This window comes from Dendropsophus ebraccatus, chromosome 12 (genome assembly GCF_027789765.1).
Source record: "Dendropsophus ebraccatus isolate aDenEbr1 chromosome 12, aDenEbr1.pat, whole genome shotgun sequence".
NCBI classification, from domain to species: Eukaryota; Metazoa; Chordata; class Amphibia; order Anura; family Hylidae; genus Dendropsophus; species Dendropsophus ebraccatus.
Genome location: NC_091465.1, coordinates 83,769,032 through 83,839,645, shown reverse-complemented (window position 1 = coordinate 83,839,645; position 70,614 = coordinate 83,769,032). Strand labels below are relative to the sequence as shown.

At 45.9% G+C, this 70,614-nt stretch overlaps 4 protein-coding genes and 1 long non-coding RNA gene across 11 annotated transcripts in view; all 5 read left to right on the top strand.

Moving 5' to 3' along the window:
- Positions 1–5,351, top strand: part of LOC138769381 (phospholipase A2 inhibitor and Ly6/PLAUR domain-containing protein-like) — a 9,592-nt gene extending 4,241 nt beyond the window's left edge. Inside the window, exons 3-5 of the mRNA XM_069947805.1 lie at positions 1,333–1,479; positions 1,983–2,123; positions 5,095–5,351. Coding sequence (XP_069803906.1) covers positions 1,333–1,479; positions 1,983–2,123; positions 5,095–5,276 — 470 coding nt within the window. The 3' untranslated portion in view covers positions 5,277–5,351. The remainder of the gene's footprint in view (positions 1–1,332; positions 1,480–1,982; positions 2,124–5,094) is intronic.
- Positions 5,352–12,731: 7,380 nt separating this feature from the next.
- Positions 12,732–31,260, top strand: LOC138769379 (glutamine-rich protein 2-like). 4 transcript variants are annotated; one of them, XM_069947799.1, is made up of 18 exons: positions 12,735–13,469; positions 13,539–13,727; positions 14,712–14,900; positions 16,619–16,681; positions 17,147–17,693; positions 18,374–18,456; positions 20,310–20,410; positions 20,510–20,624; positions 22,069–22,398; positions 22,579–22,701; positions 23,671–23,835; positions 25,016–25,137; positions 25,365–25,430; positions 25,524–25,625; positions 26,047–26,256; positions 26,431–26,590; positions 30,399–30,576; positions 31,055–31,260. In XM_069947799.1, exons 1-18 carry the CDS (start codon positions 13,062–13,064, stop codon positions 31,216–31,218), a joined length of 3,315 nt encoding a protein of 1,104 aa, XP_069803900.1. In that variant the 5' UTR covers positions 12,735–13,061; the 3' UTR covers positions 31,219–31,260. The 4 variants fall into 4 exon arrangements, with proteins under 4 accessions (XP_069803903.1, XP_069803900.1, XP_069803899.1 ...); XM_069947798.1 differs by having other exon boundaries at positions 12,735–13,727; XM_069947801.1 differs by lacking the exon at positions 14,712–14,900 and having other exon boundaries at positions 12,735–13,727.
- An 83-nt stretch (positions 31,261–31,343) lies between these two features.
- Positions 31,344–48,329, top strand: LOC138769380 (zonadhesin-like). Of its 2 annotated transcripts, XM_069947803.1 has the most exons (13): positions 31,344–31,458; positions 37,936–38,055; positions 39,138–39,284; positions 39,599–39,739; positions 39,898–40,005; positions 41,073–41,192; positions 42,101–42,247; positions 42,772–42,912; positions 43,517–43,627; positions 43,868–43,957; positions 44,840–44,983; positions 45,519–45,656; positions 47,986–48,329. In XM_069947803.1, the coding sequence occupies exons 2-13, from the start codon at positions 37,947–37,949 to the stop codon at positions 48,186–48,188; spliced, it is 1,599 nt and encodes a 532-aa protein (XP_069803904.1). In that variant the 5' UTR covers positions 31,344–31,458; positions 37,936–37,946; the 3' UTR covers positions 48,189–48,329. The 2 variants fall into 2 exon arrangements, with proteins under 2 accessions (XP_069803904.1, XP_069803905.1); XM_069947804.1 differs by lacking the exons at positions 31,344–31,458; positions 37,936–38,055 and adding an exon at positions 38,493–38,535.
- Positions 48,330–54,886: 6,557 nt separating this feature from the next.
- The window catches only part of LOC138769994 (uncharacterized), a 17,463-nt gene continuing 1,735 nt past the window's right edge, over positions 54,887–70,614 (top strand). Inside the window, exons 1-2 of the long non-coding RNA XR_011359369.1 lie at positions 54,887–54,960; positions 69,958–70,116. This is a non-coding gene — a long non-coding RNA (uncharacterized lncRNA). The remainder of the gene's footprint in view (positions 54,961–69,957; positions 70,117–70,614) is intronic.
- On the top strand, positions 58,629–64,729 carry LOC138769400 (uncharacterized). Of its 3 annotated transcripts, none has more exons than XM_069947840.1 (5): positions 58,629–58,875; positions 59,887–60,107; positions 62,415–62,546; positions 63,387–63,605; positions 64,538–64,729. In XM_069947840.1, exons 2-5 carry the CDS (start codon positions 60,059–60,061, stop codon positions 64,570–64,572), a joined length of 435 nt encoding a protein of 144 aa, XP_069803941.1. In that variant the 5' UTR covers positions 58,629–58,875; positions 59,887–60,058; the 3' UTR covers positions 64,573–64,729. The 3 variants fall into 3 exon arrangements, with proteins under 3 accessions (XP_069803941.1, XP_069803939.1, XP_069803938.1); XM_069947838.1 differs by having other exon boundaries at positions 59,746–60,107; XM_069947837.1 differs by lacking the exon at positions 58,629–58,875 and having other exon boundaries at positions 59,170–60,107.

Sequence of the window (70,614 nt, the reverse complement as noted above, 5' to 3'; positions counted from 1 at the left end):
CCCCAGCACGTCCCCCACCGACCCCGGGCACTCACCACAGCCTGGAGCTCCGTGACAGCTGTAGGGTGACATCGCAGGACCTGACGGGATGTGGAGAGCGCGGGCGACGGGACAGGTGAGCGGCCGCTGTCATTTTTGATACTTAACAAAAATGACAGCAGGGGGGACATAATGCCGCCCCCTGCCGGACCTCAAAATCTGCCGCCTGAGGCGGAAGGCTCATTCCGCCTCATGGCAGAAGCGGGCCTGGAGTGCAGGCACAATATAGCAGCAGTGTGTATAGCTGAGTGTGAGTGCATGTACATTATAGCAGCAGTTTGTATAGCTGAGTGAGTGCAGGCATGTTATAGCAGCAGTCTGTATAGCTGAGTGTGAGTGCAGGCACATTATAGCAGCAGCAGTGTGTACAGCTGAGTGTAAGTGCAGGCACATTATAGCAGCAGTGTGTATAGCTGAGGCACATTATAGCAGCAGTGTGCATAGCTGAGTGTAAGTGCAGGCACATTATAGCAGCAATGGAGAGAATGGGAAACACAAGGGCTGACAGACTGCAGGGAGCATGAAGGAATGAGCAGGACAGATGTGGGCACATAAATGCCGTGCTCTCTGTCCGGGGAGAGAGGGGTTACAGCTATTAAGTGATTACCTCCACAGTCCTGTCCCCTGATGTAAGCCCCAGTCTGAAGTGGATCTGCTATGATTTGGAAGGGACACTTCCTGGGTCAGAGTACAGGGCTGTAGACCCCGCTATGCAGACCATGCCCCTCCCCCACTCCCCCTCCCACCCAGTACAGGGAGCTCTTAAACCAAAGCAATGCTCTTACACCAAATCACAATTTTGAATAACTGTGAGCTCTTAAACCAAAGTTACTTAATCCAAGTTACTCTTAAACCAAGGTACCACTGTGTAGATATATTGTATATGTGTGTGTATGTGTTTGTTTGATAAAGTTTGTTAAAGCAGCGATCAAATGGTTCATGGCTTAGGATCACTCCGGCCGTAGCCTGAAAGCTGCGTGTAACACATTGTAAGGCTTGGTTCACATCACAATTTTGCAATCCGTGTAACTGTATCCGTTTGGTCCATTTCTTTTATAATGTAAGTCAATAGAAAGCGGATCAAACCATATGGCGTACACCAGCATCCGTTTTTTCATAGAACGGATACATTAACGGATAGCAAAATCGTGATGTGAACCTGGGGGTGATCAGCTGATCACTGCACCTGCTTCTATATAACAAGCGGTTGTCTAGGTGAATGCGTAGTGTATCCGGTACATCTTCCTTAGGGTCAGACCTTCAGAAGATAATCTCCTTTGTGTCCATTCACAGGTGGTCAGACTTTTAAGAATGTCTTGAGGTCGTGCGCACCTACAAATGAGTGTTCCTTAAAGGGGAACATTGACTTGAGTCCATCGAAAATCCGGATGGTCACGACTTGTTGTGAGACGGATAACTGTACTCCTGAGGGTCCTGAATGTAAGTCGCTCACTCTGAAGATGTCACATTGACTATATACAGGCACAAACATGGTGGTCACTGGTAAGGAGGAAATGACCCTCCCATCTATCCCATCCTCCCCTGTGCCCTCCGTAGTTATCCTCCCCACCCCAATGTACTCACCCCTCCCCCACCCTTCTGTAATTAAAAAATTACCCATCAGTGCTGTACACCGACGTCTCTTCTTCCTGTCTGCGAGGACACAATAGACGTCACTTGTGCTTCGGGGTGCAGAGGGAGAGAGCGACCTCTTGTGGCTGGAGGCATAATGCTGCCTGTGGCCATAAGAGTAATTGGCAGGGCGAGGAGCAAATGGCTCCTCGCTCGCTCAATCTACAGTGCTGCATTTATCTGTAAGTGTTGATCCGGAGCACATACAGTTAAAAGGCTGGACCCAAGACGTGGTGGCCGAGTGGGCTATATTCTGCTATGTTACACCCTATATAATACACAGTTCTCTTTCCCTCTCCTCTCCATCATAGATGTCCCCATCAGCTCTCAGCCCAACGGTGTGGAGTGTCCGTTCTGCGTGAATATATTAAGCTCCACCTGTCAGTCGTCAGCAACCATAAAGTGCACAGGACAGGAGAACCGATGTCTCCATGCCACAGCAGAAACAACAGGTGACTCGTCTACAGCTTCTCTAGTTCTATTATTTCACCTTAAAGGGGTTATCCAGCACTACAAAACATGGCCACTCGTCCCCTTCTCTTGTCTCCAGATTGGGTGGGGTTCGGAACTCACTTCCATTGAAGTAAATGAAGCTTAATTGCAAACCCCACCTGACCTGGAGAGGGGGAAACGTGGCCATGTTTTTGTAGCACTGGAAAACTCCTTTAACCTTTAAAGGGATTATCCAGTGCTACAAAAGCATGGCCGCCTTCTTCCAGAGACAGCAGCACTCTTGTCTCCAGGTCAGGTGCGGTTTGCAATTGAGCTCCATTCACTTCAATGGAACAGAGTTACAAAACCTGCCCCCCAACCTGGAGACAAGAGCGGTGCTGTCTCTGGAAGAAGGCGGACATATTTTTGTAGTGCCAGATAACCCCTTTAAGGCCACAGACAATTTTTGGTTTAGCATTTTAGTTTTTTCCTCCTTGTCTTTGAAAGGCCGTATCGCCTTCGTTTTTTTCCCCTACAGACCCATACGAGCCCTTATCTTCTGCAACACCAATTGTACTTTGTGGGAGTCGGTACGATTACAGCGATAAACATTCTATTTTATTTTACTACTTTTATGGTGAGTTCACACCTACAGAATCTGCAGCTGATTTTCTGCTGCAGATTTCAGTTAAATAACTGAACACAGCATCAGATTTGATGCTGTGTTCAGTTATTTAACTGAAATCTGCTGCAGAAAATCAGCTGCAGATCCTGTAGGTGTGAACGCACCCTTAAAAAATAAAAATGTAAAATAAATAGATAAATAAGGCCGGGTTCACACTGCAGTTTTTCAGTCCGTTTAATGTAAACATTTTATGCTTTTTTTTTCTTTCTATTTTTTTAGCGTACACAAAAGCGTTGTTGACCACGTTTCTGTGTACGTTAAAAGTCATTTTAAAACGGGTATGCTAAGCGGACAGCAAAAACGCAGTGTGAACCCGGCCTAAGTGCGCTTAAAATTGCTCTATTCTGACTCTTATAACGCTTTTTATCCTTCAGTCTGTAGGGCGTATATGCCACTTTTTGATCACTTTTTATTAAAGTTTTTTTCTGGGATGTAACGTCAGCAGCAGTTTTGCATTTCAGGATTTTTTTGCACTTACGCCGTTTACCGTGTGAGATCTGGATGGGGATAATTTAATAGTTTGGGTGAGTCCGCATGCGGTGATACCAAATAGGTTTATTATTTATTTTGTTTATATTTTTTATTTAAACAAATAGGAAAGGGGGTGTTGATTTATATGTTTATTTTATATATATATATATATATATATATATATATATTTTTTTTTTTTTTTTTATTTTATTTTTTTTTTTGCAGCCTCCCCCTGTGGGACTTCTATGAGCAATACTATGATTGCTCATAGGGATCTGTGCAGTATACATGTACTGCATTGATCCATGATTCTGCACTCGCTTGCTTCAGCCTGAAGCAATCGCTGATGCCGGGCAGACTGGGAGGCCTCGGGCTGCACTGACAATGGATTAGATCCCCAAAATCTTGCTGCGGGAAGCCTATCTGGACCAATGTGCCACCAATGACCCAGGCCATTTAAATGCAGCTGTCAGTTTTGACAAAGGCATCTAAATGGTTAAATGGCCAGTACTGGTGATCACTCCATGTCAGCTATCAGTGGCAGCACCCATCTACTGACTGACTGGAGCTGCCTGGTATATAGACGGGAGCCATCTCCTCTTTACCCACACAGAGGCACACATTTACCTCCTGTGTCCTTACAGGGTTAAAATAAGTTTCCAATTTACCAGGGCAGATTCTTCATGAATAAATGTCGGTTAGTTTCATAAAACTACATCCAATCAGAGCTGACAATGCTGGACTATAGAAGGACACACCCCCTATTGGTAACACCCAGTTGGTTATTCAGTCATACATTTCTAGTAAGAATTACAGCGGATCGGCACATCACACAGCTACAGGAATAGGTGATCCACAATGGCTCTATCACAGGGAATACAACAATGTACAGAAAGAAACCCCTTAGGAGTGGTGACGGGTCCCCTTTAATAACCCTCATATTTTTGTACTATTATTATTCCTGAACATTTATTAAACATTGAACATTTAGTATATTAACTTATTCAGCTTGTTTTTAACAACAACAATAATAATAATAATAATAATAATAATAATAATAATAATAAACAGCAGCTCACCAGGTAAATCCATATTAAAGGGGTACTCCAATGAATATATTTTTTCTTTAAAATAAACTGGTGTCAGAAAGTTATATAGAGTTGTGATTTACTTCTATTTAAAAATCTCCAGTCTTCCAGTACTTATCAGCTGCTGTATGTCCTGCAGGAGGTGTCATATTCTTTCCAGTCTGACACAGTGCTCTCTGCTGCCACCTCTGTACATGTCAGGAACTGTCCAGAGCAGGGGAAGTTTTCTCCAGGGATTCTGCATAGCTGCCTTTGCTTTGCCTCCCTTCTCTTCTATAGCTCTATGTAGCTATTGTTGATCCATACTTGATGCCAGAGATACAGCACTGGTATAGCATCCAGGAGAGTGCAGGGAGGAAGTGTACAGGCCCTATCAGATCGATATATATAGCGAGGAGTAAGGACTTTTACACATGTTCCGTGTTTCACAGATTTCCACGGGAACTCCACGTCAGACCTTCCACAAACAGCCCGTCCGTGAAACACAGAACGTCTGTACGGCCTTCGTGCTGTATGCAAATTCCTTTTGTATTGCTGCCATCTTGTGGCCAGAGCTGGTAGCACACATTTCTTCCCATACAAGTAATAATAAACCAATCACACCCACCGCTGTCTCCGTTACCCATAAAGGATAGTGAAATCCTGTGGACACTAGAATGGTGGGATTTTAACTCCCCTGAACATTTTGTGGAATTTGATGAATTTTTGTAGAATTTTTGATTTACTATAACCATAAAATCTCCGCAGGAGTGGGAGGAATCCTTCAAGGGTGCACAACAGAGAGTTTCTGTGGTCTGGGCAGCGGATCTGTGAATATTGGAGAAACAGCAGTGAAAGTGAAGTTTGAATGCAGCGGTGGAAGAAGCGTCCAGATGGGCGTCCTGACTGCGGCCGTTGTGTGTCTCCTACTCCTGACATGGCCGCTCTAACAGGTGTACAGAGCCGGAGCTGATGTCACTGTCAGATCTGCAGCTTATTTTCCAATAAACCTTATAGTGAATAAACCAGCGACTGTGGTGGATTGTAAGGACATTGCTCCCAATAGTGTGCAGCATAACTAACAATTTGTGAAACAGACTTAGGCTGCGTTCACACTACGTATATTTCAGTCAGTATAATTCAGTCAGTATTGCAACCAAAACCAGGAGTGGATTAAAAACACAGAAAGGCTCTGTTCACACAATGTTGAAATTGAGTGGATGGCCGCCATATAACAGTAAATAACGGCCATTATTATTTTAATATAACAGCCGTTGTTCTAAAATAACAGCAAATATTTGCCACTAAATGGCGGCCGTCCACTCAATTTCAGCATTGTGTGAACAGATCCTTTCTGCGTTTTTAATCCACTCCTGGTTTTGGTTGCAATACTGACTGAAATATACGTAGTGTGAACCCAGCCTTAAAGGGGAACTCCAGCGAAAAAAAAATCTCTTTCAAATCAGCTGGTGTCAGAAACTTATACAGATTTGGAATTTACTTCTATTAAAAAATCTCCAGTCTTCCAGTACTTATCAGCTGCTGTATGTCCTGCAGGAAGTGGTGTATTTTCTCCAGTCTGACACAGTGCTCTCTGCTGCCACCTCTGTCCATGTCAGGAACTGTCCAGAGCAGCAGCAAAGCCCCATAGAAAATCTCTTCTGCTCTGGACAGTTCCTGACATGGACAGAGGTGGCAGCAGAGAGCACTACACCACTTCCTACAGAACATACAGCAGCTGACAAGTACAGGAAGACTGGAGATTTTCAAACAGAAGTAAATTAGTGTAGTATATAGTGCAGAGCTGTGTGTGTAGTATATAGGGCAGAGCTGTGTTTAGTATATAGAGCAGAGCTGTGTGTATAGTATATAGCAGTGATTTTCAACCAGTGTGCCGCGGGGAAAGTTCCCCAAACTATGGTGCCCCTGTGAAACAGGAGAAAACAATGGGGGAGAGAAACCTGGGGATGGGGGAAAAACAGGGGAGAGAAGCAGGGGGGAGAGAAGTATGGTGGAGAGAAGCACAGGAGAGAAGCAGGGGGGAGAAGTATGGTGGAGAGAAGCACAGGAGAGAAGCATGGGGGAGAAGTATGGTGGAGAGAAGCACAGGAGAGAAGCATGGGGGAGAAGTATGGTGGAGAGAAGCACAGGAGAAAAGTAGGGGGGAGAAGTATGGTGGAGAGAAGCACAGGAGAGAAGCATGGGGGAGAAGTATGGTGGAGAGAAGCACAGGAGAGAAGCATGGGGGAGAAGTATGGTGGAGAGAAGCACAGGAGAGAAGCATGGGGGAGAAGTATGGTGGAGAGAAGCACAGGAGAAAAGTAGGGGGGAGAAGTATGGTGGAGAGAAGCACAGGAGAGAAGCATGGGGGAGAAGTATGGTGGAGAGAAGCACAGGAGAGAAGCATGGGGGAGAAGTATGGTGGAGAGAAGCACAGGAGAAAAGTAGGGGGGAGAAGTATGGTGGAGAGAAGCATGGGGGAGAAGCAGGGGGAAGAAGTATGGTGGAGAGAAGCACAGGAGAGAAGTAGGGGGGAGAAGTATGGTGGAGAGAAGCACAGGAGAGAAGTAGGGGGGAGAAGTATGGTGGACAGAAGTTTAGAATCATTTACATTTAGAATCTATATTATTAACTATATGTATAATATGTACAGTTTTAGTGTCATTTTGTGCCATTTTGGTTGGTGGTGTGCCCCGGGATTTTTTAAGTATAAAAAGTGTGCCGTGGCTCAAAAAAGGTTGAAAATCACTGATATATAGTGCAGAGCTGTGTGTGTAGTATACAGAGCAGAGCTGTGTGTGTAGTATATAGAGCAGAGCTGTGTGTAGTATATAGTGCAGAGCTGTGTGTGTAGTATATAGAGCAGAGCTGTGTGTGTAGTATATAGAGCAGAGCTGTGTGTGTAGTATATAGAGCAGAGCTGTGTGTGTAGTATATAGAGCAGAGCTGTGTGTGTAGTATATAGAGCAGAGCTGTGTGTGTAGTATGTAGAGCAGAGCTGTGTGTGTAGTATATAGAGCAGAGCTGTGTATGTAGTATACAGAGCAGAGCTGTGTGTGTAGTATATAGAGCAGAGCTGTGTGTGTAGTATATAGAGCAGAGCTGTGTGTGTAGTATATAGAGCAGAGCTGTGTGTGTAGTATATAGAGCAGAGCTGTGTGTAGTATATAGTGCAGAGCTGTGTGTGTAGTATATAGAGCAGAGCTGTGTGTGTAGTATATAGAGCAGAGCTGTGTGTGTAGTATATAGAGCAGAGCTGTGTGTGTAGTATATAGAGCAGAGCTGTGTGTGTAGTATATAGAGCAGAGCTGTGTGTGTAGTATGTAGTGCAGAGCTGTGTGTGTAGTATGTAGTGCAGAGCTGTGTGTGTAGTATATAGAGCAGAGCTGTGTGTGTAGTATATAGAGCAGAGCTGTGTGTGTAGTATGTAGTGCAGAGCTGTGTGTGTAGTATGCAGTGCAGAGCTGTGTGTGTAGTATATAGAGCCAGGGCCGGCCTTTGGGGTGTGCGACCTGTGCGCTTGCACAGGGCGCATCACTCCCGGCCAGCTGGGGGGCGTTCAGGCAGAGCGCTCCCCTAGCTGTCCGCCCGGCGCCCTCCTCCAGTGCCTGTTCCTCCCGGGCTCCCCTCTGCCTTCTCATGGGCGCCGTGTACTGTCCTATCAATCTTGTGACCGCAAGCAGAGCAGTGCTTGCGGTCACAAGACTGATCAAACAGTACGCCTACAGCTGACGCGCTCCCTGGGGATTCCCCAGCAGAGCACGCATCAGTGACCTCAGCGTCAGCCAGCGTCCTTGTACTTCCGGCACAGGCGCACGCTGAGGTCACTGGTGTGTGCGGTGCCGGGGACATGCCCAGAGAGCGCGCATCGGCCGGGGGCGATGCAGAAGACGAGAGCCGCGGCGTGGGAGCGAGATGTTAGGTGAGTTATGTGTTTTTGTTTTTTCAATCTGCACAAAGGAGGCAGACAACATAAAGGGGCAATGTATATGGGGCAGACAACATAAAGGGGCAATCTATATGGGGCAGACAACATAAAGGGGCAATCTATATGGGGCAGACAACATAAAGGGGCAATCTATATGGGGCAGACAACATAAAGGGGCAATGTATATGGGGCACACAACATAAAGGGGCAATGTATATGGGGCAGACAACATAAAGGGGCAATCTATAAGGGGGCAGACAACATAAGGGGGCAATCTATAAAGGGGAAGACAACATAAGGGGGCAATCTATAAAGGGGCAGACAACATAAAGGGGCAATCTATAAGGGGGAGACAACATAAGGGGGCAATCTATAAGGGGGGAGACAACATAAGGGGGCAATCTATAAGGGGGGAGACAACATAAGGGGGCAATCTATAAGGGGGGAGACAACATAAAGGGGCAATCTATAAGGGGGGAGACAACATAAGGGGGCAATCTATAAAGGGGCAGACAACATAAAGGGGCAATCTATAAGGGGGCAGACAACAAAGGGGCAATCTATAAGGGGGGGACAACATAAGGGGGAGACAACATAATGGGGCAATCTATAAGGGAGACAACATAAGGGGGATGGACAACACAGGGGGGGCCATCTACAAGGGAATGGACAACACGGGTGCCATTTATAAGGGGGTCAACACGGGGGCTATCTGTAAGGGGGACTACAAAGAGGGGGCCATCTATAAGGGAGGGCTACAAAGAGGGGGCCATCTATAAGGGAGGGCTACAAAGAGGGGTACCATATACTATAGGGGGGACTACACAGAGGGGGGTTCTCAAGGAGATGCACATGGGGTCATATATAGGGAAGACTGAACAAGGGGCCATCTATAAGGAGGCTGAATAGAGGGGGGGCCATATACTAGAGGGGGATCACATAGTGTCAGCCTACTCACTAAATGAGGGTGTAAAGGGGCCGATACAGATGTGCAGTGTGTAGAGAGATGAGGATGGTGCCAGAGTGAGGAGCCTAATATATTTGTCTAGCAGATTCTGTGGATTCGTGGTTGGAGAATGGCCCAGGGCAGAAGAAGAAGAAAATTAAAGGGGAACAACTCTGATCAGAGAAGACGTCCCCTGTGAGTCACTTGATATAACTGCACTCTAATGTATATGGTGTACAGAACCTGTGTAGAGCTGTGTCCACCTCTATATGACTGGATGAGGTGATAGTGATCTATGTACAGTGGATTATTCAGTAGTGGCAGCAGTGTTAGTCAGTATGCGGTGGTATTAGTCAGTATGTGGTGGTGTTAATCAGTATGTGGTGGTAATATGGATTTAGTATACCGGATTGGGTCAGCAACAATATAGTGGTGATGGTGATGGTAGTGGTTGTGGTGTGGTGGTAATATTTCCCCCTTGTATACTAGTATTATTGGTAATATTGGTCTCAGTATACAGGATTTGGGCAGTAACAGTATAGCAGTAATATGTATGGTGATAATATTTCCTTCTTTATACTGGTATTATTGTTAATACTGGATATATATACCCCCCCCCCCTAATAGCATCGCTTGTTCGAGGAGGGGGCCCAGTCATCAGCTGTTGCATTATCCACAACCAGCTGTCAGCTAGATGTATGTAAGTGCAAGTATATGTATATAGATAATGCATTTTCAATGTATAGGTGTGCATGTGTGTGTACTGGAGGTTTATATATGCATAATGTGTGTTTAAATATGTGTGACATTGCATATGTTTGTACTATATAATGTGTATGGGGGGTGTACTGTTATATAATGTGTTTGTAGTGTGTGTTCTGTTATATAATGTATTTTCAATGTGTAGGTGTGCTTGTGTGTGTACTGGATACTACTTCCCCCTCCAGCCATACACACAACTACTACATGGCTGGGAGAAGTAGTAGTTGTGTGTATGGCTGGAGGGGGAAGTACTAGTTGTGTGTATGGCTGGAGGGGGAAGTTGTGTGTGACTGGGTGAGTAGTAGTTGTGTGTATGGCTGGGGGAGATAGTAGTATTTGTGTGTATGGCTGGGGGAGATAGTAGTAGTTGTGTGTATGGCTGGTGGGGGTAGTATTTGTGTGTATGGTTGGTGGGGGTAGTAGTTGTGTGTATGGATAGATAAGTAGTAGTTGTGTGTATGGCTGGAGGGGGTAGTAGTTGTGTGTATGGCTCGGGTGATAGGTGTTGGATGTCGTCTGGAGGAGTGGGAAGCTGTAGGAGCTTTATGTCACCTTGAGGAGGTCTCAGCAGATCCCCTGGGGGGGGCGCGAAAAAAGTTTCGCACAGGGCGCCATCGGCCCTGTATAGAGCAGAGCTGTGTGTAGTATATAGAGCAGAGCTGTGTGTGTAGTATGTAGTGCAGAGCTGTGTGTGTAGTATGTAGTGCAGAGCTGTGTGTGTAGTATATAGAGCAGAGCTGTGTGTAGTATATAGTGCAGAGCTGTGTGTGTAGTATATAGAGCAGAGCTGTGTGTGTAGTATATAGAGCAGAGCTGTGTGTGTAGTATATAGAGCAGAGCTGTGTGTGTAGTATATAGAGCAGAGCTGTGTGTGTAGTATATAGAGCAGAGCTGTGTGTGTAGTATGTAGTGCAGAGCTGTGTGTGTAGTATGTAGTGCAGAGCTGTGTGTGTAGTATATAGAGCAGAGCTGTGTGTGTAGTATGTAGTGCAGAGCTGTGTGTGTAGTATGTAGTGCAGAGCTGTGTGTGTAGTATATAGAGCAGAGCTGTGTGTGTAGTATATAGAGCAGAGCTGTGTGTGTAGTATATAGAGCAGAGCTGTGTGTGTAGTATGTAGTGCAGAGCTGTGTGTGTAGTATATAGAGCAGAGCTGTGTGTGTAGTATGTAGTGCAGAGCTGTGTGTGTAGTATGTAGTGCAGAGCTGTGTGTGTAGTATGTAGTGCAGAGCTGTGTGTGTAGTATGTAGTGCAGAGCTGTGTGTGTAGTATATAGAGCAGAGCTGTGTGTGTAGTATGTAGTGCAGAGCTGTGTGTGTAGTATATAGAGCAGAGCTGTGTGTGTAGTATGTAGTGCAGAGCTGTGTGTGTAGTATGTAGTGCAGAGCTGTGTGTGTAGTATATAGAGCAGAGCTGTGTGTGTAGTATGTAGTGCAGAGCTGTGTGTGTAGTATGTAGTGCAGAGCTGTGTGTGTAGTATATAGAGCAGAGCTGTGTGTGTAGTATATAGAGCAGAGCTGTGTGTGTAGTATATAGAGCAGAGCTGTGTGTGTAGTATGTAGTGCAGAGCTGTGTGTGTAGTATATAGAGCAGAGCTGTGTGTGTAGTATGTAGTGCAGAGCTGTGTGTGTAGTATGTAGTGCAGAGCTGTGTGTGTAGTATGTAGTGCAGAGCTGTGTGTGTAGTATGTAGTGCAGAGCTGTGTGTGTAGTATATAGAGCAGAGCTGTGTGTGTAGTATGTAGTGCAGAGCTGTGTGTGTAGTATGTAGTTCAGAGCTGTGTGTGTAGTATATAGAGCAGAGCTGTGTGTGTAGTATGTAGTGCAGAGCTGTGTGTGTAGTATGTAGTGCAGAGCTGTGTGTGTAGTATATAGAGCAGAGCTGTGTGTGTAGTATATAGAGCAGAGCTGTGTGTGTAGTATATAGAGCAGAGCTGTGTGTGTAGTATATAGAGCAGAGCTGTGTGTGTAGTATATAGAGCAGAGCTGTGTGTGTAGTATATAGAGCAGAGCTGTGTGTAGTATATAGAGCAGAGCTGTGTGTGTAGTATATAGAGCAGAGCTGTGTGTGTAGTATGTAGAGCAGAGCTGTGTGTGTAGTATATAGAGCAGAGCTGTGTGTGTAGTATATAGAGCAGAGCTGTGTGTGTAGTATACAGAGCAGAGCTGTGTGTGTAGTATATAGAGCAGAGCTGTGTGTGTAGTATATAGAGCAGAGCTGTGTGTAGTATATAGTGCAGAGCTGTGTGTGTAGTATATAGAGCAGGGCTGTGTGTGTAGTATATAGAGCAGAGCTGTGTGTGTAGTATGTAGTGCAGAGCTGTGTGTGTAGTATGTAGAGCAGGGCTGTGTGTGTAGTATATAGAGCAGAGCTGTGTGTGTAGTATATAGAGCAGAGCTGTGTGTGTAGTATATAGAGCAGAGCTGTGTGTGTAGTATATAGAGCAGGGCTGTGTGTGTAGTATATAGAGCAGAGCTGTGTGTGTAGTATGTAGTGCAGAGCTGTGTGTGTAGTATGTAGTGCAGAGCTGTGTGTGTAGTATATAGAGCAGAACTGTGTGTGTAGTATATAGAGCAGAGCTGTGTGTGTAGTATATAGAGCAGAGCTGTGTGTGTAGTATGTAGTGCAGAGCTGTGTGTGAGGTCAAGTTTTCTTATGTCCAAAAGGGAACCCCTCTCTGTTACACACAGCAACCAATCACAGCGCAGCTTACACTTGATATGTGCTCCTGGAAATCCCATGCTGTGATTGGTTGCTATGGACAACAGAGAGCTCCATATCTGTATATAGCGCTGTATATGAGGGGGAGATGGGTAGGGAGTGTGATATCCTATATAGTGGGGGCTGCTTGGAGAACCACAATAACCAGCAGTTTTTAAAAACGAGATAGATAGATAGATAGATAGATAGATAGATAGATAGATAGATAGATAGATAGATATGGGGTGTATACAGTATATAGGCAGTAGCTGATTGTCAGGCAGCACTGTGACATCACAGTAGTTGTTTTGACTCCAGGCTATGACATCATCAGTGGTTGTCGTGACTCCAGGCTGTAGATCAGTCACGGCTCGGATGGATTGGTAGATGGACGGAGGAGTATGAAGGAGATTCGTCTATCTGACTTGGCCAATTTGGCCATTGGGACCCCAGAGGTGGGATCGGTGAACTTCCCGGCCCTCCGCGATCTCCTCCACGCTATCCTGAATCACCTGCACATCCAGGATGTCGGTGCAGAACCCCCAGAAGAAGGTACCAGGGGGTATCCACCATCTAGAGGAGTCCTGGTAAACACCAAGGAGGCAGAGCCCCCAGGAGAAGGTATTGGGGGGTATCCACCATCTAGAGGAGTCCTGGTAAACACCAAGGAGGCAGAGCCCCCAGGAGAAGGTATTGGGGGGTATCCACCATCTAGAGGAGTCCTGGAGAAGATAGAGGAGGCAGAGCCCCCAGGAGAAGGTACCAGGGGGCATCAACCATCTGGAGGAGTCCTGGAGAAGATAGAGGAGGCAGAGCCCCCAGGAGAAGGTACAGGGGGTCATTCACCATCTAGAGGAGTCCTGGTGAAGACAGAGGAGGACATCATGGAGCGCAGGGTCCTGCACATGGCGGGGCAGCTGAAGACGTTCAACAATCTGCCCTCTGGATCAGAACTGATCAAAAGAAGTAAATCTGAGCAGCAAGGTGGGGGCAGAGCTGTGGAGGACATGTGGCAGATGATGAAGCTGAGGAGGAGAATGGAGGTGAATGAGGAAGGAGTGAGTAAGGTAATGATCCATCATCCCTCCTCCCTGACCGGGTCCTGGGGTCTGTGTGAAGGTGACAGGACTAGAGATGAGCGAACCTCGAGCATGCTAGAGTCCATCCGAACCCAAATGTTCGGCATTTGAGTAGCGGTGGCTGCTGAACTTGGATAAAGCCCTAAGGCTATGTGGAAATCATGGATATAGTCATTGGCTGTATCCATGTTTTCCAGACAACCTTAGAGCTTTATCCAAGTTCAGCAGCCCCAGCTAATCAAATGCCGAACGTTCGGGTTCGGATCGACCCGGTTCGCTCATCTCTAGACAAGAGCCTCCATTGTGTAATCTCATGCTCCACGTGCCTGACAGTATCCATCACACTTCATGGTTACTGAAGACTAGGTGGCACCAAAAGGTTACTCACTACCGGCCTACAACACAACACATGTATGTTCTAAAGGATTTTGTTAAGCACTTGTGTAGTAATTCAGCAGAATATTCACTGTACTCCAAGTACTTCCAAGAACACACGAGAGCACATCCTATATAAAGTAAAGGCACAGTTATAGCAGAGTCTATGGAGTATACTAACCAAATGTTTTCCAGTAAAAGCCTAATGTATGCACACCAATGTCCTGCAGGAAGTGGTGAATTCTTTCCAGTCTGACACAGTGCTCTCTGCTGCCACCTCTGTCCATGTCAGGAACTGTGCAGAGCAGCAGCAAATCCCCATAGAAAACCTCTCCTGCTCTGGACAGTTCCTGACATGGACAGAGGTGGCAGCAGAGAGCACTGGGTCAGACTGGAAAGAATAAATCACTTCCTGTAGGACATACAGCAGCTGATAAGTACTGGAAGATTGGAGATTCTTTAATAGAAGTAAATTACAAATCTACATACTGTAACTTTCTGAAACTTTCGCCGGAGTACCCCTATAACTGCATCCTATACAAGCACATCAATGTGATGACCTTCCCCCCTCTCTGATGTGCCCTCCTCCTCTTCCAGGCCATGGCCGTGCTGCAGGACCTTATGCTGGAGATCAGCACCCTGAAAGTTTCACAGCGAGACGTCCAGGATCAGGTCCAGAGAGTGGCTGAGAACCTGCAGCAGCCGAGCCATGCGGAACTGAAGACGGATACAGAGAAGGATGTAGAAATGTTACAGAAAGAGCTGGAACTGCTGAAGAGCCGTCAGGTGGGTAGATGGGGGCCCATATCTATAACCTGCACATTATAGGAGATCTATACTGCTTATTTCCTATGTTATAATTCTTGTTATGGTGGAAAATCCTTCCAGAGACGTTGTCCTTCCCGGAGAGCCTTGTACCCCACACTCTGATATCACTACAATTAAGACGTTGTCCTTCCCGGAGAGCCTTGTACCCCTCACTCTGATGTCACTACATATAAGACGTTGTCCTTCCCGGAGAGCCTTGTACCCCACACTCTGATATCACTACATATAAGACGTTGTCCTTCCCGGAGAGCCTTGTACCCCACACTCTGCTGTCACTACATATAAGACGTTGTCCTTCCTGTAGAGCCTTGTACCCCACACTCTGATGTCACTACATATACGACGTTGTCCTTCCCGTAGAGCCTTGTACCCCACACTCTGCTGTCACTACATATAAGACGTTGTCCTTCCTGTAGAGCCTTGTACCCGACACTCTGATGTCACTACATATAAGACGTTGTCCTTCCCGGAGAGCCTTGTACCCCTCACTCTGATGTCACTACATATAAGACGTTGTCCTTCTCGGAGAGCCTTGTACCCCACACTCTGATGTCACTACATATTAGACGTTGTCCTTCCTGTAGAGCCTTGTACCCCACACTCTGATGTCACTACATATAAGACGTTGTCCTTACCGGAGAGCCTTGTACCCCACACTCTGATATCACTACATATAAGACGTTGTCCTTCCCGTAGAGCCTTGTACCCCTCACTCTGATGTCACTACATATAAGACGTTGTCCTTCCCGGAGAGCCTTGTACCCCACACTACATATAAGACGTTGTCCTTCTCGTAGAGCCTTGTACTCTACACTCTGTGTATGAGTACATATGAGTAGATATCTGACCCTGCATAGAATCACTTTAGCCAAAAAAAATTGCACTTTACCATTGATGCCCCAGTCATAGGTCAGGATGCCCCATCATACAACATGCTGTAGCCCTCATGCTCTTGGCTTCTCCATCAGCAACCTACTCTCCGTGCCACATGGAGGAACCATTGTCTCTCCTCACTCTACCGTTACCTTCTTACTACAGCACATACAGACTTAAAGGGGTCTTCTAGTTGCAAGCCCCATTTTTATATACTTTATTAGGAGAATATAAATTGTGTACAGGATCATCATCTCTTGGCCAGATTTGATAACGGCCACAAAGAGTGTCTCCCTCTCTGGAGGACCTCTAACCCATTGATATGAGTGGACTCTGCGTAATGCTTCGTATGCCCTGTGGTGGCGCTGCAGGGAGACTAAACAATGAAGGGTTTTTCGTAATGAAGTATAGCAGATCAGTGATGGTTCCAGCTGGAAGAGGGTTTGTGGTCGGTTATTGTCAAGGGAACTTTCTAATAAGTAGTGATTGTCTAAGCAGAGGACTCCTTTAGATTCCATTTTACCCGATCTTCTATCAAATATAATGTTATATCATATATTATGTATTGTAATATAATGTATGCAGCTGCAGATGCCAAATGGTTAAAAATCTCTAACAACCAGGTACGTAAAGGTGTATCCTATCACATAATAGCTGCAATGTAATAACCCAGATACAAAGAGGGCCACAGCTTTTAATGGAGCGCACCTTCATTCTATTATATGGAAGATGTCATAGTAATGTGGTTGGATATATTAAGTCACATCCTAAAACATTTCTTATGTCTTTATATGTTACTTTAGAAGGATCTAGAAGACAAGATGGAAATGCTGTGTGGGAGTTTGGAAAGACGCCCTGAAACTAAGGTAACCGATCTGGAAGAATTGCCCACTGATCCACGTTACGGGGTATAGGGCACGTACCTTTACCCCAAGGAGTCGCATATTGTAAAATGTAAAGGGGGACACATACATTGGGTCTGACTGAGTTCAGATTATTATTAGGATGATGAATAAATAAGTAATTACCATTACAGAGGTTTTCCGGACATTCAGCATTGATGGCCTATCCACAGCATGTCTGATAGGTGGGGTACCAATGCCCGACACCCCCACTGGTCAGCAGTACTAGATTTATCTGACAGATATTTGAAGCCAAAGCCAGGAACAGACTATAATCAGGGAACAGGTCAGAAAAGATAAGACTGAGATTTCTCCCTTTTTCAAATCCATTCCTGGCTTTGCCTTCAAAAATCTGTCAGATAAATCTGTCTGTGTAACAGGTGAGGTGAGAGGTCAGCTCATTGTTATGTTCCTTTCCCATGTCACCAGGACGCTAAGCCTCCATCTTCTTTACCACCTTGGGACATTGACCTCAGCCCTATGTATGTACGTGAGCAACGCTATGCGCCATTCCCATGTCACCAGGACACCCAGCCTTCATCTTCTTTACCACCTTGGGACGTTGACCTCAGCCCTATGTATGGACGTGCACAGCTTACCAAGATCTCAGTACCTGATGGACCCATACTGAGCACTTCTCAGGCTACACTATCTCCGGCTCAAGGGTCGGGTCAGCCAAAAGACTCTGCCCTCCCTGTGGACACCCAACATGTTACTCAGGATGGTGCATCAGGGGACACTAAGCTTGAGGTGTCGGAGCAACAGCATGCAACTGACCAAACCCTCCCAGAGGCCTCCATGACTGCAGATTCTATGGGCGGCATAGATGCTGCTGCGGCTCCTGGGTCACCTGGCGAGACCTTCGCTCTTCCACCTGGAGCCACATCTACAGAGGATGCAATGTCTACAAGAACAGATGCACTGGGGGAAGACAAGGCGGACAGCACAGAACCTGGACTTCTGCAGACAAATACAGGTAATGCTTCTCTGGTACATTTAGTGTTATTCAGACATAAACAGGATTTATATTATATCAAAATCTTCAAAATCTATATGGGATAAAAGATTTTAGGATCTATCAATAGGCAAGAATCCTTTGACTCTTCACTGAGCACCACATGGTATGAATAATAGCTACCTCTAGGTGGCGCTAGAGAGATGGCTTCCTGTTTTCTGGAGGAAAGCTAATTTGAATGCAATTTCCCAGGGAGCATTGCCTGGTCTGTACGACTCCCAAGATGAGCTGTGATCTTCAAATAGATATTATGTACATCAAAGGCCTCCTACCCAGTGTACTGTATATTAACTGGGGCAAATCCCCCCAAATAGCTGTCTACAGGTGGCTGTCTCTTCCCTTTGGATTGGCTAGTTTCCCTAGTTGTGATGCAAGGCTCGCCTCTTAACCTGTAGAGTTACTCTCTCCAGTAGGTGGCACTATAGAGCGAGCTTTCTTTCTTCTGGAGGAGAGATCATTTGCATACCTGTTTCCCAGGGAGCATTGCCTGGTCTACAAAGGTGCCCATACACCTTCACATTAGCAGCAAAGGGCGCCCTTGGTCCATCTAGTCCCCCGCCCCTATATTATTTTGTTTCTTACTATATTAGAATAGATATATGTATATACCAGGCAGGTTTACATTCACTTCCTCCATCTAGACGACCTTGCTCAGACTGTACCAGACCTGCAGGACAAGCGAACCCCCCCGAGTCCTGAGATGGAAGAGCATAGAGGAGATAAGGTGAGAGATGGCGGCATTACTGTATACTGACACCTGCTGTATTTTGGCCGTTCTTCTATATCCAGACTCCCTGATCACAGTGTACACAGTGTACATGGAGTCTCAAGAAAAATGCACAGTGTTCTATGGGCTCCTACCTCCTATGAACACATAGTACAGGGCTCTGGGAAGAACATTAGGGCCCTCGGGTCATATTAGGGTGTAGGGTGACACATTCAACAATCCCCTATGACCTGGTGCCAGAAGACTACTATACATACACAAGATGTAGCTGCGTTTCTCATTGACCATGACCTTGTCCTATTTCTTAAAGTGTACCTGTCCTTTAAATTTTTTCTTGCAGAAATCAATAGTACAGGCGATATTAAGAAACTTTGCAATTGGGTTTATTAGCCGAAAAATGTATTTTTATCATGAGAAAGCAGTTTAAAGCTCTCCCCCCTGTCTTCATGGTTTTCTATGGAGAGGGGACGGGTGGAGGGGGATGAGGCACCAAAACAGGACAACAAAGAGTAAATTTACAGCTACATCACCGGCTATCTCCTCTGATAGTCAGCACTGACCTCTAAATACCGTCTTTCACACAGGTCCCGCTGTGTAATCCTTTGTTCTCTGCTTGCGACTAATCTCCCCCCTCCCCTCTCCATAGAACAGACAGGATCCGACTGATGTAAAAGAGTCGAGATTTCCTGATAATGAGCAGTGAATGAGAGAGGGGGGGGGACCTGGGGAAAAGGCTTTTTGAATGCAGATAATGGCATATTTGCCTAATAAACCCAATTACAAAGTTTCTTAAAATTGCATGTACTATTGATTTCTGAAAAAAATTAAAAACAACAGTGACACTTTAAGCTTTGTGCCTGTCCCGTCCCTTGGACTGCTCTCCTGCTACCTGTAGTACCTGATATCTTCTCTTGCCTTCTTGGCTATCCTTCTGCCTTGTCCTCTGGCTTGTTGCATCCTGACTACTCTCTTGGCTGTTACACTATCTGTACTACTATGGTCTATCTATGACTATCCTAGGGACCTGTATCCAGGTTATTCACACCCATGTCTAGCGGATACCAAAAATATTTAGGTTAAGGGAATTCACTGGTAAATGACTATACCACTCCTTCACTAAAAGTCGTGACAATACTTAGTAAGCTTTACATGCAGCCGCTTGACATTGTATGTTGGGATTTAGTTTATAATCACCTATTATTTCCCCACCAGCAATCCGCTCTACATACTATACATTATCATCAGTGTAGGAGCCTGATGCAGTGTTAGGGCCCTATTCCACCCGACAATTATCGTTCAGATTATCGTTAAATCGTTCGAATCTAAACGATAATCGTTCAGTTGAAATGCAGTTAACGATTAACGACCGAACGAGAAATCGTTGATCGCTTTATAAGACCTGGACCTATTTTTATCATTGCTCGTTCGCAAAACGTTCGCAAATCGTTCGCATTGAATAAGACGTCGTTCGGTTGTTGCAATAGATACAAACGCAATAGTGAATAAATAGCGAAGAAAAAACGATCGCAATTACGGACATAAGTGACGAATATCGTTCCATGGAAATGACTGAACGTTTTCAGGTCTTTCGCAATAGCGGTCGTTTAAGATCGTTATTCGTTAACGATTATGCAAACGATAATCGTCCGGTGGAATAGGGCCCTTAGTCAATCCAGCAGATGGTGCGGGCCAATACTGTCACTGGGCAAAACCATCTGCCCTGTCTCCCCCATTGCAATGATTAGTATTAGATTGGCTTTACACGTATTGGTTTGTGCTTCACAACCAAGGACTATACAGCAAAACGGCACATATACAATCCATATAGATTCATCTCCTGTACATTTCAGCTGGAACAAATGGAAACAGCAATGGACCCAATAGTCACCCAACAGAACGGCCAGCAGATGGAGGAAAGCAGCCTGATCAGTCAGCAGCTAGGTTACCTGAGGTAGGTAAGGAGACTGGGGGGAAGACAGGGGGGAAAGGGTGATGGACTTTCATATGAGGACATAGATTATTCTCTCTGGATGTCTCTATTCTCCATAAGTGCGTCTATCCAGACCATTGAAAAAGAACTGAAGGAACTACGTGATAGACAAGAGCAGGAGAAGGCCACCATGGAGCAGTCAATGGCTGACAAGTCGCTACAACTGCAAGAACAGGTGAGTGAGTGTCAGGAAACCCACTCCAAGATGCAGCAGAGTACAGTGATCCCTCAACTTACCTCAATGGCCTCAACATTTTCAACATACAATGGTCCTTTCTGGACCATCGTAACTGGAGACCAGACTCAACATACAATATACAATGCTACAGACAGTCAGGATCTGCGACACATGTAAATAATATCAACCAATAAAACTGACCATTATACTGGTAAAACCCCAGTATTACTGAAATGCGTATAGTGTGATACTACAGGTCCTGTGCTGCTCTTTACCTGGGCCAGTGTTCCATAGAGTTTTGGTCTCAACATACAATATTTTCAACATACAATATTTTCAACATACAATGGTTGTCTTGGAACCAATTAATATTGCATGTTGAGGGACCACTGTATATAATAGAGTATATAATGTGCATTAGGGTACCGTAACATGGAGCGGAAATGTTATTGTTCTACAGTCCAGAGCAGCAAATACACTTTGTGTGGATTTACCCTTAACGAGTACCTATCACTAAAGTCTGATGTGTGGAAGGTTTTTATCAGTGGGGGCTGAGTGGGTGTTTAAACCCCAACTGATCAGTAGAACGAGTGGGGGCAGTGCCCTGGCCCACCATGTGTCTAGGACAGGGCCGATTCTGGGGTTTCTGCCGCCTGAGGCAAACCTCAGGCGGCCGCCCCCCTGACAACCCCCCCCCCCCCCCCGCCGCCGTAACCGGATCACCTGCGCCGGCACCCCCCACACCGCCCCCCCCGCCGTAACCGAATCACCCGCGCCTGCACCCCCCCCCCCCCCGCCGTAACCGAATCACCCGCGCCTGGACGCCCCGCACTCACCTGTCCTGCAGCAGCCGTCCCGTCCCGCTCACCGCTGTCTCCCGACCCTGCAGCCGCTCACCTGTCCTGCCGCAGCCGTCCCGTCCCACCGCTGTTCCTTTCCGCGCTCCAGTGCCGTCAGTCAGCAGCTGTCATCGCCCTCCAGAGAGTCGTGAGTGCCTGGGGTCAGCGGGGGCATCGCGGCCCCCGCTGACCACGGGCACTCACGACTCGCTGGAGGGCGATAACAGCTGCTGACTGACGGCGCGGGACAGCGGTAAGCGTTGGCGGCGGGACCGGACGGCTGCGGCAGGACAGGTGAGCGGCTGCAGGCGCAGGGCTGCTGTCTGCCGCCCCTGCAGGGGCGCAGAATCTGCCGCCTGAGGCGGAATACTCATTCCGCCTCATGGCAGAAACGGCCCTGGTCTAGGAGACCTGGAGGGCCCAATAGACTTACATTATTAGTCCATCTAGGTCATGTGACACAAAGTCTGGAGAGAATGTGCTAGGCATGGACTTCCCCTAGCACATTCTCCTGATCGATTGAGGTCTGGATACTCAGATCCCAAATAATTGTTGAAACACTTTTTTTTACTCCAGATTTTGTCCATTTCTTCTTCTTGCAGTTGGACACACTTCGTGGGATATTAACAGCTATGGCGTCTTCCTCATCCACCCTCCTAGCCATGACTATTCCTAGAGAGTCTGACAGCCCCGCACCAGGATCTACTGTCAATGCAGAGACCACGCAGGCCGCGCAGGGTACGACTACTATGACCACCACAACATCTAAGGAACACGTTGCATGTCCAGCCTGCACCATCGATATAGGGAAGAAAGTCAGCAAACTAGTCAACCAGTATGAAGATCTACAGAAACTGGTGACAGATTATACGACTGGAGAGGCAAGCGGGAAGGATGTACAGGAGGGGAAGGCATCTGACCATAAGATTCAGGTAACCATCCCATCAGGACATATAGACCTTATAGGGGGTTTCTAGGCTATATACACAGCATAGCCTGTACTCCTATACAGTCTCCATACTTATGCTGCTGCTCTGGTGATATTGGCACCCAGGACCACTTTCACACTCAGTTTTTCACAATCCCTGTGACATCACTTCTTCCTCTTACAGGACACCGATGTTATCGGTTACATCAAGAGCGTGATGGGCAAACTCCAGGAGGAATGTGAGCAGCTCAACAAGACCACCAAGACTCTGATCCAGGACCATGAACAGAAACAAGAACAGATTGATGTGAGAACAACCCGGCGGCCATATTGTTCCTCTTCATCTGTTTCTTTCTATTCTTTCCCTCCATCCTCTTCATCCTTTCCAGTTCTGTTTTTCTTACCTTTGCGTCTCCCTGCAGATCCTTTACCAAGAAGGGTATGTTCACACTGAGTAAAATAGGCGGAATTCCATGGCGGAACTGTCTGACGCAGAATTCCGCCTGCCTCAGTGTGTCATAGCATCTCTATGGGAGTAAAATAGATGATCTGTAGGCTGGTCCTCTCCTAAGAGGCATAGCACTGCATAGTGCTGTGTGTACTTGCTAAGTGAGAAGTTTGAAGCGGAGCACTGTCCTGTGTTCTACCCAAGCGGGGCACTGACTAAGACTAGACTATTCTTTACGGGGGTACCTGGCAGAGGGCCAGGGCCCAAGTAGAACCACTGTGGGGAGCTATCTGGTCTGTGTCCTTTCTCCACAGAATCCTGACTAAGACTTCTCCTTTACCCAAGGGGCTAACTTCCAGTCCAGCGTTTTAAGTGCGCTGTAGTTGGGTGGAAAGAGTGTAACAGAAAAGTAGAAAGAAAAGAGGTGATAGGACTGAAGAAAACAAGGATCCTAATGGCTAGCAGATTCTGGTGCAAAAACACAATAACCCTTTGAGACACTTCAGCTGTGCAGCTTTCACACTTAAACACATAATATAGCGACATCTAGTGGTCATCTTTAAATACTACTTTGACCTTAATAAGACCACAAAAAGTACAGATTTTTACGAAGGGTGTGAACAGTAGCAAAAGCCCTAGTGGGACACCACACAATGGGTGCTAGGAAACATCACTGGGAGGTTGGGATATGTGGCCTTTTGGGTAGGATTCCTAAGTCCTACATAACACGAATGCAGTAAATCTGGAATACTAAGGTCACGGCACATTTAGAGGGTGCTCCTTCTCCTACTTCTCGACTTTTATAACCTTTTACCTTTATCTGGATAGAGAGCAGACAAGCGAGCGCTGGACAGTAAAGTGAGCTACGAGCGTTTTGATGCCACCACAGAACACCTGGGTAAAATGATGGAGGATCTGCTGGACAAGATGAACGCCCATGAGCAAGACTGGCAGAGACTATTGGAGAATATCAATGTGGAGATGCAGAACAAAGTGAGTAGGATTATGGGAATGTTAGATCCAGGCAATGCTGTCCTCACTTCCTTCACGTACATTAATGTTTATCACAAGAGATGGGGCGGTCTATGGGGTATTCCTAGTATTTGTATGAAGCGTATTGACCCATTGGATATATCCCAGCTGTGTATTACAGCAGCCAGGGTCACAGGTAACTCTGATACTGTTTAACCCCTTGGATTCTGTAGTACTTTGCCCCTCAACCTTCCCTTTTCATGGGGCCTGAGGGGTAAGGATAGCAGCCAAGGCCCTAATAACATCTCTATGCAATACTGACGTATAGCAATGAATTGTACAGGCAGTCAAATGGTCACATTTCAAGTCTAATAAAGATATAAAAAAGGCAAATACTGAAAATGACATTACATGAAAAGTAATAGAAATAAACATAATTACTTCACATTTCCACATTCTAGCTGAACTAGCTGGGGTGGAAGGGGATGACCACTGGTGTCCCTCACCACTCGCACCACTGCTTTATTCATTGTCTATAGCAGGCACTTAATGCGTTAAGCTGTTTCCAGTAGCTTCCATAGAGAATGAATGGGTAAAACATAAACTTTATAAATTGGGTATCTCTATAATTGTAATGGCCGACAGAATGAAGTTAATGTGTCATTTATAACACGCAGTAAATGAAGATTCCTAAAAAATAAAATAAAAACACCCACCAGAATCTTTTTTTTTCTTACCTCCTCCCCTTTAAAAGTTTTACATTAGATAAGAGATCAAATAGAAACATTAAAAATGATAACTTGTCCAGCAAAAAACAAGCCTGTTACCCTATGCCAACAAAAGAGACCTGGCTCTTGAAAGATGAGGATTAAAAAGTATCAGCACTGCTTAAAACTGATGCAGTACAAACAGTCTAATGTACGGATAGAGGTGTGGATAGAGACCCAAATAGAGGTGTGGATAGAGACCCAAATAGAGGTGTGGATAGAGGCCCGGACAGAGGTGTGGATAGAGGCCCTGGATAGAGGCCCTGATAAAGGCCTGAATAGAGGCCCGGATAGAGGCCCGGATAGAGGCCCGGATAGAGGCCTGGATAGAGGCCCAGATAGAGGCCCAGATAGAGGCCTGAACAAAGGTGTGGATAGAGGCCGGAGAGAGGCATGAAGACTGCACTTTTTGACTTGATTTCATGATTTCACAGCTGGACCGCATAGAAATCGATCCACTAAAGAACATCTTGGAAGAACGTTGGAAAGACCTTTGTCACCAGCTGCAGAAACAACCGCAACAGTATGAGGCCGATGAGGCTGCGGGTATCCGCAAGTAAGTGATCGCCATAGGTGGTGGAGAGAAAAGGAAGAAAGAAAACATTACAAGTAACATAATTACAATGGAATAAGACCAAATCCTAGTATAAAATTCATTAGACAAACCCCATTAATATTTATGAACTAGAATAAAATGGGTTCTCCAATCTAGTCCTGTGTACCCTAGAGGCTTGTATTACCTGGGAGCAGGACACTGATGACTCCTCCATGTTTTATATGCAGGCAGCTGATGACCAGATTTCACTGCCTCTCCTGTGACCGCCCTGTGGATATGATGGTGCCCGGCCCGTAAGTCTTTAAGTCTTTTTTGTAATTTTCATGCATAGATCACACAGGAAAGATGATTTATCTTCCCCAATGTCATTCTGTTTTTATCCCCAGGGCGATAACAACCCTCCCAAAGATCCCAGGACTTCCAGCACATCAGTCCAACAGGCCATACACTGTGTTTGAGCTCGACCGGGCCCGTCAGCAAAGTAACAGGTGGGTGAGGCTGTAAAATAGTTTGCTCCACCATCATCACAACCCTGTTGGGTCGTATGTACATCATAGAGGAAAGGTCACTGCCCCGTATGCCAAACCTGACAGCTGCTCCATATAACCCGCTCTAGTTGTGCCAGACTTCAGCCATACATGTAATACTTCATTTGCCCAGATGAAATATTTGGCTGGCTGTAGCTTCCTGAAGAAAAATAAGTTGTTTCCCGTGGAAGCAAGGAACATTGGTCCCTAACCCATCGCTCTTCCGCTGTTCTAAGACTACAATGACTATGAACACCTACTCATTTAAGGAACTCTCGAGTTGGCGCTGACATCCAGTTTATTGGCAGAAAAGGTCTGTAGTTTCTACATTTATAGGAGTTCTATTAAGACGGTCTCTCTCTCCCTCCCGCTACACCAATAGATTAAAGCAGGCGAGATGTGAGGCCTCCCAGTCAGACATGAGCATCAACCACCTGCGTAGGATCCATTCCCATATGTGCCAGGAGATTTCAAGGGTTCAGCTGCATTATGGAGGCTCGAAGAAAACCTCCAAGAAGATCAGTCATCTCCTGCAAGCTCCTTGTGTCAGCGTGCAGAGGTTCTCCAGAAAGTCCTGTTCCCGGCAGACACTGTGAGTATTGGGGTTATAGGCTGGGACCAATGGGGGAAATACTGGGTAGCCATGTATCTAGGGCGGCTGTATGGTGACGTGAGAATGAATGGTATCGAGGAGGTTGTCACCCATCACCGCTTCTAGTTGGGTGATGTGGTTGGACCTGACTCATCCTCTCTCTCTTTCTATTAGTGACCCCTTACCACAGCTGGGCAGGTCCGCATATTTGTCCGTCCCTCGCAGCTGCGGAGGAAGTCACACGCTGACCTTCTCGCGGAGACAAAAAACTAAGGTGAAGGCCGACACGCCATGTTCTGTGCAGAAGAGAGATGCTCCTGGGACTACTCTAAAGGTAAGACGAGGCTGAGGACTTGAAGCTATGTACTACATAGAGTATAGGTGGATAACCAGCTGATCTGTGAGGGTCCAACCACTGGGAATGCAGCAATGAAAGTCAATGATTCCCAAGATGAATATAGCCAGGTTTAGCGCTTAGTAATGTTCAGGAAGTCCACAGAGAATGAATGATTGGAGTGGCGATCCCACCAGATTTCATGGTTACTACCGTGTTTCCCCAAAAATAAGACTGTGTCTTTTCAGGGGATGTCTTATTTTAACATGAAGAAGAATTCACACGTCACATGCACTGTAGGGAGAGAGCGTATGGTATGGCGGCTTCCGGCCACCAGGGAGAGCTCAACACAGCACACTCATACAGCACAGCAGGGACAGCGTACTGTATGGTGGCTTCCAGGCACTAGGGGGAACTCACAACAGCACACTCATAAAGCACAGCAGGGACAAAGCGTACGGTGTGGCGGCTTCCGGCCACCAGGGGAAGCTCACCACAGCACAATTGTACAGCACAGCAGGGACAGCGTACAGTATGGTGGCAGACGAAGGGATAACGACAGACTGTGTGCAACCATACATCTGGTGGTAGGAGACAATGGGGAAGGTGGTGGACAACGGGCCTCTTGATGCTTTGCTTGCACATTTACAAGTGACGGCTGTGGAAGGGAACATCAGGGTTGGCGGCAGGTGATTGTCTTCATGTCCTGAATGCAGCTGCTCTGCAACGGACAGTGAAGGTAGGGGACAACGGCGACGGGCTAAAAGGAATCACAGCTGCATGCCCTGGTGTTCTGTTCGGCAGGCATGCTTCCAAACAAATCCTTTGCCAGGTCTTACTTTTGGGGGAGACCTTATATTTAGCAATTCAGCCAAACCTCTACTAGGTCTTATTTACAGTGGATGTCTTATTTTCGGGGAAACATTGCATTGTTGGGCACTAAAATTGTTGAGAGCTAAACTTGAATAATGGAAATAAATGGGAGACTCAAACATTTAACCAGGTTCCCCCCAGTCGCAATGCAATAGCCAGCATACTGCCGGAGTTCTATTGCGTTTTGCAGAAACCTATAGCATTTCTCCGTTCTAATTTTTGTATACTTCGTTTAATCATCCCCTCGTGGGACGAAATATAAAACAAAAAATGCAATCGGTTACCGCAAGGGTGGGAGGGGCGGGAGATATAACTGATGGCCGAACGGTTTGCCGCCACTCATTTAAGTTGTATGGCCACCTTTATTCAAGCACCACGGGGTGTTCGACCGAACATGTTCGCTCAACACTAATGGTTACATATCCAATATCCTGCAATTCCAAGACTTTTTGAGAGTTGCTGAATGTTTTGATCAGCTGAGTTCTGGCTGTTCAGACCCCAACTAATCATTATATAGATCGGAGAGAAGCACTGAGCTAAGCACTTCACTCCCCACTGCAATCTCCATCTCACCTTACGAGAACAACTCCATAGACTAAAATGGAGACATCTGTATCTAACAAACGCCTAGACCCTGACCATTCAAAACTTTTGACGTGTCTCTGGGAGGTGTCACAAGTGTTTATTAAAGCTACACTGCCTATGTCATGGCCAACACCTGGTGACCCAGTTGTTTGTACTGCAGCTATGTTATAGTGATGACACATACAATGCTATAGTCCTTATTTCTCCTTCAGCTCAGAGTATACAGCAGCTGTCGTCTGACATTGTCTCCAGTCTCCATTGTTAAGGGTTTATAGAAACGGTCATATCAGAGTCCAGCAATATACAGCAACGGTCGCCATCTCTGACACTAGGAATCAGCAATGATCATACTAACCTCCAGTGTGTACAGTCATGGCCAAAAGTTTTGAGAATGACACAAATCTTATATTCTCACATGATCAGCTGCCCTCTGGTTTTTATGTGTGTTTGTCAGATGTTTTTTTCACATACAGAAATATAATTGCAATCATATTATGAGTAACAGAAGCTTATACTGACAGGTAGAATGAGTTACTGCAGCTAGTCTATAATATTTGCAGTGTTGTCCCTTCTTCTTCAGGACCTCTGCAATTCTCCCCGGCTGCTCACAATCCACTTCTGGACCAAATCCTGACTGACAGCCGTCCAATGCTTGCATTTTTTCAGAATTTGTTGGTTTTTGTTAGTCCACCCGTCTCTTGATGATTGACCACAAGTTCTCAATGGGATTAAGATCTGGGGAGTTTCCAGGCCATGGACCCAAAATCTCTATGTTTTGTTCCCTGAGACATTTAGTTATCACCTTTGCTTTATGGCAAGGTGCTCCATCATGCTGGAAAAGGCATTGTTGATGGCCAAACTGCTCTTGGACGGTTGGGAGAAGTTTCTTTTGGAGGACATTCTGGTACCATTCTTTATTCATGGCCGTGTTTTTAGGCAAGACTGTGAGAGAGCCGATTCCCTTGGCTGAGAAGCAACCCCACACATGAATGGTTTCAGGATGCCGGTTACAGTTGGCATGAGACAAGACTGGTGGTAGCGCTCACCTCGTCTTCTCCGAATAAGCTGTTTTCCAGATGTCCCAAACAATCGGAAAGGGGATTCATCAGAGACAATGACTTTCCCCCAGTCCTCAGCAGTCCACTCCCTGGACCTTTTGCAGAATATCAGTCTGTCCCTGATGCTTTTTCTGGAGAGAAGCGGCTTCTTTGCTGCCCTCCTTGAGACCAGGCCTTGGTCCAAGAGTCTCCGCAGTCTCACAGTGCACAGTGCAGATGCCCTCACACCTGCCTGCTGCCATTCCTGAGCAAGCTCTGCACTGCTGGTAGCCCAATCCCGCAGCTGAAACACTTTTAAGAGACGGTCCTGGCGCTTCCTGGTCTTTCTTGGGCGCCCTGGAGCCTTTTTGGCAACAATGGAACCTCTCTCCTTGAAGTTCTTGATGATGCGATAGATTGTTGACTGAGGTGCAATCTTTCTAGCTGCGATTCTCTTCCCTGTTAGGCCATTTTTGTGCAGTGCAATGATGACTGCATATGTTTCTTTAGAGATAACCATGGTTAACAGAAGAGAAACAATGATGCCAAGCACCAGCCTCCTTTTAAAATGTCCAGTGGTGTCATTCTTACCTGATCATGACAGATTGATCTCCAGCCCTGTCCTCATCAACACCCACACCTGTGTTAATGGAGCAATCACTGAAACAATGTTAGCTGGTCCCTTTAAGGCAGGGCTGCAATGATGTTGAAATGTGTTTTGGGGGATAAAGTTTATTTTCTAGGCAAATATTAACTTTGCAAGTAATTGCTGTTAAGCTGATCACTCTTTATAATGCTGTGTTTACATGGAGCGATAATTCGCCCAATCATAGGATTAACGATTTCAAAGTAACGATTTTTTTTTTATACCAATCACCGTTTCGACGGAACGATATATTGTATGGAAAAGTCGTTTTGCGATCACTTAAGCCTATCTCGCAGATAGGGTAAATCGGTGAACGACTGTTTACACGGAACGATCTGCAAATTTTTTGTGAACGACCAACGACGATTTGAGAACATGTTCAAAGATCAAAATGAAAGATTTCTCCTTCGTCGCTTGATCGTTCGCTGCGTTTACACGTACAATTATCATTCAAATTTGCAAATTCGCACGATAATCGTTCCGTGTACACGCAGCATAACATTCTGGAGTATATGGAAATTGCCATTTTAAAAACTGAAGCAGTAGACTTTGTAAAAATGTATAATTGTATCATTCTCAAAACTTTTGGCCATGACTGTGTGTGTGTGTGTGTGTATATATATATATATATATATATATATATGTATCTCACTCCTTCTGTTCACAGGAAGAAGCATCTGTATTAGGGCAGGATAGGCGGCTCTATCAGGGCCAGAGCAACAACCTTTTACCAACAACCAAGCCCAAAGCCAGCAAGAGCGTATCTGTAACTCATCAGACACCGAGTGGATGTAATCTAATGGGGAGAAGAAGTCTTTCCGGCTCTTGTTCACATATTCGGAATGGTAAGAAGATGCCATCTTGTAATGTAGGAGAGCTGGTTTGCCACTCTTCAAATTCTTATCAGCTGCTGTATGTGCTGCAGGAAGTGGTGTATTCTTTCCAGTCTGACACAGTGCTCTCTGCTGCCATCTCTGTCCATGTCAGGAACTGTCCAGAGCAGGAGAGGTTTTCTTCTTTGCTGCTGCTCTGGACAGTTCCTGACATGGACAGAGGTGGCAGCAGAGAGCACTGTGTCAAACTGGAGAGAATACACCACTTCCTGCAGGACATACAGCAGCTGATAAGCACTGGAAGACTGGAGATTTTTAAATAGAAGTAAATTACAAATCTACGTAACCTTCTGAAACTAGTTCATTTGAAAGAAAAAGATTTTCGCCGGAGTACCCCTTTAACCTTCTTGTCTAGGATATGAATACATCTGAACTGCTATTCTGTACATACGTTTATTTTATCAATATTTCTTTTTTTTTTTTTTCTTAGGAGTTTCCAAAGTTCAAGTAGTATCTACCCAGGGACTGGAGCAGCCTTTGCCATCCATCACTGGCACCGCTCCTCCCGCTACCACTCAGGTGACTGAGTCCATACGAAGAAACTCCAGTATCTTGCGGCATCTATCCTCACATACAGGATACAGAGGGAGATAGAGGAAGAGGAGTTTAAAGTATTAAAGAAATCCTGCAGATCCAGCCTGGAGCCTTATTTCTTACCACTACAGCCCATGCCTTATGTTTCATGAAATGTGGCGATGAGGGAGATGTCCCCTGTGCTCCAGGATGGTGTGAATAGTGTTAGCGGATGCAGTGCTGATTGTTACAATAAGAGCTGATGTCAGGGACTGGTTAGAAGCCGGAGGTCCCCCCAGATCATTGCCTCTGACCTCACAGGTGCAGTATACTGGGCCAGGTGGAGGAGATGTATAATATACAATACAGTGTATACATACATGCTCATGTTCATGTGTCTGGATCAAATTCTCAAGGAGAGGCCCTGGGTGGGTGCACACTGGTGTACCGGGGTACTATGATATCACACTGCCAAGCTTATGTTGGTGCCATCTGCATGTAACACAATGAGCTACGCTGTTCCTGTTACTCCCATTCACTCCTGTCCAGACCAGAAGATGTTTTTATTAGGTTGCTTTAAAGGGCTACAAAAACATGGCCACTTTCTTCCAGAGACAGCATGACTATTGTCTCCAGTTCAGGTGGGGTTTGCAATTAAGCTCCATTCACTTCAATGGAATAGAGTTACAAAGCCCCACCCAAACTGGAGACAAGAGAGAGGCTGTCTCTGGAAGAAAGTGGCCATTTTTGTGTAGCGCTGGATAACCCCTTTAAGAACATCTATGGAAAGATAAAGTCTATGGTTTTCTATGGGGATTTGCTGCTGCTCTGGGCAGTTCCTGACATGGACAGAGGTGGCAGCAGAGAGCACTGTGTCAGACTGGAAAGAATACACCACGTCCTGCAGGACATACAGCAGTACTGGAAGACTGGAGATTTTTTAAGGAAATTACAAATCTATTTAACTTTTTAGAAACCAGTTAATAAAAAAAAAATTCTCTGGAGTCCGGAGTACCCTGAGGCTGTGAGAATACACCATGGCTTTATTTCATAAACAGATTTTCATGAATTTGACATTCAGCTCAGTGGAGCTTTGTGATCACATTCTGTGCTATACAAGTCGACCTGCTAAATAAACCTGCCGGTAACACATCACAGTATCACTCTGTGTGGCCGCACAAGACAAACTCATCTCTGCTGCGTCTGTACAGTAGTAATATCCAAAGTGTTGTCTCAGCTGTTCTGCGGCCCCTTAGAACGCGTCTCACACAAGACCCCGGGGGTAAGAGAAATAACCCAGCCAACTGCAAAACTAGTCGCTCTACATTCCTCGACCGCCCTGTAGTCAGACTGACAGCTCTTCCATCCCGCCTATAAACCTGCAAAAAACAAATCTGCCGAGTTACCGGAGTATGGTCACTAACCGTACCCAGAGGCAGAACTGGTCCACCATCCCCAATCATGAATATGGGTCACAGCAGCTCTAGACCAGTGATCCAGAGAACCAGAGCATGCTGGGGCTTATCACACTGATCATATAATGTTCTAGCTTCGAGACGGGCCCGAAGGAAGCATAATGGCTTAGGGAAGGATTGTCTCAGGAGTTGTGAAGGGATGCTGTAAAGAAACCCTTCATGCTGCACTATGGCGCTCACCATTACTTTATGGTAATATGAGAATATGGCAAGAATTGAAATAAAACTACTCTAGGCAGTTTTCACAGGGAGTCTGTCACTAGGTTTATGCTGCCTAATCCTGAGCAGATCAGTGTATCACTTACATTATTCTGTTCAGCCGTTCTCCTAATATGCAGGAGAATAGGATTCTTGCCACACCCCTCTCCCGCTCCCCAGATGCTGATTGTCAGCTGTCTGCCTATACACAGCATGGATAGATAACTGCCAATCAGCAGCTGGTGGGCAGAGTTTTTTGCTTCTCATGAATATCTAGGACTACTGGGCTCATGCACATAATGGAGAGGACTACTTATTATCCATGATATTCAGGAGGAGATCTCTAGATCAGCTGCACAGAACAATGTAAGTGATCCATCATTCTGTTCAGCTTTTCTGCCACTAGTTTATGTTACCCTGAGATAGGACACCATAATCCTACTGACAGAGTCTCTTTAATGTTTAGACCAGATGTTCAGGTTGGGTCATTGGGTACTGTATGGTTAGGTCCCCCTCTGGTCATGGGTCGTTGGGTACTGTATGGTCAGGGCCCCCCTGGTTATGGGTCATTGGGTACTGTATGGTTAGGTCCCCCTCTGGTCATGGGTCGTTGGGTACTGTTTGGTGAGGTCTGCCTCTTCCCATTGAGTTTTGTACATTTTGCACACATAGAACCTGATGACTGGCAGAGGCACTACAGATGTTCAGGTTGGGTCTATGACTTTGTCCTCCATGTTCTATTTGACTTTTTTCTCTCCTTATTCTTCTTCTTATTAACATCTATTTTCTTCTTATTCTTCTTGTTTATTTTCTATAAACAAGATCCTTAAAGACATTATCCAGGATAAAGAGGATAACTAGCTGATCAGTGGGGGTCCTAATGCTCGGACTCTCTTCTGTTGACAAGAACGGAGATCAAATATGCCCCCTGGTCATGGATCCTTGGGTACTGTATGGTCAGATGCCCTCTGCTCATGGGTCATTGGGTACTGTATGGTCAGGTGCCCTCTGCTCATGGGTCGTTGGGTACTGTATGGTCAGGTCTCCTCTGTGCATGGGTCGTTGGGTACTGTATGGTCAGGTCTCCTCTGGTCATGGGTCGTGGGGTACTGTATAGTCAGGTGCCCTCTGCTCATGGGTCGTTGGGTACTGTATGGTCAGGTCTCCTCTGGTCATGGGTCGTTGAATACTGTATGGTCAGGTCTCCTCTGGTCATGGGTCGTTGGGTACTGTATGATCAGGTTGTCTCTAGTCATGGGTCATTGGGTACTGTATGATCAGGTTGTCTCTGGTCATGGGTCATTGGGTACTGTATGATCAGGTTGTCTCTGGTCATGGATCATTGGGTACTGTATGATCAGGTTGTCTCTGGTCATGGGTCATTGGGTACTGTATGATCAGGTTGTCTCTGGTCATGGGTCATTGGGTACTGTATGATCAGGTCGTCTCTGCTCATGGGTGATTGGGTACTGTATGATCAGGTCATCTCTGCTCATGGGTCAATGGTTACTGTATGGTCAGGTCCCCCTTTGCCCTTTGGTCATGCGCCACTGGGTACTATATGGTCAGGTCCCCCTCTGCTCATGGGTCATGGGGAACTGTATGGTTAGGCCCCCCTCTGCTCATGTGTCGTTGGGTACTATATGGTTAGGTCCCCCTCTGGTCATGGGTCGTTGGGTACTGTATAATCAGGTTCCCCTCTGCTCATGGGTCGTTGGGAACTGTATGGTTAGGTCCCCCTCTAGTAAATGGGTCGTTGGGTACTGTATGGTTAGGTCCCCCTCTGGTCATCGGTCGTTGGGTACTGTATGGTCAGGGCCCCCCTGATCATGGGTCGTTGGGTACTGTATGGTCAGGTTCCCCTCTGCTCATGGGTCGTTGGGTACTGTATGGTCAGGTTCCCCTCTGCTCATGGGTCGTTGGGTACTGTATGGTCAGGGGCCCTCTGCTCATGGGTCGTTGGGTACTGTATGGTCAGGTCTCCTCTGGTCATGGGTCGTTGGATACTGTATGGTCAGGTCTCCTCTGGTCATGGGACGTTGGATACTGTATGGTAAGGTCTCCTCTGGTCATGGGTCGTTGGGTACTGTATGATCAGGTTGTCTCTGGTCATGGGTCATTGGGTACTGTATGATCAGGTTGTCTCTGGTCATGGGTCATTGGGTACTGTATGATCAGGTCGTCTCTGCTCATGGGTCGTTGGGTACTGTATGATCAGGTTGTCTCTGGTCATGGGTCATTGGGTACTGTATGATCAGGTTGTCTCTGGTCATGGGTCATTGGGTACTGTATGGTCAGGTCTCTTCTGGTCATGGGTCATTGGGTACTGTATGGTAAGGTCTCCTCTGGTCATGGGTCGTTGGATACTGTATGGTCAGGTCTCCTCTGGTCATGGGACGTTGGATACTGTATGGTCAGGTCTCCTCTGGTCATGGGTCGTTGGGTACTGTATGATCAGGTTGTCTCTGGTCATGGGTCATTGGGTACTGTATAATCAGGTTGTCTCTGGTCATGGGTCATTGGGTACTGTATGATCAGGTCGTCTCTGCTCATGGGTCGTTGGTTACTGTATGGTCAGGTCCCCCTTTGCCCTCTGGTCATGCGCCATTGGGTACTATATGGTCAGGTCCCCCTCTGCTCATGGGTCATGGGGAACTGTATATTAGGCCCCCCTCTGCTCATGCGTCGTTGGGTACTGTATGGTTAGGTCCCCCTCTGGTCATGGGTTGTTGGGTACTGTATGGTCAGGTTCCCCTCTGCTCATGGGTCGTTGGGTACTGTATGGTTAGGTCCCCCTCCAGTAATAGGTCATTGGGTACTGTATGGTTAGGTCCCCCTCTGGTCATCGGTCGTTGGGTACTGTATAGTCAGGGCCCCCCTGATCATGGGTCGTTGGGTACTGTATGGTCAGGGCCCCTCTGATCATGGGTCATTGGGTACTGTATGGTCAGGGCCCCCCTGGTTATGGGTAATTGGGTACTGTATGGTTAGGTATCCCTCTGGTCATGGGTCATTGGGTACTGTATGGTCAGGGCCCCCCTGGTTATGGGTCATTGGGTACTGTATGGTTAGGTCCCCCTCTGGTCATGGGTCGTTGGGTACTGTTTGGTGAGGTCTGCTTCTTCCCGTTGAGTTTTGTACATTTTGCACACATAGAACCTGATGACTGGCAGAGGCACTACAATTACACTGATCTTCATATCTATTGTCTATACACGATACTAAAGTCAGACCTGGTGACGTGACTTTCATCGGTAAAATAACATACATATGTGTAACCCGTCCCTGACGCCTGGGACACCCAGCACTCCATCGTCTGTGAGAGGTATGTAAGGATGGGCTGGGGCGTCAGGTTACACCTACACCTAACATCGGCCTCCGGGGTGGATCTTCATCCAAAACACTTAACAAACATCTGCTCGAAAGACTGCAGATCAGTGTCAGAGCGATAGAGAAAGTGCCTGGAGATGTTCTCAGTGGGGATCCTGTGTCTCCTCTCAGCACTGACTCCCATCAGTAAGTACCACATTGCTGCCAGTCATCTCCCAGCTCTATACTGGAGACTGTCTGTAGACTATATTGTTATTACCTTGTGATAACTTCTATAAGTTGTAGAGTTACAGGTAACACTTTGTGTCAACCTAACAAATATAACTCTGCTACATTCATTATTTTTTTTATTATTTTCCTGCACCCCCCTGCTAGCCTGCCTGTTTGGTGGGACTTCTCCTTTAACATCTTCTTAGCGTAAATAAAGCTTCCTCATGATTGTTCCCAGAAGATGAGACTTATTAAGGCTGAGGTACCTATACGTCAGTCTTAAAGAGGTATTCCACTCAAACATAATGTTGCTCACAATGGTGAGATGAACAATTCCCTCCATACTTGTTATTATCTATTCAGTCTCCTTCCCCCAGTTCTGAGCTGCTGCTTTCTGCTGAAGAGACGGCTGTTTTTGCAACTTTGTAGCTTCTTTGTAATGGTGGGAGGATTAATCTGAGGTCAAGTTACTGATGCACTCACTGTGATTATCCCTCCTGGCATTACAAAGTTGCAGATAGGGACTTGTTTACATCAGCCATCTCAGAAGGGAAGGGGGAGAAAGAGAGAAAGATTTGTGTCTTCAGCAGAAAGCAGCAGCTCAGAACTGGGAGGAAGGAGACTGAATAGATAATAACAAGTATGGAAGAATTGTTAGTCTCACCATGGGCAGCTGCTGTGGCCCAGGCTGCTGGGATTGATGTTGGACTGCTGGTGGGTTTGGTGTTTTCAAGGCTACTTGTCACGGTGGCCAGGTGTGGTAACATCCACGCCCGGACACACAGCAGTCCCACTTTAAAAAAAAAAAAACGTGGAAACTTTAGTTGAAAAGGTATCTTGCAAACAGTCACAAACAGTTCACAGGTACTTAGTGCAAAAAAATCAAATCAATACTTCAACAGGTAAATAGGTGAGTTGATAGAAGAAAACGAAAACAGGAGACAGGTACCGGATAGGAGGGCCCTTGTCTAATGTACTATTTACTCAGCCAGGATGTGGTGAAGTGTTAAGAAGTGTTTGAAGAAATCCTCGTATGGATGAGTCTAGTTATCTCACCTAACTGCCTTCTGCCCTACAGTATCCGGTTACCCGTCCTCTGAGGTAGTACGAGTCCCAGGTCTCTGCTCTGGGTAGAGCTGGCTTGTAGTATTCTTCCTACACAGCTGTACACTGTGCTCTACTGCAGGATCAGTCTTGAACTTGTCCATCCCTTTTCTAAGGTGGTTGACTGTCCTATTCTGAAGTCTGCTGTCCTCAGCCATCTGGATCTAGTAAAAGCGGGACCTGCATCTCTGTCGCAGGCCTGCGCAGAAATCTATACTTGCTCTGTAAACTATAATAACTTAGGCACGGGAGGTGGCAAGGCCCCTTCACCACCTTGTTGCACCCCATGGCTTTCTATCAGGCGTGCAGGGCTTATGGCTGGCGTATGCCATGTAAAAAATGGTAAGAATCTGCGCCTTTTCCGTTGCGTACGCCAGGGGTGAAGTTTCTGATAAATGTGATGTTGTCCAATGAGTTCCCATCCATGAGAAGTTCTCCTTGGAGTTGGGCAGGTCCATGACTGTAATATGTATTTGTGCAGGTTTCTCGCTGATGTGTACAGAATGTCGGACTACAAACTCCCCATCCTGCAGTGGGCGGAGTGTGATGTGTAAGGCGGATTATGTGTGCGTCTCCTCCTACTCCGAGATGTCGAACAGCGGTGAGTATCTATATGAGATATGTGTGTATTATAAGGCCCGGCTCCTGGTTACTGGATGTCCCAGTTGAATAAATAAACTAATCTTTACTGACAAATCTCTAATAATACAGGGTAATAGAGCAATACATGACTGATACCGACTTGCTTTCACTGGATCTGTACTGAGAGTTGCTGAGGTAAAACAGTAGTGCTAGTTTAGTTGAGTAGAGTAGAGAGTTCACAAGAGTAGAGAGGAGTTGGTCAGGAGAGTTTCAACCCAATTTAGTAGTGTGCTCTGCCAGAACTTTAGAAGAGATACTTGTATACTTGAAAGATGAAGAATACTTGTGCCCATGTTTTGACCTTTGTCGCTATATCCACCTTCTGTCCTGCAGTGTCCGGATATCCGTCCTACATGGATGACACAAGCTCCAGTCTTGGTTACCTGAGTTGAGCAAAGTGTCCGAGCGTGTCCCAGTGTCACCTGCACTGCGAGATAGAGTACGTAGGCCTTGACTATGGCTGCTTTGCTCTATTCGGATCAGTTCCTCAATCTAGGATACCACCCTGTACTGTATAGATATGTCCACGGCGTGGGTTGAGGTGTTCTCCGACTTGTCCTCACTTTAGTGTTTAGCACAGCATCTTGAGTATAAGTGTCGATATAGGAAAGAACGTCTCTGCGTTCTTTACACGTGTGTCCACTACCACCACTAGTCTGGACTCGACTGACTTGTTCCCCAGGGTTTGTGTTGTGTAAAGAGTGCAGAGATAGGCAGAAAAAGAACAGCATCTCTCATTGGCTGGCACAGACCACGTGGTACAGAAACAGTAACCCTTGGTTTACTATGGCTGTGCAACATACATAGACATATACAGTGACATCTTACAGTGACAACAGTGATACAGTGACAACCTTGATACAGTGACATATACAGTGACAACCTGAGAATGCACCTTCATTTCCTCTGAAGGGATAACTTTCTGACCGGTGCCTAAAGCACATAACTGTGGGATACCACATGTATTATAAGGTCCTGCTCATAGAGAATATACTGGATCTATGTATGATGCCACAAATAACTAACGTACATTATACACAGATGGATCATCAACATCAGAGCTCATCCGCTCCTGCGCTAACATTACTTACTGCAACCACACAGGGAGCTTCAGCCTCCCCTCCGGAAGGATGTGGCTGTCCACCTCATGCTGTACTTCTGACAACTGTACATCCCCCATTGTCACAGGTGAGTACCTGTCCTTCCTAACGTCATTCCCTTATTATGGTATAGAGACCCCACTACTATTCACTACCTATTAATCTTTTACAATTCTGCCCTCACTAAAGAAAGGAGCTCGCTGCATACAGATTATACATAGTATTCCACAATAGGACAGTATGCAGTGAGCTCCCTCTAGTGGTGACAGCATTCTACTAGAACTGCCTTATTTACCTCTATGTCTAAGCAGAGGATGTGTGACTGGGTTACTATATGTAATGAGCACTAACCTTTGTATATATAATGAGCGCTAACCTTAGTATTTGTTTCCCACATCACAGCGCCGCCTTTCAGTTCACAACCCAATGGGTTAATCTGTCCTAGCTGCCAGGCACTTGACTCAGACTGGTGTTCCAATGGCAATACCCTACCATGCTACGGAGATGAGATATATTGTGTACAGTGTACCACAACAATAGACGGTAAATCTATTATTCTTTTATATACAGTCTATACAAGTTCTTATTGTTATCAGATGTTACTATGTACTGTAGGAGGTATAACATACATATATATACATATATACACACTGACAGATGGCATTAAAGGCTTTTATACTTTTCTCCCCTTATATAAACAGGCAGCCAATCAATAGTTCGAGGTTGTGGTTCAAAGGGAACCTGTGGTGGTCGTACATACAGAGTGGATGGGAGCCTCATCCAATACAACCGGACCTGCATTGGTGGAGGTAACTACATAGACAGATCGATAGATAGATAGATAGATAGATAGATAGATAGATAGATAGATAGATAGGAGATAGATAGATAGATAGGAGATAGATAGATAGGAGATAGATAGATAGATAGATAGATAGATAGGAGATAGATAGATAGATGATAGATACATAGACAGATCGATAGATAGATAGATAGATAGATAGATAGATAGATAGATAGATAGATAGATAGGAGATAGATAGATAGATAGATAGATAGATAAATAGATAGATAGGAGATAGATAGATAGATAGATAGATAGATAGATAGATAGATAGATAGGAGATAGATAGATAGATAGATAGGAGATAGATAGATAGATAGATAGATAGATAGATAGGAGATAGATAGATAGATAGATAGATAAATAGATAGATAGAAGATAGATAATAGATAAATAGATAGGAGATAGATAGATAGATAGATAGATAGATAGATAGATAGATAGATAGATAGATAGGAGATAGATAGGAGATAGATAGATAGATAGATAGATAGATAGGAGATAGATAGATAGATAGATAGATGATATCTATCTTCTATCTATCTATCTATCTATCTATCTATCTATCTATCTATCTATCTCCTATCTATCTATCTATCTATCTATTATCTATCTCCTATCTATCTATCTATCTATCTCCTATCTATCTATCTCCTATCTATCTATCTATCTATCTATCTATCTATCTCCTATCTATTTATCTATCTATCTATCTCCTATCTATCTCCCTATCTATCTATCTCCTATCTATCTATCTCCTATCTATCTATCTATCTATCTATCTATCTATCTATCTATCTATCTATCTCCTATCTATCTATCTATCTATCTATCTATCTATCTATCTATCTATCTCCTATCTATCTATCTATCTATCTCCTATCTATCTATCTATCTATCTATCTCCTATCTATCTATCTATCTATCTATCTATCTATCTATCTATCTATCTCCTATCTATCTATCTATCTATCTACTGGAAGACTGGAGAATTTTAATATAAATTTGTATAAAACTTTTTTTTATCTGGAGGTTATTCCCTGACGTGTCCAGAATGCAGGGCGACAAACTCCACATCCTGCATGGGGCAGAGCGTCACGTGTAAGAAAAACGATCTGTGCGCCACCTCCTACTCTGTGACATTGAACAGCGGTAAGATTTATATACAGGACAGGTTCTATGTGTATGTGCATGTGTGTGTATACATATTATCTGTAAGCCAGTACTAGTGTACCTTGGTTTCAAAATTGTGACTTGGTGTAAGAGCATTGCTTTGGTAAAAGAGCTCCCTGTACTGGGTGGGAGGGGGAGCGGGGGAGGGGCATGGTCTGCATAGCGGGGTCTACAGCCCTGTACTCTGACCCAGGAAGTCTCCCCCATCTTCCAAATCATAGCACATCCACTTCAGGCTGGGGCTTGCATCAGGGGACAGGACTGTGGAGGTAATCTCTGCATAGCTGTAACCCCTCTCTCCCTGGACAGAGAGTGCTGCTATACTGTGCCCACATCTGCCCTGCTCATTCCTTCATACTTCCTTCATGCTTCCACTTATACTATCAGTGGTCTATTGTCTCCTGGCTACACTTCCGCCATGATTTGCCAAAAAATGCTGCTTTTTTTACTGCAATTTTGCACAAATCAGGACATCATGGCATTATCTATCCTGTACTATGAACACCATGCTAGTGCTGCCATATTTAAAGTGGGATAGGGGGGCCCAGGCTTGGTGAACAGTCCGGGGCCTAGGGTAAAGTTAATCCGCCCCTGGTTTTACATGTTATTCAGAATAATAAATCATTATTTTTGGGGTGTGGAACCAATTGTCTGCATTTCAGTGATTTCTTATGGAATAATTTGCTTTGATTGAAGAGTGGATTTGGATTACAAGCGCCATCCCGGAACGAATTATGCTTGTAATCCAAGGCAGCACTGTATATATATATATATATATATATATATATATATATATATATATATATGGTGAATATGTTTGTGTCTGCCTTATGAGACCCAGCAATGCCATGATAATCTATGGTAAATCTTCCGTACATTGTATGCAGATGGAACATCATCATTAGAGCTCATCCGCTCCTGTGCTCCAAGCAGTCAGTGCAACTACACAGGGAAGATCAGCTTCCCTACCGGAAAGATGTGGATGTCCATTTCATGCTGCGCTTCTGACAACTGTACCTCCCCCAATGTCACAAGTGAGTACCCGTCCTTTTTTTCCCTCCATCTTTCTTCATTACCTGTCATGTCCCATTATCCCCTGAAGATGCTGCATCTTTTACCAGTGAAACATGTTGGGCTGGGGATCAGGAATACCAGCCTTTTACTGTATATTTCCTGTTAGTATGGTATAGTTATGTCCAAAGAGTATTGAAACCGAATGGAAAATATATTTTCTTTCTCAAAAGTATACAAATGTATATATATATAACATATATATAATATAATCATTTACCTCCATAGAGTTTAAGGATTAAGTTCTGCCCCCAATGAAAGCAACTTACAAGCTCACTGCAAACTTGTTATACATAGGACTCAGCTATAAAACAGTATGCAGTAAGCTCCCCCTAGTGGTGTCTGCGGTCTTCTAGAACGTTCATAGTTAACTCTATGCAGAGGATTTGGAGCTCTGTATTAGTAGCCTGTATGTTACCTGTTATAAATATAATTTGGTTCATCATATGTAATGAGCAATCCTTTTTATTTGCTTCCCACATTGCAGCGCCATCTTTTAGTTCACAGCTCAATGGGTTGATCTGTCCTAGCTGCCAATCGAGTGATTCAGACTGGTGCTACAGCGGCAACACCGTCCCATGCTACGGGGATGAGAAAGTCTGTGTTCTACATACTACAACAAGAGATGGTAAGTGGTATACTGAAAAGAAGTATAAATTATATCAGCTGTACATATATAATTATATACAGTATATACCCAGGTTATACCAGCTGTACATATATAATTATATACAGTACATACCCAGATTATACCAGCTGTACATATATAATTATATACAGTATATATACCCAGGTTATACCAGCTGTACATATATAATTATATACAGGAGGTCCCCAGGTTATACCAGCTGTACGTATATAATTATATACAGGAGATACTCAGGTTATACCAGCTGTACATATATAATTATATACAGGAGATCCCCAGGTTATACCAGCTGTACATATATAATTATATACAGGAGATCCCCAGGTTATATCAGCTGTACATATATAATTATATACAGTACATACCCAGGTTATACCAGCTGTACATATATAATTATATACAGTATATATACCCAGGTTATACCAGCTGTACATATATAATTATATACAGGAGGTCCCCAGGTTATACCAGCTGTACGTATTTAATTATATACAGGAGATACTCAGGTTATACCAGCATGCTCTATATCACTAGTTTTAAACACATTATAACCCTTTCTGGTTTGTGCTCGCTCTGTACTCAGGCAGGAAGTCATCATTTCGAGGTTGCGCTCCGCAGAGTACATGCGGCAGTCACCTGACGTACATTGTAAATGGAAGCAGCATCACCTATGACCTGAGCTGCACTTGTGGAGGTAACAGATCATCTATGCTGTCATTCACTCTGCGGGTTTCACAGGTTTTTGTTGCATTTTCAGGGTCTTTTACTCCTATGGCCAGCAGGGGGCTCTGTGGTTTGTCTTGCTGGGCTCCTGGATGCAGCATGTACTGTATGTTCTCTCCAGGTTATGAGCCTCACTGGGCTCAGGGACTGATGTATCTCTGTACTGTGCTGTGGAATATGTCAGCGCTATAAATTATCATTCTTATTACAGGAACTCTCACCCCCACAAAATGTGCTGACACCGATGTAACGTGTGCTGCGGGCACTGTGTGTGCCACTGTCCGCACCCTCACTACTATGGGTAAGGAAGAAATTAATACAAATCTAGCCCAATTTCCCCTTCTTTTCCATGGCTTCTCCTCCTCAGCGAGCTCTGTGTCTCCCCATCCTAAAGGGGGATCCTAGGTTACATATATGATATTTACATCCCCCTTCTGTTATAAGCTATTGTATAGGTTTCTTGTAAACAGCGCCACTTCTGTCCAAGACTGTGTGTGGTATTGCAGCTTATTAAATTAAATGCTGTACCTGACACAGTCCACTCAGGGGCGCTGCTTCTAGACAAAGAAAAACTCTATTAAAGGGCATATTTAAAAAAAAAATAAAATAATGTGTTAAAAAAAACTGTCTTACAGTATTTATCAGCTGATGCATGTCCTGCAGGAAGTGGTGTATTTTTTCTATTCTGACACAGTGCTCTCTGCTGCCACCTCTGTCCATGTCAGGAACTGTCCAGAGCAGCAGAAAATCCCCATAGTAAACCTCTCCTGCTCTGGGCAGATCCTGACATGGAGAGGGTTAATTTTCAACAATTTATTTCTTGCCAGAGTACCCCTTTAATAGAGAAAGACCTCCCCCCCTCTCTATGGACTCTCTACTACTAGTCAGACTGGAGAGTTCCCATAAGAACATGTACTTTCTTACATGAACAGTCCATTGATTTCAGGACGTGTGTAATACCTTTCTTCCCCAGTGGAGGAGCTGCAGGCAATGTGACCACTTCATGTCAGGTTCCTTCACAGAGATCCCGAAGATTTCACAACTGATCAGTGTCTCAGTTTGGAACTAAAAGGAATTTACAGTGGACAGTTCCTTGAACTCCTCAGTATAACCTCTTCTCCTCTTTTTCCTTATCCGACTTGTCGTCATATATCTAATGACTTCTTTTACGTATGTGATATAGGTGACGCCAGCTCCGAAAGATTTACCAAAACCTGTTCACCGATAAACCAATGTGGAATATCCGGAACTGCCAGTATCCCTAAGGGCAAGATGAAGATAATGACTGCCTGCACCCCAGCTAGCTGCCCTTTACCCTTTCCGGAGTGTAAGACGCCCCCTTAAGTAAATTTTATATAAAGTTATTCACATTTCTATATCGTGATACAGGAAGAAAACTGGAATTATAATGTAAATTTGCGAGAATTACCAGCCGCGACCACTAGCTGGCGCCACAACTTTTAATAAAGCTTTGTCTTTTATATTGCTCACTAAAATATAATTCGCCATGTGGTCAGGTTTGGTATTACACATATGGTACAAATGTTCGATGTTTGTAATAACAATGATCGTAATGCATGGGTGCAACAATGGAGCAAAATAGCAAAATTTGCATTAAAATATATTGTATGAGATTAAAGGAAAGTGTTTTTCTTTACTGGAAACAGCGCCACTCTTGTCCACAGGCTTTATCTGGTATTACAGCTCAGCACCACTTCTTTATATGAGACTAAACTGCAATACCGGACAGATATGGCGCTGTTTCTTAAACAAACCTGATGTGATAGTGATTTTATTGAATAGATAGCGCTCATGTAGAGTTGATGTTAACTATCATAATTTTTTGTTATTCTTCCTTAAAGTTCCAAATGAGAAAAGTGACACTAATGGCGTAACGTGTCGTAAGTGTTTATCAGCAAATAGTGACTGCTACACCTCGGAGACAATGCAGTGCGCTGGAGATGAGCGAGCCTGTCTCCTACAGAGTACAGACCTGACCGGTAAGTCACATAGAATGGTGCAAAGGATTGCTCACCTATATGAATCTGTTACTTGTAATACCATTCCAGACCACTCGGTGTGCTGTTACAATTCCATGTCCATGTTCTAGATGGACCATAAAGTATTTTCTTTCCATAAATGTAGAGATTGTGGTCACTGTTGTCAGCAGTAGGGGGCGATGTGTATACAGCAGTGACTTCTCTCCCTGTTATGGCATAGGGAGCAATCTATCCTGGGTGGGCGGAGAGAAGGGGCGTGGATCACTCCAATAACTCAGGCCTCAGGCAGCAGAAAAGTGATGTCAGTGCCCCTTTAAGTAATTATCCTACAGCAGCCATGTCAAACTCTGGCCCGCGGGCCAAATCTGGCCCTCGGGCCATAATTTTTGGCCCGCCAGGTAATTCAGAGTTTGAATTACATCTGGCCCACCATGGCTACTATAAAAGAGACTATGGGGGAGGGCTGGCTACTATATGAGACTATGGGGAAGGGCTTGCTGCTATATGAGATTACTGGGAAGGGCTGGCTACTATATGAGATTATTGGGAGGACTGGCTACTATATAAGAGACTATTGGGTAGAGCTGGCTACTATATAAGAGACTATGGGGGAGGGCTGGCTACTATATAAGAGACTACGGGGGGAGGGCTGGCTACTATATGAGAGACTATTGGGAAGGGCTGGCTACTATATAAGAGACTATGGGGGCTGACTACTATATGAGACTATTGGGGAAGACTGGCTACTATATAAGAGACTATGGGGAGGTCTGGCTACTATATAGGACTATTGGGGAGGACTGGCTACTAAGGATATATGACTATGGGGAAAGACTGGCTACTATATGAGATTACTGGGGAGGGCTGGCTTCTTTATAAGAGACTACGGGGGTGGCTGGCTACTATATGAGACTATTGGGGAGGGCTGGCTACTATATAAGACTATTGGGGAGGGCTGGCTACTATATTAGGCTATTGGGGAGGGCTGGCCACTTTATAAGAGACTCTTTGGGAGAGGGCTGGCTACTATATGAGACTATAGGGGAGGGCTGGCTACTGTATGAGAGACTATGGGAAGGGCTGGCTGCTATATAAGAGACTATGGGGAGAGCTGGCTACTAAATCAGAATATGGGGAGGGCTGGCTGCTATATAAGAGACTATTGGGGAGGGCTGGCTACTATATAAGAGACTATTGGGGAGGGCTGGCTGCTATATAAGAGACTATTGGGGAGGGCTGGCTACTATATAAGAGACTATTGGGGAGGGCTGGCTGCTATATAAGAGACTATGCTGAGGGCTGGCTGCTATATAAGAGACTATGCTGAGGGCTGGCTACTATATAAGAGACTATGGGGGAGGGCTGGCTACTATATAAGAGACTGTTGGTGAGGGCTGGCTACTATATAAGAGACTATTGGGGAGGGCTGGCTACTATGAGACTACTGGGGAAGGATGGCTACTATATGAGACTACAGGGAAGGGTTGGCTAATATAGAAGACTACTGGGGAGGGCTGGCTACTATATAAGAGACTGTTGGGGAGGGCTGGCTACTATATAGGACTATTGGGGAGGGCTGGCTAATATAGAAGACTACTGGGGAGGGCTGGCTACTATATAAGAGACTATGGGGGAGGGCTGGCTACTATATGAGACTACTGGGGAGGGTTGGCTACTATATGAGACTATTGGGGATGACTTGTTACTATATAAGACTATGGCTACCATAGGAGACTATGGGGGAGGGCTGGCTACCATAGGAGACTATGGGGGAGGGCTGACTACTATATCAGACTATTAGGGAGGGCTGGCTACTATATGGGACACTTGGGGGGCCGGCTTCTATTTGGGCACTATTGGGAGGAATGGCTAATATGTGGGGCAATTTTAGTTGGGTTGGCTACTACATGGGGTAATGTTGGGGGAGGTTGGCTATTACATGGGTTGGGGTTTAATCATATCATAGCAATTTATCATGTCATTTATCATAGTGCACAGCGCTGGGAGACGCTTCAATAATTATAAAGGTTGGCCCGCGACTTTGTCAATTTTTAAATTTCGGTCCACTGTGTATTTAAGTTTGACACCCCTGTCCTACAGTATGTAGCCCTTGAAGGGGTGTCCCTCATAGCCCATTCTTTCTTAAAGTGTGTGTGTATAATAGGCTGATCCTGTCCAAGGCATTAGCTGTTATCTATAATGGACTCAGGTGTATGATTTCCTCACAGCGCCACCACAGGAGACATGAAGTATTACACATTTTATATGAAGCGCTTTACTGTATTCCCTATACACTTATATATGGATCAATTATCTTTACCCCCCACAGGTAGGACCACGGCCTCGGTGGCAATGCGGGGCTGCACCACCAAGAACATCTGTGATCTCAGCAGGCAGGATTACACCGTGGACGGAATAACATCGACCACTAAATTCACGTGCACCAGCGGGACGGACCCCGTGCAGAGAGGCCTTCTCTACCTGACTGTCATCTCTCTAGTCATCGGGAAATATCTGACAGTGGATGGATAGGTGATATCCTCCCCATAGGTGATAGAGCCAGAGAGAACACACTGGGGGCAGTATTGTAGGAAATAGCTAGATCAATTGTTATTTATTGGAATAAGGCATCCATGTAAAATCTGTATCTGGTGTACATGTGATGATGATGATGATGATGATGATGATAACTCGTATGGTAGTTGCACAGATGTGTTTGCACTAATAAAACTTTACATTTTTTATTTAATGTTATATCTCACCATATTACTCTATCTGTTTCCTACCTGACGACTATATCCATGTAAATGCTAGAGGCGGAGTCTGCAGGACCAGCTCCCAGGGTGGATGTGGGTGTAAGTCATGTGGACGCTTCCACTACTGTGTATTAATCCAAGCAGAGAGCTAGAAAGTACATAAATGTGATTATTGGCAATGCCGATTCTAGGTTTTCTTCTGCCTGAGGAGAAACCTGAAAGGTGGTAACTGCCGTGCACATTTTAGAGGTTCCTGGTAAGGGCAAGGTGGTCCCCATTTCGCTTCTCTCCCCTGATGGGGACTTTAGTTGCTGTACTGTGTCCCTGTCTGGGAACCTGGCCAAAGCCAGACCCTGGCTTAATTTCAGTAAAGATTAGTTTGTTTGTTTCCTCTCACACTGAGAACTAGTCCAGAACTGACCACTTTCTCCTGCCAAGAACTAACTCCTCCTACAGGGGCTAACTAAACCCTCCTGTGAGTGGTGGGAGCTGTGAGTGTGTGGAGAAAGAGAGGATAGGATAGGACAGCAAAAGAGAGAAAGCACTGTACCTGTGACTGGACAATACATAACATGTGACATCAGTGGCGTAGCTATAGGGGTCGCCGGGGTCGCCATGGCGACCGGGCCCCTACGCTTGGGGGGGCCCGCACGGCCCCCCTTGCCACTTGTGACAGTGTCACTTTAAGCATCCCGAGAAACTGCCGCCGCGCAGCTTCCCGGGATGCACAGATCGCTTTGATGTTCCGCCCGCACACTGAGCACAGTGAGCGGGCGGAACATTAAAGCGATCAGAGTACAGGAGCAGGACCTGTCAGCGTCCTCCTCCTGTATTCTCTCCCATAGGCTGCCGGCACTTCATACCAGCAGCCTATGGGAGGCCGGGCCGTGACCTCTCCGGCAGGCGTGAGGATGTGACGTCATCACGTCTGCCGGAAGTCCCGTCCCTGCGGCTCGCAAGATGGAGCCAGAAGAGGAGAAGGAGAGCTGCTGCCTGCAGCCACACAGCGCGGATTAGGTGAGTAGGATGTTAGTTTTTTTAGGGGCACCTCTGGGGGCATTATTAGTGTATGGGGGCACCTCTGGGGGCATTATTAGTTCTTGGGGGCACCTCTGGGGGCATTATTATTGTATGGGGGCACCTCTGGGGGCATTATTATTGTATGGGGGCACCTCTGGGGGCATTATTATTGTATGGGGGCACCTCTGGGGGCATTATTATTGTATGGGGGCACCTCTGGGGGCATTATTATTGTATGGGGGCACCTCTGGGGGCACTATTAGTTCTTGGGGGCACCTCTGGGGGCATCATTATTGTATGGGGGCACCTCTGGGGGCATTATTAGTATATGGGGGCACCTCTGGGGGCATTATTATTGTATGGGGGCACCTCTGGGGGCATTTTTAGTTCATGGGGGCAACTCTGTGGGCGTTATTAGTTCATGGGGGCACCTCTGGGGGCATTATTAGCTCATGGGGGCACCTCTGGGGGCATTATTAGCTCATGGGGGCCCCTCTGGGGGGCATTATTAGTATATGGGGGCACCTCTGGGGGCATTATTAGTTCATGGGGGCACCTCTGGGGGCACTATTAGCTCATGGGGGCACCTCTGGGGGCACTATTAGCTCATGGGGGCGTTATTAGTTCATGGGGGCACCTCTGGGGGCATTATTAGCTCATGAGGGCACCTCTGGGGGCATTATTATTGTATGGGGGCACCTCTGGGGGCATTATTAGTTCATGGGGGCACCTCTGGGGGCATTATTAGCTCATGAGGGCACCTCTGGGGCCATTATTTGTTCATGGGGGCACCTCTGGGGGCATAATTAGCTCATGAGGGCACCTCTGGGGGCATTATTATTGTATGGGGGCACCTCTGGGGGCATTATTAGCTCATGAGGGCACCTCTGGGGCCATTATTTGTTCATGGGGGCACCTCTGGGGGCATAATTAGCTCATGAGGGCACCTCTGGGGGCATTATTATTGTATGGGGGCACCTCTGGGGCCATTATTAGCTCATGGGGGCACAGCAGGGAATCCTACATACAGGGGGCATCCCACATTCCTACTCACTTTACTGCACATTACACCACACAGCGCAGTTACTATGGGAGCCTACAGGGGGGAGAAAGGAAAGGAAGTTGCTAGAAATGTGCGGAGCCTAAATTGTTTGTCTCGCAGGTTCTAAGGGGATGAAACGTATCTGGAAGGAATCATCTTGGAGGTCTGGGCCGGATGAAGAGGAAAAGGGAAAGTGACGCCTCAGATCAAAGAAGACATCACCGGTGAGTCACTGTATGACGGTTTTCTTATTTTGTAGAACATCATTTAGTAGGGGCGCCCCGAGGTGGAAAAGGTTGGGAAGCACTGCGCTAATCTGTCCCGCTGCGCCCACTGGCACATGCTGTCATCTGATTGGGCCTCTTACCTAATCAGATGACAGCAAGTACCAGCGCCCCCTCCTCCAGACATCTGCCTTGGCGGCCCAAGCTATGTCCTATGGCCGTATCTTTACTGCGTTGAGCTCCAGCTTGTGCTGCATCTACATTATCTGTACTCAGAGATATCACTGTGTTATCTGTGGTGTTACATAGGACTGCAGGGGACATCTACTACATGATCTGTACTCAGAGATATCACTGTGTTATCTGTGGTGTTACATAGGACTGCAGGGGACATCTACTACATTATCTGTACTCAGAGATATCACTGCGTTATCTGTGGTGTTACATAGGACTGCAGATGACTACTACATTATCTGTACTCAGAGGGATATCACTGTTATCTGTGGTGTTACATAGGACTGCAGGTGATATCAGGTGACTTCTCCAGGTTGCAGAAGTTCAAACTTCATCATGCCCTGCTGACAGTTTATTATGGGAGTTGTAGTTTTGCAGCATGTGGCTCTTCAGGTTGCAGCACTACAACCCCCATCGTTTCCAACTGGCAGTTCATGATGAGAGTTGTAGTTTTTCAGCTGTAGAGTCAAAGATTGGAATACAATAATTAGACAATGACACAGTACAGTCCATTATCTATAGGGGGCAGTAGTGCAGTACATGAGGTGGAGGCAGTGACAGGGCATTAGAACATGGTGGCACATTAGAGTAATTGGATATAACGTGAGATAGGACTTTGCCTGATCGGGGTGAGATGGGGGGGGGGGGCCCAAGCTAAAATTTTGCACCAGGGCCCATCAGCTTTTAGCTACGCCCCTGTGTGACATACAATATAGTTAACCCTGAAGTTCCCTCAGCTGTGCATAAGGTTAGATACAGGCAGTGGTGACACCTAGTGGGGAAAACACAACCTGAGGGAGTCTATTGCTGGGACACCATATGATCACTTGTAATGTAGTGATGTGAAGCATATAACAATACCTGCAAAGTGTATATATGGGGAGATTTATCAAGTATTCTTATAGTAGGAATATCCTTGGTTGCCCATAGTAACCAATCAGAGCTCAGCGTTAATTTTACCAGAGCTCATGAATATTTGAAAGCTGAGCGGGGATTGGTTGCTATGGGAGCTCTGGTAAAATGAAAGCTAAGCGGGGACTGGCTGCTATGAGAGCTCTGGTAAAATGAAAGCTGAGCGGGGATTGGTTGCTATGGGAGCTCTGGTAAAATGAAAGCTGAGCAGTGATTGGTTGCTATGGACATCAAAGGAAATTTCTTTTGTAAGACAGCACCATAAATCTCCCCCTATGTTATGACGTACTGGATCCGGATCTGCAGCGGATTGCACTGCGAGTTTGCAGCGAAATTCGCTGTGAATCGCTGACAGTATGTGACCCGGCCCCTTTAACTCCCCGCATTCCGCCGCGTGCGGGTGAGGCTCCTGACTGCCGTGCACTGATTGGCTGATGGGGAGCGTGGGGAGCCGGGAGCTTCACACAAAGCCGCAGCGCCGAGCAGATAATGCATTGTACCCAATGAATTCAAAAAGGCTAATTTGAAAATAAAGGATATAATGCACAAAAATTAACGTGAATCAGAACGTACTAGACGCACCAGAGGGTTATGTCCTGGAACAAGAAGAAAGGGAAGTCTGAATACAGAATGCAAAGTGATTACATAATACAAATTACAATATTCAAAAACTGGGTCTCTCCCCCCTTTTCTTCTTCTGCACTCTCTTCTATACTAATCCAGTTAGGCCGGACTAGGGGGTTGAAAAACCCTAAGGGGAGGCCTTCATGACAGGGCCTTGCTGCATGAGGGAGGTTGCCTGGGTGATGGGGTGAGGGGTTAGGCTAAAAGGGGAGGGAGGAGCCCTGGGGTTAATGGGGGTTATTGATTGGTGGGAGAGAGGTGAGGGGGTGGGGGGAAGTTAAGGGGTATTTAAGGCAGGTGCAGGGGGGGAGGTTACCTTTTGGCCTTAAGCCGTGGAGGAATCTCCCACCCACCCGCCCCCCTTTTTTCTTCTGTGATTGTTTGCTGCTGGTGGGGGTAATAAGTGGGTCTGCTGTCGCAGCAGCTTTAGGGTGGAGGGTCCTCGAAGTCGGGTGGCTTCTCGGTTATGGATAGTTTGGGAGGGAACTAGTTGTTCCGGACTCCCTATACGTTATGGTTGGCAAGGTGACGGAGTTGGTTGGAACTGGCAGTAGTTATTTAATGTTAAGGAAGGTTGGGAGCGTGGCTGGTGGGAAGGTAACGCACATACCTTGTTAACTTTGCTTGCGAGCCGGCGTTACTTCGGCTGCAGGTTATTGGGTTGTGCTTGGAAAAGAAGGACTGCCAGCGGGATTATTATTTCGGGCTTCGAGGACCGACCACTTGGGGGTTAACTGTTTAGCACTAGGAGTTAAAATGTTATTTATTTGGTGCTGCTTAATAAAAGGCTGCTGTGGCCATATTTTCCGAAAAAGCTTATTGTCTGTCGTTATTGGGGAAGTATGGTGGCTAATTGTGGTTGGGGGAGGGTGTTGGCCCGGTAAGTCAGCAATCCCCTGGTCATGTCAGTGTACAGTACTGCATTGGAGACGGTCCCTACATCTGCACTAAGTCAGCCTCACCTTACTACACTACAGTCACCCGCACCTGTCAGGCCTACTATTGTGTTGTTTCTGTGTTGCACTGGAGTTTTCCAAGTAAAGTCACCTTTGGTGAAGCGCTGGACTGTTCAGTTTTTCTGTCACCGCACTCGCACCTCCACCTTCTTCTCCCCTTTGCCTGTGCCCGTGTGTCTGGGGATGGGTATCACCACTCCTGGCCACCGTGACAATTTACATGAGAAGAAAAAGAGAGCATAGCAATGGCTTTTTAAAGAGATGAATGGGGATCAGAAACCTGCAAGTGCCAGGACTTACTGTATATACTCCGTCGTACATACAATTAAAACCTGTTCTAAAGATTTTTAAAAATTAGGGTATTTGCAAATCATTTGCTCAAATAGACTGTACTACAATCTCAGCACGTTAAAGCGACTCTGTACCCACAATCTGACCCCTCCAAACCCCTTGTACCATCAGATAGCTGCTTTTAATCCAAGATCTGTCCTGGGGTCCGCTCGGCAGGTGATGCAGTTATTGTCCTAAAAAACAACTTTTAAACTTGCAGCCCTGTGCCCAACGGCCAGGGTTTAGAGTATCTGTGCCCTAACTTTGCACCACCCCTCCTTCCCTCCTCCCCACCCTCTTCATCATTAGGAATGCCACTGAAACATTTCCACCTGTCTGAATATTGCACAGGTGTCCTAACGATCCAGCCAATGTTCAGTATTCACACAGCTGATGAATAGGAGACAATCTGCCTGGAGCATTCCTAATGATGAAGAGGGTGGGGAGGAGGGACGGAGAGGGTGTGCCAGCCTAATGCATACACAATCTAAGCCACGGCCCTAGGGCACAGGGCTGCCAGTTTAAAAGTTGTTTTTTCTGACAATGACTGCATTACCTGCCGAACGGACCCCAGGACAGATTAAGGTGACCTCAGAGAGATGGTGCTACACTAACAATCACCTCTCTTGGGGCATGAAGGATCCAACTAAATTCTAAAACACCCACAGGAGATGGGTGCAGTCCAAACCAACAGGAGGTCGCCGCAATTCTCAACATGTCAACAGTCTTTTCTAATGGGAAGGACACTTTAAATGAAGAATATCTGTGATCACACCCACAAAGATGAGAGGATTGTAAATGGAAATGCACTGGAATGATATGATCAAGATGGTGGATTATTTAAGGGAACCCTGAGGAAGAAAATCCGCCTTTTTGAAACATGTTGTAGGATTTGTTCCTGGTCGGACATCTGAAAGGCCAGGGTGATATCACCAGTTACACACAGTCATATCATCTAATTCAAACTAGGAGCGTCTGCTTTCCAGGACTAGGACTATCCTCCTGTGGATTGCACAATCATCCGTGATTACTACGTCGTCTAAGAAGCCTTTGTTTTCCTATGGGACCCGGAGAATATTAATGTCACGCAGCAGCAGCTGCTCTGTTTACTGTGATTGCTGCGCGACTGATGAGGATCACAGAGCTCCGGTAACACCTGATCAAGCCGCCACTACAGCTGGTTACTGCACGAAACGTGGAAATCAGGTACGTGAAGGGGGACACCTAGAGCTGAGGGAAGGGGCTGCCACACTCTGCTCCTAGCTACTGTATACAAAGAGATTGTGGAGGTCTCAGACCCCAACTGATCAAATCCTTTGTATATCAGTATCACTTTAGGTTCTGGCTTTGCAGCAGTGCCGTACGCCTTCTGATATTTAGCGCGATTGTGTAACGGATTAACCTTCTGTCTCTAAGTTCACATACAGTCAACAATAATGGAGATTTTTTCCTAAAAAAATTAATAGTTAAGAGTATATTCATATGGACCCCCAGCTAAGGACAGGTCTGTGGATGTGCACTCTTAACTGTCCGCCCTTTTCCCGCTATAGGCAATTTGTCCTGCAGATATGGGCTGCACTATGGCTTGCCCGTTTCTTTGTGGTGCAAATGTGGCCCGAATATAGATCCGTGAAATTATGGAATGAATAGGTCCATATTTAGGATCCGAAAATATGGACAGAATAGGCAGATATGTGAAGTTTAACATGATTGACATTTTCCACCATTTGGCTACGTTCACACAGTGTAATACAACGGCCGCTAGATTATGTGTTCCTCTGACCGATATTGTATTATCAAGCATAGCAACATTTTTGTCCACCCATAGAATCTGCTGGCCATATGGGTGTAAATGAAAATCAATTAACCATTGACTTTCATTCACACTACGTCCAGCAGGACGGCCACAGTGTGTGAACAGTTTATTTTGTACAGCCACAGAAAACAGACATGTTCATTATTATGTACGGCTGCAGCAAACAACAGCCATAGTTAATGCATTGTGTGCAGAACAACGACCATTGTTCTATTGAAATCAATAGAACTCAAAGAATTCGGAAACCTACGATCATTGTTTTTGCTGACCACTACGGCCGTAGTTTCCCGAATTCATTACATTGTGTGAACATAGCCTAAACCTGAAAGACATCTGTCAGTGGGAGCTACGATATGGTTTCACTTTTCTGTCCACAGTTATCGGAATAGACTGTTGCCTCTATCTGCTTCTTAAAGAAGAAGTGTTGTATTTTCCCCCAAAAGTTATACAAATCACCAATATACACTTCTTACGGAAAATGCTTATAAAGTGCTTTTTCCCTGCACTTACTGCTGCATCATGGCTTCACTTCCTGGATAACATGGTGATGTCACTTCCTGGATAACATGGTGATGTCACTTCCTGGATAACATGGTGATGTCACTTCCTGAATAACATGGTGATGTCACTTCCTGGATTAAATGGTGATGTCACGCCCCGACTCCTAGAGCATACCTCCCAACCGTCCCGTTTTCGGCGGGACAGTCCCGATTTCGGGGTCATGTCCCGCCGTCCCGGAACGGGCCCCAAGTGTCCCGCTTCCCAAAACACAGCTGGCCCTTTAACTACTAGTGCTCCTGGTGAGCGCTGGCAGATGCGGAGCGGTGATTGGCTGGCTCCTGTGACCGGAAGCTGCATTCTGCCTCCGGCCACAAGAGTGCGGGAGATACGAACTCCCTCTGATGAGTCTGTTCCCGGCCTCAGGAGTGTATCAGCCGGCTGCACCAATGAGACAGGGGAACTACTCCCTGTTCCCGCCCACCAGAAGACTGTGAAGGAGGGAGAAGAGGAGCAGCTGCTGGGAGAGGAGCACTGCTGCTGCACGGCCCGGTATAAGGGGATTGGGGGGTGTTAATGAGGCCGAGCAGGAGGCAGTTTACAAGGAAGGGGTTAAGTTACCTTTGGAGTCAGAACATCCCCCACCTTCCGTGCTGAGCACCCAGAGCACTGTACCTGGCTCAGCAGAGAAGGGGGGAGGGGAGGATGGAAGTGACTTAACCCCTTCCCTGCTGTGCAGGTTAGCTGTCTGCTATCATGTCTGTCAGCCAGCTGCTGACGCTACCAGGCACTGCCAGGAGGGAAGGAGTTAAGTGTGATGAATGAGGCTTCTCTGCCTGACCAGCCTGGACGGCAGACAGTGACCTGGAGGGACTGTGGATGAAGTGCTCATTATCTGTGTATTGTCTGATGTCCCCTAAAGTCACTATAAGGAAAACCCCTTCTCTAGGGGGAGTAATCAGATGACTTCTAATACTACTACTCCCAGCAGGCTGCTGCATTAGGCTGAGGAGGCAGAGCCACAACTTAACTCTACATAGTAGCTAAAACTCATCCTGGCAGTCCAGAGGGTACAGAGAGATAATAATAGAGAATCCCTCCTGATAATAGAGAATCCCTCCTGATAATAGAGAATCCCTCCTGATAATAGAGAATCACTCCTGATAATAGAGAATCCCTCCTGATAATAGAGAATCACTCCTGATAATAGAGAATCACTCCTGATAATAGAGAATCCCTCCTGATAATAGAGAATCACTCCTGATAATAGAGAATCACTCCTGATAATAGAGAATCCCTCCTGATAATAGAGAATCCCTCCTGATAATAGAGAATCACTCCTGATAATAGAGAATCACTCCTAAAAGAGAGGATATCACCTTTAATACTGTTTCCCCACAATTCTGGTCCATGTATGTAGTTTAATCCATGTCCCTATGTGGTCACCAATAGATGTACAATGTTGCCATGATTGCGCAGCTACTGGTGACCACATATATGTCCATACGCTGTACAAACAACGGCCGTTCCACGTGAACAACTGTTGTTTAACGCTAACTATGGTCAGAAGTAATGAACGTGTTCAATAACTCCAGCCGTAGGTTGTGTTAAACAGCCATTCAAGCTGAACGGTTGTTGTTTGTACAGAGTATGAACATAGCCTTAAAGTGTAACCATCATCTTTCGCTGGTGGCAGGATACGCTGTCAAAATGCTGCCACCATGCTACAGTACCTGTGAAGGTCCAACAATACCATCAATTGCACTGTATGCAACGACACTGCCGGAAGTATTCCATCTCCGCTGGGCGCATGTACAGGATATCCTGCCACCAGAGAAAGACCATCAGTACACTTTAAGTTTCACAAAGATTTGAAAAATAGGCCTTGGTACTTATGGCCAAAAGTGGGGAGTTAGAGAAGCACTACAGGAATTTTTTTTTCTTGCTTATATAATGCAACTTGGCAATTACTAGAGGTACTTTAGTTATCATGCTATGCAGTTAGTCTACAGTAGCGGCATAAAAGTGACTGTACCACCAGGCCCAGGCTGAAGCACTGGAGGCGGCCGACCCAACCCCAGTGGCAGGAAACCCTAGCCCCTCTATGATAGGGTTCCATTGATTCTAATGCAGTCACGTCATGGAGGGGCTGGAGTTTCTTCCCACTAGGGTACTATTACACCAACAGATCTGATGACAGATTATCTGCCAAAGATTTGAAGCCAAAGCCAGAAACAGACAATAAACAGAGATTAGGTCATAAAAGAAAGACTGGATTTTTCCTCTTTTCAAATCCACTCCTGGCTTTGGCTTCAAATCTTTGGCAGATAATCTGTGGTCAGATCTGTTGGTGTAATAGTACCCTAAGGGTGGGTCGGCCCGCCTCCAATGCTTCAGCCTGGGCCTGGTGGTACAGTCACTTTAAGTTATTGTATGGTGGCATTATTTAGTCATATATGTTGGTGATATTTAGATCTTTTGCTAATAGCGATAATTGGCGTGTTCAAATGGGCCTTCACAACGGGCGTATTGAGACCTAGTGCAGCTGGTGGACAGCGATCTGCTTAAGTGAGGTGTACAGGGACTGCCAGGGGTTAATTTGTTTGGGTAGTGAGGAGTTAACAGTCCCGTGCCTGTGTTCCCTCCCCTCTCAGTTCTATTGGAGGTTTGGTTGTTAAGGGGTGGTAGTTAAGCCCTGGTCCAATCAGCAGAGGCTTCTGCTCGTGTAGCTCCTTCCTGTCAGTGAGCTTTCTCTTTCGGTTCAGACAAGCGAGGAAGAGGACGTCTGCTAGTAGATAAAACCTGCCGTAAGTATGTCGGATGAGGCGGCTCTGATTGCAGCCCTACGCTCACAAATACAGGGAGATGCTGGCTTTCTGTCTAGGCTGGTGTCTGGGCTGGGTGATGCTGTCAGTGCAGATCACCCAGCGTTAGCTGCGGTAGGTGGCAGGCGGTCCGCACGGCGCATCCGCCCACCGGTCCGCTTAAGTCCCAGTCCCCCCACCCAAAGACATGTAAGGAGAGCAAGGGGAGTTGTAGCTAGGCAGCCTGATCTGTGTCCCACTTCATCAGGTAGCAGCGTGCTTCTGCCCCCTCCCTCCCCCTCCCCCTCCTCCTCACCTCTTCTTGACCAGTCTTCCCTGCACTTCCGGTCAAGCCACACGTCCAGCAGCACGCTGTGCTCCTCCTGCCCCTGCTTCCATTGCACTGCAGTTGCTCCCTCCAGTCTGTGACATGGGAAATCGCCCAGGATCCTCCAGCTCCACTTCCCAAGACCAGGCAGACAGTGCAGTTACCACAGTTCAGGAGAATAATGTGCAGTCAGCACAGGTGGCTGCAGAGGAACAGGATCAGATTAACCCCTCACTGCCTGCTCCTGCACCTAGCATCAGTAACCCTCCAGTCATTGCTTTGCCTGCTGCCAGCAATTCTGCCACAGCCAACTTAGCTCAGCAGAACACCAGCACCACAGCCTCACCTCCTGTGATGGTCCCAGCAGTTAACCCTTCAGGGACAATGGCGTCCATGCCGCCTCAAATGATTATGTTAACCAGCATGGACCAGGCCTCCTCTATGGAGCGGCTGCCTGTTGCATATGCCACTCATGTTGAGAGCATCCCCCTTAGAAGACGAAGTCGCAGCCGCTCGTCTTCATGCTCATCACATGGTTCTTACAGGCGAAGACGCCACAGAACATCTGATTATCACCGCCACCGCTCCCACCGATATTCTAGGGAGCCTAGTAAGAGTCACCGGTCCCGGAGGTCACGCTCCTCTAGGTGGCGTTCCCCCTCTCTTTCCAACTCATCTTCCCGCAGCCCATCGTCGGACAGAGAGTTACACAACCGCAGCAAGAGGCAGGAGCCTAGGAGTTCGGCCAGTAGGTCGCTTCGCGGGGCCAGTCGGGCCAGCGCGGTCGGAATTCCATCACCTCAGCCCCCTCCCCCCGTGGTTCCAGTTCCAGTTCCTGAAACTCCCAGTACCCCATCGATGGGAGTAGAAGTTGCGGGTTCATCTACTGGTGCTTCAGCGAGATCCGGTGAGTTTGATTTTACCAAAGCATGGTCAGCGGAGAACAGGGAGGAAATTGTACCAGCCCTTAAGGCCTTGCTTGAGAAATTAGAACATAGTGACAATCCAAAAGATATAGTAACACCTCTTGACAAACCTAATAAAGCCGGTATTTATAAGGAGGCCTTTTTCTGTGCTATCAGCCCATTAGGGGCTCATCTTGCGCAAGACGTTAAAGAAAAAATATGGGACAACCAGTACATAGATATCTGGTCACTGGTAACCGTTGATCAGAATACAGTGGACAGGGAGAGGCGTATGCCTACTGAAAGGTCATCCTTTGAACGCAGACCCCGGGTAGCCAAGACTATTAACAACTGGCTGCAGGCATTCGCAGTTTTAGGCTGCGTAATGGGTGAGAAACACCCGGAGCGTTGCTCCGAGCTCTTTATTTATCAGGATTCAGTATACACCGCATTTAAATCATACGGCGGCAGTGCTTGGTGGAAATATGACGAGGAGTTTCGTCGCCGCCTAGCACTGCAGCCTGATATTGGATGGGGGGTCAAAGCAACGGATGTATGGATAAGGCTCATGATGTCTCAAAGATACCCCCCCTTTCAGACAGGTGCCGCTGCCTCACATAACACTCCAGGGGCAGTGGCCATCAGGAGACCGGGTACATGCTGGCTATATAACGAAGGGCATTGCAGATTCTTCGGTCTCTGTAAGTTCAAGCATGAGTGCTCCACATGTGGGGGCCCTCATGCCGCAGCTAGATGCCAGAGAATCACAAAGTCAGGCAGGGTGGTCCCGCCAGCCGAAGGACAGAACCCCGGTGAACGTGGACGAGATGCGTCCCTGGCTAAACAGGTATCACAATAGACAAGCAGCTAAAATGTTATTGGATGGTTTTACAGATGGTTTCTTTATCCCCTTTACCTTATCATCATCACCCACATGGTCTGACAACTTAAAGTCGGCTAAGCAGTATCCACAAGTTTTGACTGAGAAAATCAATCAGGAGGTAACATTGGGTAGGATGGAAGGCCCCTTCAGTTATCTTCCAATTCCTAACCTCAGGATATCCCCATTAGGTGTTGTCCCTAAAAAGGAGTTGGGTAAATATAGATTAATTCACCATCTATCCCATCCCAAGGGCAGCTCGGTCAATGATGGGATATCAAAAGAGGATGCTACCGTATCATACGTTTCATTTGACAGGGCGGTTACACTGTTGAGGGCAGCTGGCCCAGGAGCTCTCTTAGCCAAGTCAGATATCCAATCTGCTTTCAGACTCCTCCCGGTTCACCCCGAATGTTACCATTTGCTAGGCCTGCAGCTGGACGGGTCAATCTATTTTGACACTTGCTTGCCTATGGGCTGCTCCATATCATGCCACTATTTTGAGCTTTTTAGTTCGTTCCTCGAATGGGTGGTAAGATATGAAGCTGGCAGCAACGCAATCATTCATTACTTAGACGACTTCCTTTTTGTGGCCCCTGGCGATGGTAACATTTGTCAATTTATGCTTTCTACCTTCTTGTTTTTTATGAAGAAGTTTGGGGTGCCCATTGCTGATGAGAAAACAGAAGGCCCGACCACATCACTTTCATTTCTAGGCATAGAATTGGACTCCGTCCTCATGGTTTTTAAGCTTCCAGAAGAAAAATTGACCAAACTAAATTCACTGGTAAAAGGGTTCTTATCTGTAAGAAAGGTCACCCTCCAACAGCTGCAGTCCTTGTTAGGCCTTCTGGTATTTGCATGCAGAATAATGCCTATGGGCCGAGTTTTTTCCAGGCGCCTATCGTTGGCAACAAAAGGGGCTCGCCACCCTGGGCACTACATACGCCTCACTAAGCCATTAAAGGCTGACCTTGGAGTCTGGAAAAAATTCCTAGCCACCTATAATGGTCGCACCTGTGTACAGGTTAAAGAAGCCACGAATAAAGAACTTTTCCTATTCACGGATGCAGCGGGATCCTGCGGTTTCGGGGCCATTCTGGGCTCTTGTTGGTGTTCAGCCCCCTGGCCTACGGAATGGCAGGAATCAGGCCTCTGCCGTAATTTAACACTTTTAGAACTGTTCCCGATAATTGTGGCTATAGAACTCTGGGGCGACCAGTTAGCCAACCGCCAAGTCTGTTTTTGGACAGACAACTTGAGCGTAGTTCATTGCATCAATAGGTTGTCTTCTTCCTCTCTCCCGGTATTATCATTATTACGTTATCTGGTTTTAAAATGTTTGCAACATAACATTTCCTTTCGGGCTCAGCATGTCCCAGGCACATCGAACTGTATAGCTGACGCTTTATCTCGTTTCAATTGGCAGGAGTTCCGTGCCCTCTGTCCAGATGCGGCGCAGGAGGGTGCTGTCTGCCCACACCATCTGTGGGACTTACCGATGCCAGACTCCTTCCCCTGATACAGGCTTCGGTGTCTACAGCCACGTGGGACGGTTATGGTAAGGCGTGGAGTGAATGGCTGTCAATGGTAGGACATCTTCCAGTAGACACTGACGAGCAGGCCAGGTTATCAGTCACCATATCTTATTTGTTGGGGCTCCGACAAAGGGGCTGTTCTAACGCTATGGCCAAGCGCAAATTAGCGGGCATAAGTTTCCATTTTAAATTAAGGGGATGGTCAAATGTAGCCAACACTTTCATGGTTAGACAAGCACTTAAAGGTTGGCGCAAAGAACACATTAGTACGGATACAAGACGTCCTATTTCCCACTCACTATTGGGTAAAATGGTGTCCCAACTCCCGCTAGTTTGTTCATCAGAACACGAGTCTTCCCTTTTTTCAGCGGCATTCTGCTTGGCATTCTTTGGTGCCCTTCGTATTGGTGAGTTGGTGGCCCCCTCAGCCTCCCGCCCTGGAGGATTACAGGCGGAAGATGTGGTGATAGCTAATAATTCACTGCGAGTAAGAGTACGACACTCAAAAACTGATATTTTTGGCAGAGGCGCATGGTTGCCCATACGGGAGGTCCCCGGCCCCTTATGTCCAGTCAGTATAATTACAAATTATGCCTCCGCCCGCCCGGTAAGTGTTAATTTTCTGTCTCATCAAGACTGTTCCCCCCTAACTCGGTATCAGTTTCAGTCCATAATGAAAAAAGTTTTGGGGGGAGTGGGGGTGAACCCTAATCACTACGGTACACATTCCTTTCGGATAGGGGCAGCCACGGAGGCTGCTAGGGCTGGCCTATCAGAGGATCAAGTTAAGCGAATTGGCAGGTGGAAGTCAGCATGTTATTCTTCTTATGTTAGACCTGAACTGTTGGACTGATTTTTTGCAGATGCCAGACGTCCGGCCGTTTGGTTTATCGGCCATTCCTACATCCACCATGCGGCACGCAGAGCAGCCAGCAGGCCGGGCGGAAGAACCCTGGGTTTCCATACGGTGGACGCCTATTGGAGGGGAATCAAGGGTCTTCGGTGGTCGGATGTCCTTAAACACGTTATGGAAATTGGTCAATCCGCTCTGACGCCAGTTGTCCTGGTCATACACGCCGGAGGTAATGACCTCTGTTTTCTAAGACTAGCAGATTTGCTTTCCATCATTAGGGCAGACATAGAAAGAATACCAGGCTTCTTCAGGAACGTAGTGGTAGTGTGGTCCGAGATAGTCCCTCGAGTATCATGGCAAGGAGCCAGAGACGCAGGGGCAGTCGAAAAAGCTAGGAGGACAGTTAATGCCCGAACGTCACGTTTTGTACGTTCCAGGTCAGGGGTGGTGGTGAGGCACAGGCAGCTGGAAGGGGACAACAGGAGGTTGATGCGCCCCGATGGGGTCCATTTAAATGAAATTGGGCTCGATATATTTCTTTCAGGCTTACAAGATGGGGTGGAGCAGGCCCTCTTTTTGTTGGGTGGGGGTCGCAGCTCAGTGTAGTGATACATGAGCTACTCCTTGGCGGTTATGAGAAGCTAAGCCACGAGGTGAAGGTGGTAGTGCCCGCCGGGAGCGGCGGCTGGCATACCCTGAGTGGAGACCTCCGTTTTCTGGCACTTATAAATGGTTAAAAGAAAAGGTTATAAGAGAAATAAAAGCTGTGGCCCGAGACCGCCCAACAAAAGTTATTATGTCTGTGTTTTATTATGGGTTATATCACGGGACTAGGGGATTGTAGGGTTAAGTGTTATCCTGGCAGTCTGGTGGACAGCGATCTGCTTAAGTGAGGTGTACAGGGACTGCCAGGGGTTAATTTGTTTGGGTAGTGAGGAGTTAACAGTCCCGTGCCTGTGTTCCCTCCCCTCTCAGTTCTATTGGAGGTTTGGTTGTTAAGGGGTGGTAGTTAAGCCCTGGTCCAATCAGCAGAGGCTTCTGCTCGTGTAGCTCCTTCCTGTCAGTGAGCTTTCTCTTTCGGTTCAGACAAGCGAGGAAGAGGACGTCCCTCCCTCCCACCCTGTTATGGTTGGAATTCTAACATATGTTTTCTGTTACTAGATTTGAAGTTAAGTCACAGCTGTTGGCGGTTATGAGAAGCTAAGCCACGAGGTGAAGGTGGTAGTGCCCGCCGGGAGCGGCGGCTGGCATACCCTGAGTGGAGACCTCCGTTTTCTGGCACTTATAAATGGTTAAAAGAAAAGGTTATAAGAGAAATAAAAGCTGTGGCCCGAGACCGCCCAACAAAAGTTATTATGTCTGTGTTTTATTATGGGTTATATCACGGGACTAGGGGATTGTAGGGTTAAGTGTTATCCTGGCAGTCCCAAGCTGTAAATACAGCCCTGGTGATCAGCAGTGTATTATATACTTATCTTCCTCCTGAGTGAGTATATATCTCTCCATGCTATGTAGGCAGCAGTGTATTATATACTTATTATCCTCCTGTATGAGTGTGTATATATCTCCCCATTCTGTGCAGGTATACAGCAGTGTATTATATACTTATTATCCTCCTGTATGAGTGAGTATATATCTCTCCATGCTATGTAGGCAGCAGTGTATTATATACTTATTATCCTCCTGTATGAGTGTGTATATATCTCCCCATTCTGTGCAGGTATACAGCAGTGTATTATATACTTATTATCCCCCTGTATGAGTGTGTATATATTTCCCCATTCTGTGTAGGTATACAGCAGTGTATTATATACTTATTATCCTCCTGTATGAGTGTGTATATATTTCTCCATTCTGTGTAGGTATACAGCAGTGTATTATATACTTATTATCCTCCTGTATTAGTGTATATATCTCCCCATTCTGTGTAGGTATACAGCAGTGTATTATATACTTATTATCCCCCTCCTCTATGAGTGTGTATATATCTCTCCATTCAGTGTAGGGATGTAATCCACAATATGTTATATTCTAAGTTTTATCACTTATTGCCAGCTAAAGTCTTCAGAAATTAAAAAGATTTTTTTTGCAGAGGAAATGAGCCAAAGCCAAGAGTTAGCTCAGAAGTAAAAGAGATATAAGTTAAAGTGCTATACTTACCATCCTGGTCAAACCATTTATTTCTGCAAGAAAACCAATGTGGCACTACAGTGGAAGACGTGATATGGGAGGGTAGGGGCGTGTCTTGGGGATTGGGGGAGTGTCTTGGGGTTAGGGGCGTGTCTTGGGGAATAGGGCGTGTCTTTGGGTGGGGTTAAGGGCGTGTCCATGTCCCTCTTTCCTCTCAGCCAAAGTTGGGAGGTATGTCCTAGAGCTGTGCGGGCTGTGGCTGCTGGAGATGATGAAGGCAGAGGGATGCTCAGTGTCCCTCCAGTGCCCTGTGTCCCTCAGTGTCCCCCTGCCATCATCCTCTCCAGCAGCCACAGCCTGCACAGCCCTGGGAGTCGTGACATCACCATGTTATCCAGGAAGTGATATCACCATGTTATCCAGGAAGTGACATCACCATGTTATCCAGGAAGTGACACCATTTTATCCAGGAAGTGACATCACCATGTTATCCAGGAAGTGACAACACCGTTTTATCCAGGAAGTGACATCACCATGTTATCCAGGAAGTGACATCACCATGTTATCCAGGAAGTGACATCACCATGTTATCTAGGAAGTGACATCACCATGTTATCCAGGAAGTGACATCACCATGTTATCCAGAAAGTGACATCACCATGTTATTCAGGAAGTGAAGCCTTGATGCAGTAGTAAGTGCAGGGAAAAAAGCACTTCATAAGCATTTCCCGTAATAAGTGTATGTTGGTAATTTGTGTAACTTTTGGGGGGCAATACAATACTTAAATAAAAATTTTCACTGGACTTCTCCTTTAAAGGAGATGTCTGATAATGAAACCTAATTCAAATATATCTGAATCTGAGTCTAATATATAGAGAAGAAAATCAAGAAAGTTCACTTGGCACTACTCCCCATCATATACACATATTTCCGTATATAATAAACTGCTTATGTGGCTCACCCTTATGGTCAATCTGCTCCAGCGTATAACTTGGCGTGGTGCTCTGCAATCCACAATGTAGAGTCCAATATGTAGCAAGTAGAAAATGATGACGTTGCGGCACTTCACTTGAAATTCATAAGAAGTTTATTTATCGCTGGACAAGATACAATGTAACCACAAGTGCTCAAAAAAGGTTACATGGCAGATACAGGTGCATTCCACTTAAAGCGACGGCCGTTTCGCGGTCAAACGCATCAACGGGCTTAGTGGTGACCACTAAGCCCGTTGATGCGTTTGACCGCGAAACGGCCGTCGCTTTAAGTGGAATGCACCTGTATCTGCCATGTAACCTTTTTTGAGCACTTGTGGTTACATTGTATCTTGTCCAGCGATAAATAAACTTCTTATGAATTTCAAGTGAAGTGCCGCAACGTCATCATTTTCTACTTGCTACATATGAGTCTAATATATAATGGTAAATAAAGTTATTTTACTACCTTGGGTCTTTTACGCTTTCCTTCTGCCCCAATGTGACTTTGGGCCACTCCTGAGGGCATTGTCTAAGTAGCCCCCTGATTTCCATCCTTCAACTCTCTCCAGATCTCCGGGTGAGGCTCTAGAGTTCAATGCATGGTACTACCAAGTGACTATCTCTGCGAGTGGTCCCAGTATAGGGGGCAGCTGGCCTTGAGCACCAAGAGTTACCATTTCAAGAAACAGAGAGGTTTAACAGGAGAAGGTCATGTGGAGGCATCGTATGGGACTAGTTTGTGGAGGGGCAAAGTGTAGTGGAATGGAGTCCCAGTCATTTAGGAACTTTATCAATCAGGAGGAGATAGTGGAAAGAGAACCACTGAGCTGAACTCTTCTCCCCACAGGTGGAGATGCCTCTAATATCTGATGGCCATAGATGGGGACAGGTTTGAGTGCATGTGCTGGTCCTTTAAGAAGAGAAGGAGCGTACCCTATAGGCAGAGACAGGAACGGATGATGGGGAGGAGTCTGGACCACAGCACAAGGAGCGAAGGTTACCTTCTGGACAGTCCCGCTAGGAGACCTGGTTTTATGGCGGACATGGACAGCTGGTGTTACACCCACAGCTCTAATACTTAGACTAAGAGGGAGGGACACAGATGGGGCTATATATAGCATGTGGCTGTAAATATCACCTGAACGGCATCTACCTGTGTCATGTGTCAGGATAGCAACATTGCATAGGAAATATAGAATCCCTGTATCTGTGTTTTCTAGTATCATATAACCTTTGACCTGCGGCAGAATATAATTGTTGTAAGAAGAAGGATTCATATATTATCACGACCTGCTCAGATAATGGACGCCGGCCTAGGAAATTCTTACGTATCCAAGTTTAGATAAGTTATCATGGGAGTAGATAGATGTAAAGAGTAAAGGTCAACCTATGCCAACACAGGGAAGAAACAGCAGAAGGGAGAGAACAATGGAGATCTTTGTTTAATTTTGTACAAAGAGTAATAAGGTGGTATCCCTGGTGGTCCCCCATTACCAATATTTGTGATTTTGCTTCAATTACAGTCAGAATAATAAAAATTGATTGGTTGGTCAGGTGGTTAGTTGAATGATGGGGCAGTTGGTTGGTTGGTCAGGTGGTTAGTTCATTGATGGGGCAGTTGGTTGGTTGGTACAGTTGGTTGGTCAGGTGGTTAGTTCATTGATGGGGCAGTTGGTTGGTTGGTCAGGTGATTAGTTGATTGATGGGGCAGTTGGTTGGTAAGGTGGTTAGTTGATTGATGAGGCAGTTGGTTGGTTGGTCAGGTGATTAGTTGAATGATGGGGCGTTTGGTTGGTCAGGTGATTAGTTGATTGATGGGGCAGTGGGTTGGTTGATCAGGTGGTAAGCTGATTCATGGGGCAGGTTGTTGGTTGGTCAGGTGGTTAGTTTATTGATGGGGCAGTTGGTTGGTTGGTCAGGTGGTAAGCGGATTCATGGGGCAGGTGGTTGGTTGGTCAGGTGGTTAGTTGAATGATGGGGCAGTTGGCTGGTTGCGTGGTCAGGTGGTTAGTTGATTGATGGGGCAGTTGGTTAGTACATTTGGTTGGTCAGGTGGTTAGTTGATTGATGGGACAGTTGGTTGGTTGGTCAGGTGGTTAGTTGATTGATGGGGCAGTTGGTTGGTTGGTCAGGTGGTTAGTTCATTTATGGGGCAGTTGGTTGGTCAGGTAGTTGAATGATGGGGCAGTTGGTCAGCTGGTCAGGTAGTTAGTTGAATGATGAGGCAGTTGGCTGGCTGGTCAGGTAGTTAGTTGATTGATGGGACAGTTGGTTGGTTGGTACAGTTAGTTGGTCAGGTGGTTAGTTGATTGATGGGGCAGTTGGCTGGCTGGTCAGGTAGTTAGTTGATTGATTGATGGGACAGTTGGTCAGCTGGTCAGGTGGTTAGTTGATTCATTGGGTAGTTGGTTGGTTAGTCAGTTGATTGATGGATGGTTGGTCATGTTGGTCTGGTGACAGGTTGGTTGTTTGCTCGGATAGTTGGTTGTTGGTTGGCGATGGTGCTCATGAAAATTAAATAAAAGCCAATCATACCCACCAATTCTGGAGAGATAACCCAATATCTAAGTGTATAGGGTGTAGCAGTATTCTCCCACTGACAGATATTGGAGGAAAAAAAATGTTGTCGACCAGCTTTAGGAGGTCATAGCCACAAAGATTATTATTTAAAATGGTCATACAGTAGACATTCATTTTTTATCATGTCTTTTACATTTAGGCTATGTTCACACAGTGTAATGAATTCAGGAAACTACGGCCATTGAAAATAGACTGTTCACACACTGTGTCGCCATCCTGACCGCTGTAGCGTGAATGAAAGTCAATGGTCCTCCAGCCGGAGGGACATGTAATCCAGCGACCGCTGTATTACACTGTGTGAACATAGCCTAACGGTGGAAAATGTCAATCATGTTAAAGCCACTTTCACACATCTGCCAATTCTGTCCATATTTTTGGATGCGCTATAAGGACCTATTCATTCCTAAGGGTCCTTACACACGTCCATAATTTTACACATCTATATTCGGGTCACAGTCTATATGTTTGTGATCATGAACAAGTGGGAATAATATTCATCTGTAGCCTTTCATGTCAAAGTATGTCACCTATCAATGTTCTGTATATGTAATAGAAGAATAGAAGTATAACATAATAGATAGAAAAAAGATCAACAAAATTCCTGCTTTAATTTCTAAAGTAGTATAGGAGGAGATTGGCTCCGCCCCCGAGGTTCCTCTCAAATGAAGCACTGGTTTAAATTGAACTGATATATTTGAGAGGGTGACACAGTGTAGACTGGCACATTTCTATCTATTGTCTCTTACATTTTCATCTATACAATGAGCCCATGGACTCAGTGAGACATTATATGCAATATGTATACATAAATAATATATAACTGATGGAAACATGCTGTAATATATGACTCCTAAATTATCAGATAGGAAAAAAAATATTAACACTTCTTTTCCTAGACGTAGAGCATGTGAGCCGCCTCCTACACTGATATCTACATTGCTCAGCAATACATATAGACAGTGAGAAGTATCACATTACACTCCGGCTGTGACCTCCAGCCATAACAATGAAGCTGCTGGGAATCCTCCTCCTCATGGCGGCTCTGACAGCAACAGGTAAGAAAACATTCCTCATAGGGATAAGTTATCCAGCGACAGTACGCTCTCTAATTTAGTTTTAGGGGTTTATTTTTGCATTTTATTAATTTATTTTGCTTTTAGATTTTTCACAGTATATGTCCCTGCACATTTTGGGGGGTTTATATTAGGATTTCTTGAGCATTATACATGTATGCACACGATTTCCAACCTAGTCTTTGCAACTGGGAGAAAAACAACTTTGCAAGTGGGAGAAAAAAAACGGAAAAACAGAAACGTATACTGTACATTGTGTGTGTATATGTATATGCACACACACACACACACACATAATATATACACTTATCCACTACAACTATATGGATATCAACCTTTCCACTGCTTTTAGAGCAGAGCTGTTGTCGGTAGCCTAGACAACATGCTGTCAACAATGGAAGGGAGAAGAAAGTAAAATTCTAGGACTAATTTGTGACTATTTGAAGGCTATACAGTGGAATCCAAACCTTTCACCCCTGA

What these genes read in the sequence shown, in the direction of transcription:
- LOC138769400 (XM_069947837.1), top strand. Translation starts at nt 59,303, where the DNA reads ATGGGAAATCGCCCAGGATCCTCCAGCTCCACTTCCCAAGACCAGGCA. An exon ending in TGGTGCTTCAGCGAGATCCG is followed by an intron (nt 60,108 to 62,414) that starts GTGAGTTTGATT and finishes TTCAATTGGCAG; the next exon opens with GAGTTCCGTGCCCTCTGTCC. An exon ending in AGCCACGTGGGACGGTTATG is followed by an intron (nt 62,547 to 63,386) that starts GTAAGGCGTGGA and finishes GATTTTTTGCAG; the next exon opens with ATGCCAGACGTCCGGCCGTT.
- LOC138769380 (XM_069947803.1), top strand. Translation starts at nt 37,947, where the DNA reads ATGTGTACAGAATGTCGGACTACAAACTCCCCATCCTGCAGTGGGCGG. An exon ending in CCGCACCCTCACTACTATGG is followed by an intron (nt 43,958 to 44,839) that starts GTAAGGAAGAAA and finishes TATGTGATATAG; the next exon opens with GTGACGCCAGCTCCGAAAGA. An exon ending in ACAGAGTACAGACCTGACCG is followed by an intron (nt 45,657 to 47,985) that starts GTAAGTCACATA and finishes TACCCCCCACAG; the next exon opens with GTAGGACCACGGCCTCGGTG.
- LOC138769379 (XM_069947798.1), top strand. Translation starts at nt 13,062, where the DNA reads ATGAAGGAGATTCGTCTATCTGACTTGGCCAATTTGGCCATTGGGACC. An exon ending in AACTGCTGAAGAGCCGTCAG is followed by an intron (nt 14,901 to 16,618) that starts GTGGGTAGATGG and finishes ATGTTACTTTAG; the next exon opens with AAGGATCTAGAAGACAAGAT. An exon ending in GATATGATGGTGCCCGGCCC is followed by an intron (nt 25,431 to 25,523) that starts GTAAGTCTTTAA and finishes TTTTATCCCCAG; the next exon opens with GGCGATAACAACCCTCCCAA.